Consider the following 71,027-nt stretch of genomic DNA (forward strand, 5'->3'; position numbering starts at 1 on the left):
TCCCAAGCCCTAAACTGAGACTCAGAAGAACAACTGGAAATAGTCTGGCCTATCCTTACCCAGATAGGGTGTAAGGACTACAGTGATGGATATTTTACTATAGTAAAAAAAAGTCTTTGTGTGGCTTCTTCTTTCAAAGCTGCATTAGGAAAAAAAACAAAAAAAAAACACGTAATAAATATCTTACCTCTTTTTACAAAAAAATCCAAACCAAACAAATAAAAAAAAGCACCAACCAACCAAACAAAATAATCCCAAAATCTTGGAGATCTTCCTGGTACTGCAGAGATTTGCTGAATGCGAGCGTAGCTTTTGAACTGCTGAAGTCTGTGGCCTGGAGGCAGCCATGAGGTTAGATGAGATGTTCTGGCTGGCCCTCTATGGCCTCAAGGGACTGTGAACCTCAGCTAAAACAATGTTACCCTGAATCAAGTTCAAAGCCTATGAAATGGGAATTCAAGCCTGAGCCTAGTTCAGGGGAAAGGAACAAATTCCTGGTATTTGATGACAGTGCAAGAAGTTACTAGAAAGTTTCTCTGTGTATGCATAGCAAAAGCCAAATAACTGACTGTGTTCATGTCCAAATCATTTATTTTTTTAATGGAGTGATAACAGAACCTGAAGTGCGATAAATAGCTTCTAAATCTGCCTTCGTTTCAGTGCTAGTGCAGGAGGACTGGTAATTTTAAAAGCTTGTTGGAAACCTGAACTTTGATTGATGCTATCGGGGTAGCTGCTGTCTTTCCTGTGGTTTTATAATGGATGTGTCCCCTAAATTTGTGTCTGGGCCTAAGCCTGCACTTAGAACCACTGGTCCACTTGGCTTTCCTCACCATGGTGTGGTTTCAGTGACTTTGTGATCCATATGTGTGCTGACTTGCAGGTGCTCTGCACTTTAGCATGCCCAAAGAGGGACAATGAAGCTGGTGAAGGGTCTAGAAAACATGTCCTGTGAGGAACAGATGAGAGAACTGGGGTTGTTTTTTCTGGAGAAAAGGAGACTCAGGAAACAACTCAGACTCAGTTGTTTGCTACAACTACCTGAAAGAAGGCTGCAGTGAGGTGGGGGTTGATCTCCTCTACCATGTCTCCAGTGAAAAGATGAAAGGAAATGGCCTTATGCTCTGCCAGGAGAGTTTCAGATTAGATATTAGGAAAAAAAATCACTGAGAGAGAAATTAAGCATTGAAACAGGTTGCCCAGGGAGGTGGTGTAGTCAGCATCCCAGGTAAGTGTTCAAGAGGTGTCTGGATGTTGTGCTTGGGGATGCAGTTTAGGGGTGATAATGGCAGTGATGGGTTTATGGTTGGACCAGATGTTCTTGAGGGTATCCTCCAGCCTTAATGATTCTGTGATTTGCTAATCCTGTGATATGGGTGGGGATGGCTGTATGAAGCATGACTTGAGGAGCTTGCTGGGGTTTAGACCACTTCCTAGCAGGTTCTTCCTTGAGCTGTGTGGGTGCAGAAACACTTCATCCAGGTGACCACAAAAAGGTACTTTAGGCAACGGATGTGAGAAACTGTAAATCCTCAATGACTGCTCACACAATGAAGTCTGTCAGCAGAGAGCTGATCATTGAGGTCTTATACCTTTTGCAGTCTAATAGCCTACAAAATGATCGCCAGGAGCTTCACAGATTTTTGGTAGAATTTGTTTGTAGAATTGTTTCGTAATGATGGAAGAACAAAATAACTGAAGATAGCATATTGTGATCTGGAATTTTACAAGTATTGAAATTGTACTTTATATTGCATTTTCAAATTTCAGGGCCAAATAATGAATTATTTCTTTACTTACTTGCAAGATGACAAAAAAGCCACTGTGACTTTTAAAAAAAATTACTTCTGCATAGTAATATCTCATTTTTCTTTCAAAGTCTCAAGCAATACCAAGGTGACAGCAGTAATTCTGCCGAATGGCACAGGGAATATCAAGATCACTTTACTGAACTGTTTAGAGCTGTTCAGCGACATAACCATTACTACCTTGAAGCTGAACCCTTTGTTAGTGTTTTAAGATGGGAGTGAGGTTTTGCAAAGTATTCATTGGTTCTTTAGAAAGTTGTTTAGGTTTTTTTCCTGCTGCTCTGAAAGCATATTTTTATTTTAACCCATGCTTTGTGAAATTCTGCATGCTTTTGCTGCCCAAGTAGAAAGTTATAACTGTGAGTGGTTAGATTTGATTCAATTCTTTATGCTCAGGTATAATTAACATGCCAAACTCAAGAAGCTGGCAAATGGCCAGCATGCTCTGCAGCACTGCTAACATCTGTCACCCTGGCGTGTCAGGAATCAGAGTTGCTTCTGCTTCCAGAAACAAGAGGGCTTTACTGATGTCAGGACTCTGCATGGTCCAGGAGGAAGAAACAAGTCACCAAGACTGGTCATTACACTCAAAACCATCATTTGATGGGGTCTGCTTGACTTACTTTCTACTTGGTCTCTGGTGTTCTGCTGTCATCGTGGGATGAAGCAGAAAGGGCAGAAATGTTTTTCTTGTGTCTGAACTCACAGAACATTTAAAACTTGTGTGATTTCCCTAGATGGGACCTGCTCAGGATGATCCCATTCTTCATTACTATTCCAGGCAGGGCAGGGTATGTGCTCACACTGTGTGCTGGAATATGTGCAGTCACTGCTAGGAAGGCTGTAATAATGTAGTACAGATTTCCTGGTCTACTTGTGTATTTTCTTCTTTGGTCCGCATCACCACAATATCTGAGCAATGTGTCTGATAAAGCAAGGGAGTCAGTAACAAAGGGACCCCTGGTTATTAGAATGGTGCTGACAGGAGGAGGCATTAGCATCCTTTCGTCCTCACCTGGGGCTCAGACATGCTTGTCTTGAAACTCCAGAGGGAAATACATCCATTGCCAGGCTGTGCATGTTCTCTACACTGACTGGTCTCTTCTTGGGTTCCTTCAGAGAGTAATGGTGAATGAGAGGGATGTGCAGGCTCTGGAGCCTCCAAGGTTCCTCCAGGGTACATAGGGCTTCTTCCTAGTTTTTCAGAAGACACCTCTGGGACCTCAGGCAAGTGTCCTGTTCCTCAGGAAACTGAATATTGCTCTCTAGTACCCTCTAGGGTTGAGAAGACACAGAACCTGGGAACTCATGGGTGTGAGATGGAGTCCATAGGAGCAGAACTGCGGGTTGGGCAAGAGTGTGAAGGAGACACCCTGGTCACATCCCAAGTACTCTAATCCAAAGGGCTCTGAAGCAGTATTTTCTGCAGGGGTGCAACTTGCTATTGTCTCGAGGTCCTCATATCACCTCTGTCCCACCTGCAGGTCTGACCCAAGCAGCAGATGGGAGTGACTCATCACCTCGCAGCCAAGTCACTGAATCAGAGCATTTCGAGGCAGAGGCGTGGTAAGGATACTTGGGTCAAATCCTGACAGTAAAACAATGAGCCTGAGGGGTCTTTACTGTCCATGACACTGTAGACAATAATATTTTTGTTACCAGAGAAATTGCTAGGGGGATATGGAGACAGCAAGCCCTCTACATACCACAAGACACAAGAAAATATTGCTCAAAAGTTGTGTCATGTTTTGGATTGCTACTCTTGATTTATTTCTTCTCCCTGCCTCTGGGGATGCAGTGCTGAGGCAATCCAGGAGTAGGGATGCTGCATTTTTGGAGCACAGTCAGGGTTGGACCATCAGCATTATTTGTAAACACAGCTTAAGTCTCTCACCAGGAATAAAAGCCATTTATCCTACAAACAAAGCTTATTCAACTGCAGGCCCCTAATGCTGATGCTTCGCTTTTCCCCTATTTCCTAAGAAGATAAGCTTAATAATTTTCGTATTTTAATGATATGGTATTTTATCTTTTTAGTCTCTTTTTCACTTTTTTTTGCATTTGGACTTGTAGCCATGAGCGCAACTCTAGGCTCCTTTACATTATTTTCTTCCTAGAAAAAGCAGGCTGCAGGAAAATTTAGTCCCAGCTCAGGACAATACGAGGGATCTCTCTGAGCTGTTTCTTTTCCTTTACAGAGTCTCCAGGAAGAATATCTGCCTCTGGACTTGGGGGAGTATCTCCTTGGAAAGGGGCTTGAGTGGGGAGGAAGAATGAGGGTGTGCCAAGGGGGAAAGCAGCAGGAGGTTTTACTACAGGCCAGTAGGGAGGGAGAGCACTGGGGTGGGTTGTCCTCAGCCCCTGCCAGAAGGACATACCACATATCACCAGCAGGACCTACTTGAATGCAGCCTTTAAGGGGGTTAGAAAAAAATGCCCTTGAAAAAAATGGGGTTGCTGGGGAATGCTTTCAATGAGGCTAAGAAAGGGAAATAGCAGGACATAATAAGCCTCCTGTCCCGGGGAAAGAAAGACACAGGAGGGTTATAGCTTATCCTAGAGGTATCCCCATGGTTCAGAGTAGCCAAGGGAGACATTCAGCTAGATTTCAGTTGTGTGAGGGTCAGCTTGAAGAGGAGGAAGTTGCAGTGGGACACAGCAACCTGAAAACTCAGTGGAAGTTGGGGGCAACACGTGGTAGAACCTGCCCTGACTTGAGCAGGAGCAGACCACTGGCTTCCCTCCCATGTCCCTCACTGACCAACTTGCCAAGGTGTGAAAGACCCTGCCTTGCCGCAGGAGGCAGAGCTGTGCCTGAGCCTCGAAACTGGAGAAATTATCTGTGTAACAGGAGGGAAGCAACACTGAGAAAGAAAGAGCTTGAAACCATGGAAACACGTCTCCCCCCTCCTTCATTTCACTCCCATCTGTATTTCCCAGAATAGACATTGAACTCTGATTTCTTTTGATGAGACAGACTTGGGTCAGTGACGTTGAGAGTGAAATGGCCATTGCTGGGCTAGTTGAAGTGAAAAACCAAAATGCTCTCTTCCTCATTTCTCCTCCTGAAGCAGCCTTTTCATCTAGAGGCAAATTAACAGTCCCTCTGTCAGGTCACAATGTCAGAGGCCAGGATTAATATGAAGGGCTTCTAGGCAAACAGCCTAACTTTCCTCATCTCCTCCTTATCTTGTTTGGTGCTAGTGATTCATTTTCTCAACTGCAGATCTATTGGCCTTTTGAGTAAAATCCTGACATTTTAGCTTGGCTCCAGAATTTCCCTCAAGATTTTGTTTTAAGTACATACAGACCACACTGCCCATACTGCAGATCCAGTAAGATTTCAGCAGCCACTCCACCCACTGCTGTTTGCACGCACGAGGAAAAACTGTGCCCTAAATTTTTAAGTCCAGTAGGGCTGAGGAATGTAAGGATGAATGGTGTGAGATGGCTGGAGAGTCTTCTGGGGTAAATTGAGATTTGGAGAGTAACTGATAAGGGGAAGGGCAGGACAAGGGACAGAGTGAAATGGAGGAGGAAAGTCTGATTATGAATATGTGGAAACAGATGATGCAGCTGGAGATTGCTGAGGCCTTCTTTTATTCAGCCTTCAGAATTTGTGTGTTCATTCATAACTACTGAAAAGGATCAGTTGTGCTCAGGTACTGTTTGAAGAAGAGGGCGGCATTGGTGGGCATCCTGCTTGAAACTGTACAAGAGGAATATGGAACTCCTGGGAAGGGCCATGTGGAGGGGTTATGATGACAATGCAGTGACAATATATCCTTCTTTATCTCTGCTTGGCTTACACTAGCCAACCACCAAGAACAAAAGTTGTTCTACTTCAGCCTATCTCCCTCACTTAAAAAAAGTAAACCATCCATTCAGAACAACCTCTTTGTACTGATGCACCAAGATAGACATGCTACTAATGGGACAGACATGTAATCCGTAAGAAAAGCTTTGTAGTCATTCATCTCCACCTCCAAATATGAGATGTAGAGAACAAGAATGTCCTTCTGGGATGGTGAAAGGATAAAATCAAAGAAAAATGAAATGACCTGAAGATGAAACTGGTGATGTAGTGAGAGATGTCACCACAAACAAAAAAGGAATATTCCTTCTGGAGATCATTGGATACACTGTACGGATATGTGCTCTGGGATGTACCAGGCTGTAGACAATTAGAGGGGATAATTTCTAGCTAAACGACATTCCAAACGGAGGCAAGTAGTTTTCACTGTGAGCGAGGGGGAAGGGTTTCTTGCTTACCTCAGGGACTGGCACTCAAGAGAGGTAATGAGAACAAGGAGAGCTCCTGCGTACAAAGACAAGCCATACTTCTTAAAACAGCAGCGAACACACTCTGTTCTTGGCAGTGCTTGAGCTTCAGCTGTGTTGAGATCAGGCTTAGCTGCACCCCTTTGCAGGAATTGCTAGCACATATATGCAGCTGGGATTCCATGAGGAACACAGCCGCTTAGATGGATGCTCAGATTGCAGAACGCCACACTGAGCCCTCCCGTTGCCTCCAGGAAGTTTAGTGTACAAAGCGTTTTCAAAAGCTTTCATCATGATAGACACTACAGGGGGCTGAGGAAGAAGCCTGTGGTCACACTAACCTGTGCAAGCTGGGGATCTGTGGAAAATATTATTTCTGGTATATGGAAAGGAAGCCTTCCTTTTTGCAGTGGTATTTCTGGCATGGTTACAACCCCAGAAGCAGTGGAGACCTCCTGGGTGGAATGCTATGGACATCTTGATACTGGAGAGAGCAGTAAAACTGGCTAAAAAGCTCTGTTTTGTGTAAGAGCAAGCATATGCTACAGGTGCCCTGCCAAGTGAAAATACAACTGGGTTTATGGCCTTGTTTGTTTGTTGACGTTGTCTAATCAGGACAAGAAAGTAAAATGGGATGAGGGAAAGGTTTGCTGTTTCTTAGAAAGAAACAACAAAGTTTTTGCATTGGCATTTTCCTTGATTTGACACGTGTTTCAGAACCTACAGATGTCTCCTGTCTAAATTTACAGAGTGGTTGTTAACAAAGATAGTATTCTTTTCCTATTTTTATTAGGTGTCAATTTTAAGAAAAAAAAATTAGTCTGTCTACTTAAAAGGTAACATGATTTTCTCTTTCTTATGATGTAGGCAGTGCCAATAGCTCTCACACAATGCCTTGATGTTCAAGTTATAGGAGCCTGAGTATGAAAATTAAAAGAAATCACTCCTTTTAAAAGGCTGTGAGAACATTGTTAAATATCTACCTCTTAAAGTCTCTAAATGCAAACAGGTTTTCTTTGGAGACAAAGTTTAAAACATTCTTAAAATACGATGTGATCTTAAAATACAAATTATATGATATATAATTCAGAAATTTAGGAGAATGGCATTTCGAAGCAATCAGAGATTTTGAGCAATTGTTTTTCCTTGGTTTTGATTCTTTTTTCTTTTCTTTTTTTCTTCATATCCTTTCTGCTCTGGTTTGTGATTTCTAGTGGAGGTCAGACATTGGAGGCATCCAATTCTGATTGATTTCCATGGAAATAGCGATGAGGCAAAAGTGACAGCAGTGACATCATGAGAGAAACAGATGGTGAGAGTTGATGAACTTCTAAGAAACAAAGACACTATCTGCCAATAAGTGTTCCTAGAGAACAAGAAAAACAAAACTGAGAAAAACAATCCTAGTTCATAACACAAAGAGAGAGTGTAGGGAAATTACTGCTTAGCAGTAGAGTGTCTGAAAGGCAGGAGAACTAGAACTGTAGATAGCTTTTTGAACTCCAGCAGGCCCTTGACACAAATTAAATTAAATCAGTGTCAAATACTTGAAGCACAGATCCTTCAGGGTGTAAAATCTCCCTGACGCTTACACATTATTAGGAAGGTTGGTTGGAGCATGAAACCCACTAAAACCTTACTCTTTGCTCAGGCATTTTTGGAAAATTTGCTTTTGGGCAACAAGACTCCCCACAACAAACCAGGCTTTGCAGTTATGAAGCGATAGTCTTGTTGGGATGCTGAATAGCGTGAATGTAGCTAAATTTAGAAAGGAATATGGATAAAGTGACAGTCGGCCCTGCTAATAAAGAAAGGAAAAAGCAGTGCTTGTCTGTTTTCTCATATGAAAAACATGAAGTTTTGATTGGTTTGAAATTTGATGAAGGTTGATTTGGAGAGTAGGGTGTCAAGGCTTTTGAGCTTCATTCTACCACCTATCATAATATTTGCATTACAATCACTCTGGTATCTAAATATGAGAGTATTTTGTGATTACAAAGTTGATTAAAAGCCTCCTATCTGGAGTTTCTGGTGTGCATCACCAGTTCAGGTAGGAATTGCAATGTCTACTCTTGGGGGAGTCTGAGAGCGGCCTCCTCTCATGAGATAGATAAAGTGAGGTCTCACTGGTGATAAGGTGCATGCTGTGCTAATGAAGGCAACTGAGTTGATACACCTTTTTGATATAAATTTAGAGACAATGAAGTATTTTGCCTCACATTACTTTGGGGACATATGAGCTGGCATCATGGAAGACTGCATCTGCTCAGTGACACCAGACAAGCAGCTCTTCCCTTGAATGAAGTTTGTTGTAAAGTCATTCTTCCTCTTGCTGAGACAAGGCAATTTGGTTCCACTGATGGTAGCAGAAATACTCAAACTGAAGTTCCTGGGTTTGAGGCTGAAGCTTAAGCCTGGCTGTCTCTTCAGGAATGTGAGCAGATAGCTCAAAAAAGGACTAAAGGGTCATGATTCCTTCACAGAAATACTCTTCCTTCTTTGCTGCTGCTATTTGATCACATCATGGAAAACACATAGATATTTCTTCACACACTACAAAGGCCCAAAGCCCAGTGACTACTGGCACTTTGAGGATCACACACTTTCATCTCCCTTAACTTTTGATGTTAATGTTTGAGCTTCTGCTCCAAGCAATCTTTATAGCCAATGGAGAGAGATAGGCACTTCCAGGACTTGGTTCATCTGAGCGCTTTTCAACATCTACCTTAAAATGAGATTACCCATGTCCCAGAATGCCTGTTTCTCTCTGCTGGCTGTTAAAGTATGTCTAGACGTCTAGCTCTGATGTAAATGCCAACATCTGGACAGGTTTATCCCACAAGCAAAACGTCCCCTGGTAAAATCCAGAGCAATTACTATGTTTTCTTGAAAGGACAAACACACAAATGAGGGGAGAGTGCAGAAAGGAGTGAATCTGAAGAGAAATGCAGGAGGAAAATGACAAAGTGATCAAATTTCCACACCACTTCAAGACCACTAAGGACCAGAATGGATGTGGATAAGGATCCCCTTATCTATGGATTTGACGGGAAGAATTTATAGATTTCAGAGGGAGGAGCCAGAAGGAACTGAGTATTTCGATATGGTTTGTAGGAATGAGCTAGTAAGTATGTAAATGGAGTTACATAGACCTATTAGCCTAAAATCTGTATGAAAAGGGTCTAAACATTTTGGGGAAAAAAACAAAGAGAGGAAATAAAAGGAAAAAGTCTGAAAAGGAAAAAAATTAAAATAAAATATAATGCTTCGATGTTTGAGAGGAACACAGAGCCACTATGGTTTAGATCACTCAGGGACAACTGTATTGTTTTTTCACAATAGGAGCAAAAAAGCAATCTTAGGTGGAGTGTCACCAAAGAAGACAGCTTTTTTTATCAGATCCCCCAGAACAAAGGACCCTACAGATAGCTGTTTTCTCACATACTTGAGAATACTCGACAATTTTAAAATTTATTTCTTTTCTACCCCTACTCTTCCATTAAACCAATAGATACTGAATTATATCTCTTTAAAATTGGTCCCTTAGATGCTGCAGCTTTAAAGTTGCTGAACTTGACCAAGACACCACAACACATTAATTTGTGTTCACTCATATTCATAGGTGCATTTTTCTTTTTCTTCTCTTAAAATTTCCTTCTTGGAAATTTAAGATGCATCTGTTCCTGTTGCTGCTTGTAAAGGCAATTACTATTTTGTGTGAGCAACGCCCTCTGTGTGACCACAGTATATATTTATTACTGAGTTTTCTGCTGTAATAGAGTCAGTTAAAATTCATTTAGTGCATGGAGTAAAATACCAGTGTGACGGGTGGAAAATGTCCTACATAGGTGTATTCATATATGACTTGTTATAAAATACAGCATAAAATATGAGAGGAGGAATGTTGCTATAATTAAAAACAAAGGACTGGAAGCAAGAATATCTGGTTTCTGCTTTTGGCTGTGTCACAGACGCTCTGTGTGGCTATGGAAGGATCACTTCTTTCTCCTGTGGGTTTTCCCATCTGGAAAATGGTCTGATGATACCTTCCAAAAAGGTGCTTGAGAAGCATGACTCATTAATATTTGTAAATATCCAGGGATCAAAGGGCCTGTAGATATACAATGTAACATATTATTATGCCGGTGTTCTTAGCCAATTTCCCTTCTCTATAAGGATGAGCTCTTTGAATTTATTGCTTTTGACCCAAGAAAATGGCCCCACGGGACTCTGTGTTTTTATTGACTCCAGATGAAGTTTTCTCGTGTTTACAAATTAAGTGATAACTTGCTGACCTCCAATACCCACCATGCAAGCCCTCCGTTGGATCTGGTTCCCAGTTCTCCCTGGTGCATGGCAGTAAGCAAAATGCCACATTTCCAGTGAGCAGAACCAGTTTTGTCTCTCATAGATAGATGGCTCCTGTGGGGATAGCACAGAGGGAAATACTCTGGGTGGGAGTTTTGAAAGTAAGAAGCACAAAGCCGACACAGGCAGCTCAGCTGTGACATAAGGAGTGGTCACAGCTACAGATATTTTGCAGACCATGACACAGTGCTGTTCTAGTAAGAATTGGTCCTGTTTTCCCTGCTCTGGGATGCAGAGAGTTTACAGGTCTTCTTAGTAGGAAAATCACTTCTGCAGCTGCTCTGTTGAACCAGAAGAGCCAGCAAGCAGCACTTGCAAATTATTTTCTCTAACTGAAGATAATATATTACCAAATTAAAACGGTCTTGGAAATGCTTGAATATAGTTATAAACTTCCAGCTATTGGAGTTTGAGAGAGAGTCTGAAAGTGCTGGAATCCACTGGTAGATAACATTTCCAGAGGGTGATTCTGAATATTTGCAGTCAAAGTGTTTCATCAGCCCTTAAAAAACAGAATTTACTTCAAAATTCATTTATTGTTATTTTGTTCTTCAGGAACATCTGAAAAACTTTTCACTTTGGTAAGATGAATGGGTAACTTTAACTTCCTGAATACTTACGTCTTTTGGAGGTAGATAGAAACTGTGTTTTGCTTAAAATAAAATGTGTGAGCCTTTCAGCTATAGCTCCATTTCTCCAAATGCCCTGTGTGACCCACTAGAGAAGAAAAAAGTCTGATGGCCTAAAGCCAACATTGGTTAAATTAGGGACAGAAGTTTTATCCAGAGGAAAACTGCTTTAGTTTTGGATATATTTTTTTAAACATTATTATTCAAAAATGTTAGCTTCATGAGAACAAGAGGTTGCAGGAAAAGCGAGGGCTGGCCACTTTGAGCAGGAAATTATTAACGATTCTTATCTTCTGGAATTTGAGAAGATTTGGTTGGTGATCTTTATAGAACAATATTTATCTTTCCCTGGTGGACTTTCTCTTTGTCTCCACCAGCTATCACAATTATAACCTGGTGTTCTGCATGAGTGATCTTGCAACTGTGAGCCAAGGCACCCAGGAGTAAGGACAATAGAATTACAGTTATAGTTGGCAAATTGTGAAGACTTTTTGTTTAAAGGTTGGATGGCAATTACAGGAGATTAGGGTTTGTGATTACTAATGGACCTTCAGTCCCCTCTTCCAAGTGAGTCTTTGCCTGTACAGAGCTGCAAGTAATTGCATGGAGTAAGATTTTTGGTTTTTTTAATATGCTGTAACATGAATTAAGATTTCAGCATGTTTTTGGTTTTTTTTATTTCCCCTGTTCAGTGTTTATGAGGGAGAGGAGAAATACTAATATTCTTTGGAGATCATCTGATGTTCAAAACTTTCTCATTCAAATTCATGTCTTCCTCAAGCTCTAAACTGCCTTGGACAAAATTTCTCATTTTCTTTCCTTCCTACACCACCTTATCTGTCCTTCCTCAGTCATGAATACTGTAGAATCTGTATGTTTGTATGATTATTTTTTTCTTACTCTATCTTGAGTTATTCCTGCTGCATATACAATAATAAACAATAACACAAACTGATGGTGTTTATTGCTCTTCATATATAAATGTTCCTAGTCTCAGTTGTTGGGAAAAGTTGCTCTTCCCTGCTTGAAAACTGGTAGTGTTTTATGGGTTAACAGTATCAGAAATGTCCTACCACAGAGGAAATCAGTGCTGGATTCCTTACCAGATAGGCCAGCGATATACTAAAAGTTTAACCTATTGGTGGTGGGGCTGTTCGGTTCCTTTACAAGGGACAAGGTCTGTGCTCCCTTATTGCTTTATTCAGAGTGTTTTTGTGGTGATGTGCAGCCCACAGGCCTGCTGTGTTGGTAGGCATGTCACAGTCCTTTTGTGCAAAAAGCCTGAGATACATTTTTCCTCATGAACCAAATTCTGAAAGAGAGACTAGGTTGGGGTAGAGGGGGAACTTCAGCAAGAGTTACAGTCCTATTTTGGCAAAAGGAGATTGCCTGAGAGATGGGGTTATCCCATGGGTTTCTTGAGCCTCAGCTTTCTCCAGCTGGAGTAATAATCCTGTTTTTCATCTTTGGAGTTTAGCAGCCTTGCCACAAAGTTCTCCACACATAAAGAAAATGCTCAGAGTAGCTTCAGTGTGCTCAGGGTCAGGCTTTCTAATGGCCTGATGGGATCTGGGGACCACAAGAAATATGAGGTGCCATATGTGGCATGCCACACGAAGGCCAGTTGCATTTCACTCTGGAATTTTTCTGTCTTCTCACAGCTAGAATACATTCCCTGGAAAGCCCAACTAACATGCCCCTCCATTAGCTGCATGTTACTTATTATCAGCTATCTCAGAAATGGAAATCTTGACTAATTTTTCTTCTTAATTCCTATCTTCAGCAGAAAAGTCCTGTCTTCAGAGGATGGCTGTCAGGAGGGGACATGCCATTTCTTTGAGTCCTCTCTCTGGCTTCTTAGGAATAACAACAACAACAACACGAATAAGTTAGTTTTTAGCGATCTCTTTCTGCTGGTGTTACGGACATCCTGTTAGAGGGCACAGGTGATGGGATTTCACTTCCACTTCCAGCTATGAGTCAGACAAGGCGTTAATGATATTCCTGTTCACACACCTGCCCAGTGACCCTCCTTTGGTGCTGTTGAATCTTTCCACCGGTGGCATTTGCAGGCAGAGACTTCCTTGGCTCAGGTGCCTGTGTTTTTGCGGGCATTTTAAATTTGTAGCATCAGCTGAAAATAGGGACTCCACATTGTTCCCCTCATCCAGGCTGAAACTCATGGCCCGTCGAAACACAGGGATATTTAATCCCACATACCTCCAAGGCAATGGAATAGATGTCACTGTGATCTTTTACCATCAGAACTCGGAGCAGGTAGAAAGCGGTGGAGTCGGAGATGGGACAGGCTGCTGCGAGAGCCCAGCCCGCTGCGACCAGCAGGGGGGAGTGTGGGCAGCACGAAAAGCCAGGCGCTTCCCTCCTCGGCGAAAAACTGGCCGGGCCACCAAAAACGCTGCAAGGCTGTGAACGCCGGTGCAGGACACGAGAGTCTGCCCTGGGTCCCTTCCCCGCTCTCCCATAACCCTGGAGTATGACGTGGGCGAGTTGACAGTCACAGGAGTTGCTTTACCTGCTCAAAAGTCGCCTTTAGCCGCCCCCGAATTGCCCGTGACTCAAGTCTGAGGCAATTACACAGCTGCTCACTGTAGCTGAAGAGAGGGACAAGGGCATCTTCCCAGGCATCTGGAGGGTCTTCTTCCAGACACGTCTCCTGGAATTGAACAGTAGGAGTAGGGTTGGAGCAATGTGGAGACCTGGGGGCACCAGGACAGGAATGGAGTGGTGAGGAGCCAGGAGTGGCCTGTGAGAGTTTGAACCTTGTGGAAAGTAAGAGGGAAGGCAATGAAGCAGACTGCTGCTTCTGGCTACAGCAGTGAAGGAGGGAAAAAGGCTGTCAGGAAGGGATTTGCAACCGGATGCAGAGAAACAGCACTGACTGACCAGCAGGTAGATGTGAATCCCTACTGCAATCAGAGCAAGCAACAAGTACAGCCACAGAATACAACTTCTATAATAGATCAAGAAGCATAGGTGAGAAGGGACTGTGGTGACCATCTCATCTGATTTGTGTAACACCTGACAAAGAAACTTCCTGAGTTTGTCCGTGTTTCACTCGAGGAGAAATATGCTTTTTTCTAGAAAGCTGTCTCGAAAGATTTCCAGTTTGCAGAAAATTCACCAGAGCTTCTTGTAATTTTCCTCAGTTGTATTTTTTTCTCATTTCTAATCTCCTAGATTCCCTTGCATAGTCTCCTCCCACTGGCTCTTTCAATATTTGTAACTGCTAAACCAAGGAGAACCTTGTTGTTTCTTTCCCGTCTCCAGTATAAGGTTCTTACATGCCATTACCGAATCACGCATGACCTCTTTCATCCAAAACCAAGCTACATCATGGCAACCCTTCTCCTAGCATATTTTTCAGTGCTGCAGTCTTCCTTTGGCTCTTGTCAGCACTCTCCTGACTCCTTCCTACCCATGCAGTGATCCCAGCAGCAGTTATCTTGGTGCTAAAGCCTGGCATAATGCAACCTCCTTTTTTCCCACTAAATAGTTCCTGTTTTGCAGCCCAGGATCTTATTACTCTTGACACTGTATTTCACTCTGGCAGATACTTCCATGACCTCCAAGTCCTCTCCAGATTTCTCGCTTGCTTGGGTAGAAGTCCCTTTCTGGTAAGAGGACTCCTCCTTTCTGCTATAGCTGAGTCATACATTTCTGCATTAAAATACATCGTGTTTGCATGACCCCATGCAGTTTGTATTGATCTGCATGAAAGACATCCTCTTCACCACTTAATAATTCCATCTTTACACTATCTTCAGACTTCAATAGGAATAATTTTGTACACCTTTTTGAGTTAGGTTTGAATGAGCTGAGCCAAAAGCACCAACTATCAATGACTCTTCACTTAGAGTATCACTTCCCAAGACCTACTAGTTATCCAGTTTTTAATCCTTTTAATAATAAGATCTGTGCACATTTTCTATCATTCTATGGTGTGAACTAAAATGGCCTGAAGAAGTTAAGTAAATTACATCAACCCTTTCACCTCTGTCAAGCAAACCTGTAATCTTGCTGATAAAATACCAAGTTGGTACATTTTCTATATATCTAGGCTCACTGATGCAAATTATACTATCCCCTGGAATTAGTTCTTCCTAATTGAAAAGCTCAGGAATGGAGGCTTCACCAGCTCGCTGGGTATCTTGCTGCAGTGCTTCCCAACATTCCTGTGTTATTCATGGTGATAATGGTACAGTGCCACCTTATTTCTTAGCATATGAAATCTGTTTTCCCAAGCTTATCAAAGCCCCTCAGAATCCTTTCTTAACACACTTTTTAGCACTTTACAGATTGGAGTTTTTGTGTGTATTCGATCTAAATCACTGCCTTCAGGTTTCTTTTGCTTCTGTTACATTTGTAAAAAACTCCGTTGTCTCTTTTGGGAAGAAAATATGTGTCATCACTGTCCAAAATCTACAACAGCCATATTTGTTGGCTACAGCTGTTCCCTGTATCACTATAAGATAATTATTTCACCAGTAGTACCACAAAGTAATTGTCTAGAACTAGCTTTTGATATCCTTTGGCTTTAATCTGCATAAAAAAGCTGTCTTACTGCCCTTAATTCTCCTGTTCACTGATGTCTTCATCAGTGCTTTTCCTCCTCATGTCAATTTTATACAGTCGCAATCAATTAAATGACATTAATTATTGCTACTGGTTTCTCTCTTCCTCCCACATACACAAATCCATACAGTGACCAACATCTAGATATTTAATTATTGCTTTATTTTCCCTCCAAACCATCTTTCTTTCTCAATTATGATATTTCAGCACCAATAAAAATATTCACTTTCCTAACTATTCCATATTTTCTGTTTGTATTTCTCTCCCATCTCATTTAGCTAAAAGCTGAACTGTTTTCCACTTTGAAAACTGGCCTTTTTAAACCTTCAGGTTTGTATAGGAGCAGTTTGGACTTTATTCTGTTTGCCTGTAACAAATCACATTGAGTCACACTTGTTTCACTTCTAACTAATCAATAATTAATTTTCAGTTCTGTAGTTACTTGTCTTGCTCTAGTGTAGAATACTAATAGGGAATGAATTTCCTCCAGAGGAAAGTGTTTTGGAAGGTCCATCCTGACCCTTTCTGCCCCACTCTGCCTCCGTTCTGCCAGCAGAGATGCGTACAACTCTTGTGGGGTCACCTTCTATGTTAGCCTAGGCATGACCAGTGGTGGTCAGAGTAAAATATATATCAGTCTTCTGTGATGCTGCTGACTCTTTCGGTCTTGATCCTGCAGTGCTTTGGAATTGGACATGCTTTGGTGCCTTCAGGACAGAAGCAGCCAACAATGAACCACCCTGGGTAGTTTTTGCCAGCAGGTCTACAATGACAGAGCACAGTACATCTTTTGAAAGAAGGCACAGAGGCTCTGTGCTGGCTGGCTTGGCTTGGGTGCCTCCATCTAACTGTTGTCCATCAGTGTGCAGGGACATCCATGTGGCCCACATCCTGATTCTTGTCTGGTTTCTGCTACTTAGCCATGTCTGGGGAGGAGATTACTCCTGTATTGGGAGCCTGCCTTAGTGATAATCTCATCAGAGGCCTTCATTCTCCCACAAGTCCAGATACAGTGGTGGGACACCAAGAGAGCAGTACCAGTGTGATCCTCTCGATCCTCCCCTTGCCAGAATGAGTTCTGGACAAGGGAGAACAGGTAGCTGACCCAATAGTTGCTCCCTGAAGCACATATGCACATTATTGGAGAAAAATGCAGCCAGCTCAGGCAACCTCAGCAGCTGCTTAATGAATTTTGAGTCGTACTAATTTGCTAGGCTTTTGACTGGATGAAATTGGCACTGGCTGATGCAGTTTTTTCATTTAAACTGTTCAGTCTGGAACAAAATGAAAGGCAAGTGCTTTTGACTGAAACCTGGCATGAGCCCCCAGTCACCAGCATCAGCTCTCTGTCACACAGGATGCTGTCCAGCACTGAGGCCAGTCTGCACATGGCCTGCACCTGGGTCAAGAATGCATGTTATTAAAGAAGCCAACTCCCTTGGCAACCACTTCAGTCTTCAAGGTGGTATCCCTTGGGCTGCTCAGTGCCTCTTATTTCATCAAAGGCGTGTTACATAGTGAACTGAAAGGTTGTCCTTTTCCTGTGGAATTCTCCAGGCACCATCCCTTGGGTGAAGAGCTACAGACCTTCTACCAGCACCTCCTCTAGCAGGCTTTGCATCATCTTTTCATCATGCACTCTGCCCAGCCCAGTCTTGTGTGCTCAGACCTCTCTTCAGCCCCAGAAAGGGCAGGAACAAGGGTACATGCACAGTGGGTATGCTCAACAGTGAAAAAACTGAAATACAGAACAAATATGTTATTTCTCTTCTAGAATTCACCTCTTCCCTCAAAGGACAAAGCCACCTTCCTTTCAAGCAGGAAAGGCCAGCTAAATCACAGGCCCAAATGGTGCTTCAGCAGAGATTTGCAGCTGGAGCCATTCACCATTGCAGGGTCCTTCTGCTGAGAACCATGAAAGATCAAACTCCCCAGATTAAATGCAGTGAAATGTGTCAGTGCTCCAAGAAGAGAGTGAGCAGACTGGTCAGACAGGACTGATAGTCTTCAGAAACAGGACTGCTAGTCTCCAGAGCCAGGCTAGCTAGGCAGGCATGGCACTTCATGAAACACACTTACTCTTGCATTGAGTTTCCTGCATGGCTTCGTTTGCTTAATGATTTGTTTTCACAGATAGCACTGGTTTGTGCAATCATTTTCTTTGAAAACTGAATTCAGCTCATGTTAGTTCATTTAACTGGGCTGTTGTTGAGTAAAGCAAAAGTTGTTTTGCTGACAGCCCTGGTCCCCAGCCAGTGACTGTACCTGGGATGTTGCCTCAGAGAACAGTTGTCCCAGTATCAGGTGTGTCCTGCCCACTGTGCATGGCTTTGGGAGACGTAAAAATGAACCTCCTCAAAAGTAGTGGCACACAGCTCCAGCTGTGGCATAAAGACATTTTGGATGGGCAAGGACAGTTTTTTGCCATCCAAGCTTCAGGGTCATGAGCATTAAAATGTAAAGCGATTTGAATATTTATTGAGTTCAGGGTAGAGAGGGTGTTTTGGGGCTTTTGCAACTTTTGAGTGTGTAAATGAGAAGGGAAGATGGAAAGAAATGGGACACTGCTGTTTCTAAAGGGTGAGGGAAACTTTATTCTAACTGGCCAGCTTCTCTTGTATAAAAAAGCTGATTGGCTTGGGACATGGGCTCTCCACATATAAATGTATTCCTGTAAAAGCTGGTTTATGAGTCACTTTCAGTGAAGACAAACTGTTGGGTACTTCATAGCAAATGGTTTTGGAGCAAGAGCTATGGATTTTCCTTTGCTAGGGAAGTGGCTTGCTCTTTTATGACTGCTGCTGCTTCACATTGAAATGACAAGAGAGCACTGCCCAGTGCAGGTTTGGAGCACTGTCCTGATGGTCCTGTGCTGTCCTGCAATACAAGTACAGATGAATGCTTGTCCAGCCACAACTCAACTCTTGTGAAATGTCCAGGAAGGGGAAGGGGTAAACCTGCACTGTGTTTTCACCTTCCAGGATAGAGACAATATTTTAGATTCACTCATGATTTACAAACTCACATCCCTTCCTCTGTCCATTGGCCTTTAAATTAATTTAATATTGTATAATAATATTGTATATTTTGGGAATACAGATAATACTGAAAAACAACTTCTCTGTCAAACTATAAATGTCAAAAGCTATGCTCTTTGACCTATAGCTTAGTTACAGAAATACCACTTCTTTTCAGATGAGCAGAAAATAAGCTGGAAATTACAAAACTGATTATGTGTTTGAACTTAATTTTGTTGATGGATGGCATTTTTACGAGTAGCTGTCTCTATGGTTTTTGTTTTAAATCATTTTGGCTTTTAATATTGACATTTCTGTGAATTGGTGACATCAGAAAACCTGTTACCCAATTCAGATTTTGCCAATCTTCTTCAAAAGTAGTTTTATTTATGAATATTGTATTTGTAAGGAGAGAGCCTTTCTGACATCTCAGGCATTCTAAGCCTTGGCTACATTTTGTCCTACTGGTGTAAGTGAAGTTTTCCCAGAACCCAACTTGAACTTTTGTCTCAAGTTAAAGCTGTTTTGGACCAAAGTTCTTTCCTCCAAGATTTGGCCTCAGAACTCGGTTTTGAAATGCTAAGAGGAAAAAAGAATTTGGGAAATTATAGTAGAAATATAGTTAGAAAGGAGGAGGCTGATGAGTTTGCCCAAGGATGAGGAAGGTTCACGCTCAGCTTCTTTTCTCAAGAAATGCTGTACACCCTGCATTTCAGTTCTAGAGCTGAGAAGTGCTCCCCCAGGAGACTGAGAGCTGGAGAATTTAGGAGCCTTCTAAAAAGACTATTTGCCCTTATTTTGATCTTTAATTAGTTGGGGTATTGCCCAACCTTTTCTGAGGTGTGAAGGTGTGGTTCTGGGCAGACAGCCACCAAGGTGTGTGGGCATCTGTGGATTCTAAAGACAGAAGAAATTTAAGAAAACTCCCCTGCTTTGACCAACCCAACACGCATTCATGAAATTGCTCACTGAACTGTTTTCAATATGCTGTACATATGATCCTCACAAAACTGAAATACAATCTTGTGTAAACTGCAATTGAAGAGTTATAAAATTTCCATTTATCCAAAACAATTTGTCAGGTCTATTATTTTAAAAAAAATTGCATGTTTTTAGAGTGTAGAGTCAGACACTAATAGACCTCTGAGATGGAAGCCTTGCAATTGTGTATATGGTTTGTGGTTTACACATAGATAATCTGGCATGAGTATGAAAATATTTAACTGGCATCCAGCTGCAGATTTTATTGGAGCATCCTTTGGTTGGGGTTTATAGCCTGAACAATTGAGTGGGCAGGATTTCCTGAAGAGATCAGGTCCCAAGTCATTTGTGGAGGTGAAACTGGTATGATCACGAGTTACTTGTGGGAGAGGGGGTGGGAGGAGGAAATGGTGCAAGGAGGTCTACAGTTACCTGTGGGGAATGGTATTTGGGGATGGAGAGATTCTCTACCTGTGACCCTAATTACTGGGGAAGAGGCACAGGTATAATTTTCGTACATAAACATTTCATGTCCCTCTGGTACCCTGCAATGGGGAACCACAAATAGCCAGTAGCTGCTCTCTGGCTTTTTGCTCTAGGGAAGTTATATACCTCCCACACCCACACCCCCCCCATCTTTCATTGTAGAGGGGCTTTTGGGTCTCATCGAGCAGATGAGAGGAGGTTGGGTCAGCAGTTGTTGGTACCATGCCTGTGTGGCAGGCGTTCTGTGGCTTCTTTCTTCTAGGGGAGCACTGGTGAGTGGGCAGAGAAAAGACGTGACCTGTGGCAAGGTGTGCTTGTGATCCTGTCCCTGTGTCCCCAGAATTTATTCTGACTGTCAGATGTGTGGGCAGGAGGGAGTTCTTTCTGGATCAGATAGACACCACTCGTTGGTGTTTGCTACTTTTTCTTTGGCGCTAATTGTGGTGACAGTTCTGTGGGGCACTGGTGCAAACCACAGCCTGCCACTGCCACGGCTTTGGAGAGAGCCTTGCCCTCTTCCCTTTCTGTGGTGAGTTATGTTTGTGGTATTTGGCCTTTGCTACAGCTCTGAAGTGTGGTGAGAGGTGCTGGGGCGACTTTGAGGCACATGGAATGCAGAATAGGTGCTTTGTGGGTTCCTTTGGACTGAAGTCCTGTTTGCTTGTCTTTGCAGAGGACTGTCAAACTTGTGTGTCTCTGTTATTGTACTCATTTAGGTCCCCCACTCTAGTTGTTCTGATTTGATTGTTGAATAGATTTATTTATTGTTCAAGTCAATATTGCTAAATGCCACTTAATTTTCAGGGGAGGGATAGGCATACTTCAGTTTAGTTTTATTTTTGTTTGGTAGTTACCAAAATGTCAAAATCCGAGATCAAGCCGTATCTCCTTCAGCAAGCAACATGTGTATAGCACCTGGGACAAACATCAAGTGATCAACCTCAGACAATAGAACAGTTTTCCTGAAATTAGCATTTGCTTCTTAGACCCATAGCCATGAATAACACCCACTCCTTATGCTCAGAATGTAAAATATGAGCTCCAGGACAAATGATAATAAATGAGCCCAAATGAATTCTCCCCTCCAGGAAATGATTTAATAAGTAAGGCTCCCCCATCAGATACTTCTCCAGGGAATGTGATGTAAGTGTAAGGTGAAGTATTATCACAAAAACCGTGTGTGTATATTCCTACCAGATCTATTAGCCAGGGAAATATAAGTCAGGGTCAAGATGACTGTACCCTTAAGCTGACATTACATATCATTTTGGCAGGAGGAGCTGTTTTGAGTTTCTTGATCTCTCTGTAGATGTTAAAACAATCCTGCTGACTGTTGAGGACCAGTCCTGTTACCTCCACTCGTCACTGCCTCTGCTTCTTGCTCCAAAAGGATGATACAAAGATCCAGTCAGTCATAGGAAAACATACAAAGAGTAAGGAAAGGGATGCAATTCCTCATAACATGATGTGATTATTGACTGTGGGAAAGTGTTCAGGGTACAAAATCAACCCAGAAGGACAGAATGAGTGATGGTGCTGTGCATTCATGAGCACTTTTCTCTTTCCAGAAGCAGAAGATCTTTGGGAAACTCCAGAGTGACAGAGGTAAGTGAAACTGCCAGTGGGTGGTGCATGGGCATCTCTAATGCTTGCAGATCCGAGCTGAGCGCTGCCTTTACCCATCACATGTATTCTATTTACATCACAGCAGAGGGAGCGTCAGCAAAGCATCTCGGAGGAGCAACCTTTTGTTATACCTACAGCTGTTCCTTTCCCTGTTAGTGCAACCAACACAAATATAATGACAATAATAAGGCTCATGCAGTTAATTGATTCACCATTTTGTGACCATTGCAGCCAGCTCGGCCATAGCTTGGCTACTGCAGCTCGTGTTCCCGTGATTTCTTACAGGGAAAGAAACACCTGAAATACCTCAGGATGTTTAGGATCCATTCACCTGGCTGCTTCTCTCAACAGTCCACTTCATTCTGGCCTTTTTTTCCTATCTGCTAGAAGGCCATACCAAGATGTTGATTTTTCTAGTGCTGTCCTCCATGCTCTGCACTGAGGGACTATATTTGAAATCAGTGAGTGAGTTGTGTGTTAGGAAATAGCTCTGGCATTAAAATGCTTAAAATTGCTCTTTGTTTCTCTGACTTCTCTCCTAATTTGGATTATCCCCCCAGACTTGCCCACAAGATGGAATACTAAGAAAATATTGTTTTGTTTAATTTGTTTTCTGATGTCCACATTTCTCATGTTTCCTGTTCCAAATTCAAAGTGAGCCTGAGTTCCTCCACTAACATTGCTCTGGCTGTTATTTTGGGGATCTGAGAGAGGGGATTAAAAATAAATGAAGTGTGGGTAATGTGTTTTTTGCCACAGGTTCTCTTAGGCAAGTCAGTAAAAAGTTATTCACATTTGTCTCTTTTTAGGTTAAATAGATAGATTAGATGAAGGGTATTACTAACACAGGTCAAGGTATTAAAACATGGATGCCTAAATTTGGGCTCCTAATTTTGTATTTTGAGTCTCTAAATAAGGCTTGATCTTATGCCCTTTGAAGTCAATGCCAAAGCATTGACTGAGTTCAATCTGCAAGATGAAGTCCTAAATTATTCTTAAAAGTCCTCAGCGCCTCACAGCTCCAAATAAGTCATCACCCTGCCTCTTTGCAAATCACGCGTCTTTCCTTAAGTTCCTAAACATGGGGCTCATGCTTTTAGGTATTCCATATTTAAAATCCTGCCTGTTGATGATTTCTGTCTCAGGGGCCATGGACATGGGAACCTAACAAGGCTAATAAAGAAGCATAGCTGGGACACAGATAGATTTGCTTTCTTGATGAGCAGTTATTAGCACGAACAGTGCAGATTCTATAGTAATGTCAGTATTTATTATGGTGTACAGTTAACATGGAAGGCACATGAATGTCCTTGCTGGTGCCAGAATTCAGCAAGTACATGACCATTTGCACAAACTTCACACACACTGCTCTCCTGGTAACAGGATGTTGGCAGGTGGGAAGATCACAGGATCCAGATGAAACATAAAACGAGATGAGCAATCCCGCAGTGGTAATTTTAGAAGCTGGGTTCTGTACATTATTTACAGTACATTGTAGCTTTACAGGGATAAGGCTGCCCCTTGCCACTCATGGATTTAATGGTTTCTGTGGGGTTTCTGTGGGGGACTTTCCTCAAAGCAGCAGCTGGAGGGATTTTGTCCATCCAGAGAAGTGTTATAATTGGAAATTATTTGCAGTAATTCATAGAATGCTTATCTATCATGAGGGGAAAAGGCACCTAAGACCTTCCACCAGATAAAAGGATTGAGTGAGTTAATCTGCTTGCTGCTGGTCTGAAGTGCAGAGGCCTGGCATAAAGACAGACCTGTTCACAGTGAACAGGGACAGAGTCGGACAGGGTTTCTGCCTCCGGGAATTTTAAATTGGCTTTACCTTCAGTTAATGAAATATCCCCTCTTTTTCCTGGGGGAGGTTGAATTCTCCCTGTCTCTTGGAAGGCATTTTTGGCAATTGCATCCTGAACATGGGGAACTCCAGTTATTTTGGATGGGTATTTGTTTCTTCAGAAATCCTCTGCAGAAAAAGCAAAGGAAAAGGGATTATTTTGCAATGTTTGAACAACACCCACCACACCACAATAGGAATGTGAACCTTGAGGAGAAAGGGTTTATATTCTCCTTCAGGCTTTCACCTGGGCTGGATTTCTACCCTTGCCAGATGGAATGCTGTGGGTACAAGGGGTGTGGGGTGTGACCTGCAGCTGGGGCAGTGGAGGGGCCAGATGGGAGCTGCTCCTTGCTCAGGCAGACCTGTCACTCATCTCCCAGCCTTCCTCAGGATCAGTGTGACCAGGGCAACATCCCCACATACTGCACCAAGGGTTGACACAACATCTTTTAAAATTAAACAAAGGGACAAACAGGTCTAAGATCTACCAAAACCAAAGATTTCTTCTTTTTTTATTTTTTTTGGGGGGGGGAGGGAGGTGGCGGAGGGGGTGGGGTTTTTTCATGTGTTTCTCTCAGCCAGCAGGTGCCTCTATAGAGCCAATGCTTTGCGTGTACGAGTCTGTGGCACAGCATTGGAATACCTGCTTTTAAATGACAATATAGCATTTTCTTTCTTCAGTGTCTTTTCCCCCTACCCCTTCCACCAGTCCATGGTGAACCCTGGGATCTGCCAGCCTGGGATCTTCCACTCCATCTGCCACATAAGGTCCTTGGAGGATGAAAGCAGGAGAAAAATGTATGCTGTCGCTGGCATATTGTTACTATGTATGCAGTATGAACAAATTTTCCGTGCGACGGGAACCAGGTAGCTCAGTTGGGGAACAGCCGCATCAAACTCAGTGAGACAAAGCTGCCTCTTTGCACTTCCAATACCTTCTCAGAAAGCAGGGTGGGGTTTGTCTGGCAAAACCTTCACCCCTTCCACATGACACCCTTTTGCACACCCGGGCATCACTCAGCCAGAACAGGCAGGCCCCTGAGCCACCGGAGAATAGCACTGGGTTAAGAAAAATTAAACCCACCTGAGGATAACTCTCCTTTAGCCCTTTAACACATAGGTGCTAAGAAATCACTGTATCTGAAAAGCCAAGTCCTGTGGGGGGTGGTCAGATGATGGCTGTGATTACAATTTGTCCCCCGCCGCCCCTCTCCCCAAATGGCTCTGCTGGACTTTGGAACAATTCCCACGGGCAAAGTGAATTTTGACCCGAACATGTATCCATCGGCACGGCAGAAAACGCGGCGAGAAAGCTGGGAAGGGAGCTGGGTTCGAAATGCGCGAACCGCGGGGCTACGGCTACGGCTCCGGCGTACGGAACCGCGGGGCTACAGCCTCCGCGACCAGCTTGAGGGGCGGGGAGAAGGCCGGGCCATCGCCGAGGAGGTGGGACTTGCCGGAGCGTCTCTCCCCGTGGCCGCTGTGATCAGTTGCAGAGTGCTGACGAGCGGCGGGCGGTGGGGCGGGCGCTGCGCGGGGAGCGGGCGCTACGCGGAGGCGCCGCTGGAGTGCGCGGAGCGGGGCTGCCGCCGCGCCGGGGGCGAGGAGCGCACGCCGTGCCGGCGGGGGACAACGCGCCGCGGGAGCAGCCCTCCCCGGGCACCGGGACCTGCTGTTAGCTTGCCGCCTTGCTTTATCCTCTCATTTAATTTATTTTTTCCCCACCTATACTTTGATCCGCTGGGATTTTTTTTTTTTTTTTTCCTCCCTTTCCTACAGAGCCTTCCCACGCCCCAGTTCCCTCCCTCTCTATCCAGCTTGGATTTTTTTTTTCTTTTTTTTTTTTTTTTCTCCATATATTACTATTCTGATTTTTTTTTAAAGCGGTGGACAGAGAGAGGAAAAGACAGTAACAGAGAAGACAGGAGGAAAACGCTCTGTTCGTCCTTTCCGCCACCACCACCCCGATTTGCGGAGAGGGGTCGAGCCAAGCGGCGGTGGAATCAGCCCCTTTTCCCTGGGGAGGCGATCCCGGCTCGGGGAGCCGCCGGAGGCAGCCGCCGCGAAGAGGGGGCGCAGGAAAAGAGATGCATTGAAAGTTTCCGCGCAAACTTTGCCGTGAGTGCGCGAAACCGAGCGAGCGCGGCGCGGGTGCCTGCCTGCCCCGACGCGGGGAGAGCGCCGCGGACGGGCGCCGCTGTGGAGCTCGGACTGCCTGGCGGCGGGGGCCGGGCGGCGGCAGGGCGGCCGCGGAGCCTGCGCTCGGCCCGGCGGAGCGCACAAGGAAAGAAGCAGCGGGGACCGGCGGAGAGCCGGGCTTATGGAGGGGTGAAACCGGAGACCCTGAAGAGGAACTCCCCTTCCCCCGGAACCCTTCGCAGCGCCCGGCCGGCGGCACCCCAGGAGGCGGCGGCGGGCACGGAGGAGGCGCGGGCGAGAGCGCGGCGGGGCGGCGGCGGCGGGGCGGCGACGGCGAGGCGGAGCACGGCGGGCCCCGCTTCGCGGCGTGCGCCGGCAACCATGAACTTTCTGCTCACTTGGATCCACTGGGGGTTGGCGGCGCTGCTCTATCTGCAGAGCGCGGAGGTAAGCGGCGGGACGGGGGCTTTTGTGCCCCGCGTAGCGGAGGGGGAGGGAAGGCAGACGGCCGAAAATACTTTTCCCCTTTCTTTTTGTTTTCTCTCGCCTCCTTTTCATACCCCCCCCCCCCCCCCCACCTTTGCCTCCCACCTGCTCGGTGCGGTGCGGCCGCGGCGCTGGCGCCGGGTGCGAGTGGGTGCCCACAGCACCGACACGTGTGCGTGTGTGCGTGCGGTGCTGCGGCGGGGGCCAGCGCTGGCCGGAGCTCCGCGGGGCCCCGGGGCAGCGGCAGCGCCGTGCGGAGTGCCCGCGCACATGAGCGCGCCCCGGCGCGACGCGGCCGTGAGGGTCCCGCCGGGGCCGGGGCGCTGCGGTCGGCGGGGCTTGGGGCAGGGAGGCAGCGCGCTGCCTTCTTGCATCAGCCTCGGGTCTCCTGACATTGCAAAAGGCTGTTTCGGCGGTATTTGCCTTGGGTCCCAGCTCGGGTTCGTGCCGCCGAGTGGAGTTCAAAATGCCTAGCTGGAAAAACAAATAAGAGATCAAAGGGGACAAAATGGATCCAGAATTTCTTCTAGATTGGAAAAAAAAAAAATTAATCAAAATATATTTCCTGCACCGCGATTACAAAACCAAGGATTTTTCTCTTCCTCTTCAGTCACTTTTACCTCATTGTCATTCTTGAGGAATTAGAAACTAACTCTTCCTCCTTTCCTCTTTTTAAAGAAAAAAGAAGGCCAGCTTTCTTTGCAAACCTGCAAACCTATAAATCTGTTTTCTAAAGAGTCAAGAGGGCTGTGTTGCCAAGAGATATTAAGGGGTTTAGACAGAGTGCCCACGTGAAAGTGGCTGTTCGCGAGGCAGGCATGGATTACGTTTTAAAGGTTATAACAGGTTAGTTCTCTCCTGCCATTTCTTCTCCCCAGCTGGGGAGAGCGCAGGCCAGATCATCTCCCACAATTGTGAAAATAAACGTCGCTTGCAAACTAATCAGTTATTCACATTGTTTGTTCAGCACTGATGCTGGAAGGCAACTCCCCAATTAGGAGCCATTTCAGCTGTAACTGAAGTCATGCAAGCACTGCACGCTTTGTTTCTAGCCTGTTATATCTCTACTTTATCCAGTGACAGCCGCACATTAGGCTGTGCTCGGCCATGCTCGATGGGAACTGAGGCACACTGTCACTTGAGTGTGGCACAGAGCAACTCCCTGGTGCCTTCCTGCCAGATTTGGCTGGTGGGACAATTGTTTCTGCTCTCCGGGAGTTTTTCCACTGTCAACCAGAACAGGCGTTTCTTTGCCTCCCAGCTCCTCAGTAAACTTGTACAGCAGCATCTGTTCCCCACCTATAGTGTAGACAATTCTGTATCAGTGTCCAGTGACAACACCCTTTAACCCTCCCCTTGTTCCTTTCCCCTCCCCTTCCTCTTCCCCAGAAGAGGAAACAGCGGATCAGGTAGAGTTGAGATCTGTCTGTCTTCAAGAGTTCCATAAAAGCCTCATGCTGCCTTTTCTCCTAGGCCAAAGGACGGTGCAGATGAGGAAACAGTATAATGTGGAAAAAATGGTAGGGGAGAACTACTGGAGTTTGGGGGGAAATGTTGCAGAGGGATGGCTAGGGCTTCAGGTACCTGGGTGATGTGGGCTATATAAGTACTTAGGCAGATTGACGGTGAGATTTGTCCTTCAGTTCTGTCCTTATTTGTCCGTTGGTTGTCTGGGCACCACGGTGATAGGAACGTTAGAAATACCAGCAGATCTCATGTAGGCAGCTTGATGATGACTGAGCATGGCAGAAGGCATGACTCTTCACACGGGACTAGGGTTTGTGCTTTGATGATAATATTTATCTGGCTCTCAGACTGATCTATCTAGCTAGCCAGGCACATTAGAGAGCATTAAATAAAAGCCCTGACAGAGTCTGAATTGGGGAAGCAGGATCCAGCGCAGCTTTCCTGGAAGTGAAGGAGAAGGGGATGAAGGAGTCACGGTGCTCCTCTGGTGAAGGTTCAGGGGGATGACTCCTTACTGAGGTAATTGTTGTTAAGGTTGCTCCTGCAGCAAGACATGGGTGGTGGGAAATTGTTTCATGGTTGTGTCTGGGCAGCACTGATGCCACAGGTGTCTGCCTCCATTGGTGGCGATAGCCTTTCCATGCAGGCAAGGGAGGGAAAGGCACTTTTGCCACCCTCCCAGCTGACTGATTGCGTTGAGCAGTGTGCAGTCCTCACGCACTACGGGATTAGAGAGGTTGCACTGTTGTCCTCTTCCAGTCCTCCCTTTCCTAGAGAACGGGGGGCAGCTACTTATTGCCCATCTTCATTCATCTGTGGGTCTTGCTGCCAGCCTGATGACAGGTCACTCCTGATGATGGTCTGGGAGCTCTTCCCCTCCTGCCCTGAACCAGCAGAGGGACCTGGATATAGCAGCTGTATTGCCATAGGAAGAGGCAGTGATCAGACACTGAGGGAGGGAGAACAAGCCTGTGACTAGACTGTTAATGATCGCACACCCACCAGGCTGCCTGGCTTTGCTGTGCCTCTGTACCACCAAAACCTGCTTCCACAGCCCTTAGGCAGCTGGGACACAGCAGGTCACCTTCCCCAGAGCTGTTCCTGTGCTCTGAGGACAGGCTGGGAAGAGAAGCACTCCTCTGGGAGCAGGGGAGAGAGATGTCTGATGGGCTTACTGATTGCTGAGCAACCCCAAAATCATTCTCCTGCCTGTTCTGTCAGAGGTTCCTTGGCTATACTGGCAGCTTGCAGGATTGCTGACCTCTGTATGCATGTACAATGGAGGAGTGTAGTGAGTCCCATTACCCCCCTCTCCTAAGCAGAAAACGCTGAGAATTTCTAGTGCCTAAGATGAGAAGTGCCTTAACTCCTGTCCCAGAGTCCCTCTCAAAGTGGATGGATTGTTTGTTCCAGTCCTAAACAGTTACAAAGCTCTTTTAATGAGGCTGCACAGATTAGGGGGAGGGGAAAGGAGAGAAAGAGTGCTGGTGGTGGTGGTGAGGGGGGGGTGATGGTTAGAGAGGAATGACTTGATTAACCTTTTCTCTCCCTTCAGAGAAAAGCTTGCTTTGGACAGGGACTGGGGGAGAAGGAGGATGGGGAAGGTACAGATGCATGGAGTTTTTTTTTGTTAGGGAAGGTTTTACCCCACAGAGGGAGGGATGTGCATTTGCTACAACCTGAAAAGAGCACAAGAAAAGAGCTTCCTCTGTCAGCCCCATTCCTGGGCTCGTTTTTCCTACTGTCAAGGCCGGGCCAAGGGTTGCTTCCACACTACTGTGAAATGTTGAAAATCTATTGGGAGGAAATTGTGTTACAGAACTGTTGGGTAATGCCAAAAGCCAGCAGAGGCGAGCATGACCTTCAGGCTCCTACTGAAGGGCACAGTTGGCCTGCTTGTCCTGAAGAATGTTTTTGGTTCCCCATGTCTGATATGTAGCAGACTGTTTTGAAGTGAAGCACAAGGCCCTGCCTCACCTGCTGTTCTAGTGGACATGCTTTGAGGGCACTAGGCACAGGTGAAAAGCACTGCTGAAAAGGGCAAGAAAGTTTCTTGGAATAGTGAGCAGAGTGTGTTACTGATAGTTCTGGGAAACCTTTCTCGTTTCTGCTGAGAGCTCCCCTGGGAAAGCTCAGAAGCTCTTTGCCCACTTTGTACCGATCTTGTTTCCCATCTTTGGGGTCAGATCACATCCCATGTCCAGGTGAGCACTGGCTCCTTTTCCACTACATCAGGGACAGGGCAAGGTGCTGGCTAGGTGCACGTGAGTAGCGAAAGCATGTGGCTTGCTTCTGCTTCTCATCACTTGTGCAGCCTGTGTGCTTGCATGTGAGGAGGCAGTGGGCTTGGCAGCTGGCTGGGTACTTTTGCATAGAGAATGGGTAAAAATGCCCCTCTAAGTGTCTCCAAGCTAATTTTGCTCAGTCTGTCATGTCATTTTGTGTGTGAACCAGAAATCCCTTCGTGAAAAGTCTTGGGGACGTTGTGATTTGAATAAACTGACTTGGCTCATGATCCTCTTCCTGTGCCATGGGAGACTGAGGCTTTTCTGCCCTTGAAGTGGTTCTCTTTTTACCCATAGATTGTCAGGCACTGAGTGGCTTTGGAAGGCCCCTGCAGTCTCTGCCGCTTCCATTTTGTTTGTGCTGTTGCAGTGACCTTCACACTTCAGGAATGAAACTGTTTCTAGGAACCTGCTTTTTAAAGTGTTGTCAGAGTACTGAGACTGAGCACACAGTCCCCTCGTCCCCAGAGAGGAAATAGATCCACTATTGGGGCAGCTCAGATCTGGGTTGGTAAGTTATGCCCAGGTATAGAAAGACTGTGGTTGAAATGAGAAAGAAGTTCAGTCAGGGGGACCTTAGACAAAGGAAACTATGCACAGACACAAAGGAATGTCTGGGAGAGGGGCTTCTAGCTGGCTCTCTTGCCCCCTTCTTTTAAAAGCTGACACTTTCAGCTGCTTGGATGGTGGTGCTGCCCTGTGCAGAGGACTGCTTAGAAGACCATAGGTGGCAGATTCCTCATGTGAGCTTGGGGTGGACTTGGCCTTAATTCAGTTCTGTCTTCAGCTAGAAGATCAGAGGGCCTTTTTCTAAGCCTGAACATAGCATATTGCTGACAAAGCAGTATTTTGTACAGATCCCCATGCTTCTTATGAGCATCTGCCGAAAGGCAGCAAGTTCTGGGGTGGATAGCATCACACAGGTGCCAACATACCTCGGAGAAGTGAAGAAAAGTTGTGCCTTTTCCATTTTGGTTCAGAACAGAACAGCAGGGGGAAGCCTGACCTGGCTGGAAAGTTACGTCAGAGCTAAAGCCCTCACGAAGAGCAGGAGGAGTGGCGTTCCTGTTTCACCTGGAATTAAAGAGACTTCCTTAGTAAAGTGGTGTAATATTTCTTCATACCATTTTGGGGGTGGGTTACCTGTCACCACTCCTGCCTGCATCAGTGCTTTGGAAATGGCCCCAGTCCCAAAAGGCATCAGGAGTCACTGCAGAGCTTGCAGCCTTTTAATTTTTGGCCCAGGGGAAGCTGTGGAGCGCAGGAACGGGATCCATGCAGGGGCTGGGTTCTGGGAGCACTAGATGAGGGCGCGCGTCGCCCTCCCTTCCATCGGAGAGGAAGAAAACCCGGGCGGTTTGGCGGCGTCAGTCGGCGAAGTGGTGCTGTCACAGTTAATCGCCCTGACACCCGGCCAGATGCCGACACCTCCGTGGCCACCACTGCTGGGTGACAGACATCTGTGACATTGAGAGGGGACCGATGACCTTCTGTGCCTGGCCGCCCTTCTCCCCTTTCTGCCCTCCCGGGCCAGATTCACCTTCACGGGTAGAAGTGGTGCCCGGGCCCGCCGGTCGTGTTGGCGGCAGCAGCAGGGTCACCCCGTTACTTTCTCCCCCGGGCTCGCATTTGCTCCCGGCGTTTGCCCGAGGTCACTGACAGCAGCTCCCCGGGGACGCGTTTCTCCCTTCAGGGCCTCTCTCGGGCCCGCCACATCGCTTTGCCAGCCCCGTCCCTCAGCCCGGGCTGCCCGTGCCCCTCTCGGCTCCCCCGGGGACGGCGGAACAAAAGGTTCCTCTGTCCGCCGGGGGGAGCGGCTCCGCCTCAGGGGCGCCCCCTCCCGCCGGGGCTCCCTCCGCCCCTTGCCCGGCGGGACCGGGACCCCCGGGGCCCCTGCCCGGGAACTCCTGCGCCCCGGGACCTCGTCACGGTTCCGTGTTGTGACTGATTCTCTGTTGTCTTTGCAGTTGTCGAAGGCTGCGCCCGCTCTGGGGGATGGGGAGCGGAAACCCAATGAAGGTAAGCGCTGGGTGGCTTCCCGGCGGGCGGGGACGACCCGGGGTTGGGGGGAAGGAGCCCCCGGAGCCGCCGGCGGCCAACACCGCCACCTCCCGGGCAGCGGGACCGGGGGCTGCCGGCGGGAGGTGCCGCCGCCATCAACCCCTTCGTGGCGGCCTCAGCGTCCCCGCCCCACGCCGCGGGCCCGGGCCGGGCCGGGGGTGGCCGTGGGGACGGGCTCCGGGGCGGCCGCGGTGCCAGGGCGGGCAGCAGGGCTGGCCCAGCCCGCCCCTGGCTTACCACAACTCCGAGGGAAACTGCGTGCGTGCGCTGGTGCACATACGCACGCTCATTTATATATATATATATATATATATGTATATATGTATTATCTGCGCACACACGGGGGCACACAAAGAGCTGAGTAGCGGTGAGCAGTTTGCTCGGGATTCGCCACAGTGCTATAGGAAGGGATTTGTCAAATTTTGCTGCCCACCTCTCTCCCGGTGCTGCTGGTGATGCCCAGCTGGGTGGCCAGGGCTGATCCCCGAACAAAGGCCAGAGCAGCCCCCAGACGGCAGGTCTCCGAGTAAGAGAAGGAGAAAGGGACAATCTAGGATGGTTTTCTGGGCTCATGCCTCCCAGCAATGTTAGATACCCCTGCAGTCAGGAAATTGTAAAGAGCCAGGCTTGAAAAATACACCTTTTTATTCTGGTTTGGGCTAGCAGACTTTGCCGATTCAGGGAACAGCACTGTGATCTGATAGGTTCTACTGATTTGTTCCTGGTGGTCCAGTATGGACAGGACCATTGCCTGGCGGGGAAACAAGGTGTTGCCTTTCCAGGTGCTGTGCTCTTGTGTCTTTCTGGTTGCCCAAAGGCCAGGTTGTGACGGTGTCCCCTGCCTCATTGGTTCATGGAAGTAAATGTAGACCAGAAGGGCAGTCAGCCCCTGGCTTAGTCAGAGACGCCTCCTGTGAGCTCCCTGTCTAGTGAAACCCTGTGTGTCAGGAGGTTGGCTTCTCTCCACACACCTCAGTTCAGCAGTGGGATAAAAGGACTGTGAACTTTGGAACCTTCAGGCTGAGGTGATCATCACCTTTTTAAGACCATCCTAACTGTATTTTCCCCTTAACTGCATAGCAGAGCAGATCACTTGTTGCATGGCAGGGTCTGGCAGATGTCTTGCAGGGTCCTCATGGACTGTGACCTTCAGCGTTATTCCAGCTGGAGGTCAGCAGAGGGCTCCAGCAGTGTGGGCCGAGATTGGCTTCTTTTTTTTTATTATTATTTTTTTATTTTTTTTCCTCTGTAGCAGTCAGTTTCAATTTCTGTAACTTTATTGGTGTGACAGACTCCATGTGTGTCGCCAGAGGCTTGTGGCAAACTGTGCTTGGGATAGGTGTCCATTTTGCACAGCCAAAATTTCTGATTTGCTGGTGGGCTGCTGTCTGTTGTGCTTGACCCTTGCTCCTGCTGAAGTCAACAGAAGAAGGTTCAGTGACTCCAGAGGGATCAAGATGGAGCCTGCTGTGAGGCTTATTTTGGTAACCAGTCCTCTGCTGTTGGTAGAAAAGAGCTAGTGCTCATCTGTGCCATTTGTTGTGTCCAACAAATCCCTCCTGTGGAGGGAAAGAATCAAGCAGAATTAACTTCTGTCACAAGAAGTCTGATGGGATTGCAGTAGAAGCTGGTCTGGCAATGTAAGTGGTGAGACTTCGGTGTTGTTGTCTTGCTGCTATTTCAGGTTCTGTGATGTAGATACATCTGTGAAATAGAAATCAGGACTCCTGGCACTTCCTGGCTCTGCTTCTGTGGTTTGACCTTAGAGGTCCCCTCTGTGTAGCTCAGTTTCTCATCTGTGAAGAGATGATGATGAGCTTCTGTTAACCAAGGACAGTCCCTTCCACTGAAGCTCTTAGGGCTTGGGGTGAAAGGTGGGTTTGTGTCTTTGGCCATTTTATGCTTTCTTTGACCCATCAAGCTGTGACAGGTTTTTTATTTGGGATGGACTTAATTCTAGTTGGAGACTGTTATTTTAGCTTCAGCCTCTACCTTTTTGTGCTCAGGAGAGGTTTCCACATGTTTTGGGGCACCGGAAGTTGTAGAGGAGTCAGACAAACACGCTTTGTTTCACAGGAGAAGATTTTTCTGGTATAAATAAAGGAAACCACCACCACTTGTGGCTGCACTTTTATTTTTAAAATAGTAGTGTGTCTATATTGCTGCTAAGCCGTTGATGGGGAGGGAGACAAAATGATCACAGACTTTCTCCTTTTACTAGTCCAGCATGTTTTCACTTGACTGCTTGAACTTAAACTCTGTGTTGAAGAGTTAATGTGGGTCCTGTCTTGGCTTTAGCCTTACTTCCCCTCCATTCACGACAAAGAACCTGACTCAAATCTGGTGGTGCTTTGCAGGGTAGGAGTGTGAGTTAATTGTGGGATTAACTTCTAATGTGGTCTGAAACTCAGACTACAGGATAGGAGCAGACCTAGTGGTTAGTCCTTTGGTGACCTTCCTGTGTTCCCCATGAAAGAGACTTTCTTCCATTCATGACACAACCAGTGGAAAGGAAGCACAGGCAGATTCAGCCCAGCAAAGTGTGGAATCTAACTCCCAGTAGACAGGAGTAAGTGTAGATATATGATAAAAGGGGCAGGGCTTTGCTGTGAGGTTGACTGTACCTCAGTCATGTGCTCCAGTTTGGTTTGGGTGGTAACTGTGCAAATTAACTACAGTGTTGCACAGCCTCCATGTGAATGTTCTGTGTCCAGCAGAATCAGGCAAGGTGCCTTTTGTGGTAAGATTTTCTGACTGGCAGCTAGGGAAAGATTCCCTGGTTCCTTTTCAAAGGCTGATTCAGACCTTGGAAAACCATCACATGTTAAAGTAAAGGTAGAAACTCCCAGATTGTTCATGAGAAGGCTTAAGTCCTGTCAAATCTCCCAGTTCTCAAGTATAGTTGTCAGGGTGCAGCTGTGAAAGTAAAGGCCCTATGAAAGAAGTTGAATGTGCTGTTCTGGGGCCAATCTGTTATTCTGGATTCTCTGGTGTAATCCAAATGCTTGGGTAGTGCAAACATTTAGAAAAGCATGGCAGACGTTGGTCAGTTTCACTTTACTTTTCTACTGTTTCGGTTTCTGCCTCCTTTATGCCCCAGACTGGTGTGGTGAGCAGCATTTGATCTGCACAGGTAACTGCTGCTTTCCCTCCCTCTTACTTTCTGTCCCTCCCCTTGACGTAGGTCTGTAAGCATTTTTATCCTGAACTATGCCTTTACTGCCAGAGTTCTCAGATCCTGTGTCTGGCATAGTGTGAATAATCAACAGTGCAGTTCAGCGATTATCTTTGTGCCTGCAGAATTTCCCACATATTAAATTGTTCAACTGTGTTGGAACATAGGAGGTGACTAAAGTCACTCCAAGGAGAACAGGAAAAAGGAGGAGAAGGAGGTAGTCACAGACAAGATAGGATAGCAGACAGGAGACATACGGCAGTTAGGGGAGGAGGGAAGAGTAAGGAACAAGGAATAGAAACATGTTGTCTTCTAGACAAGGAATACCAACAAAGCAGTCCATGCCTGCCAGGCTACATTTCCCTTTCACAAGCCACTTTCTCTTTTAATAGCTGCTCACTCTCTCTGACACTTCAAACTCCTCGGATGGAAGCTCCTCCCCTCTTGTACCCGCTCTCAGCACTTCAACACTATGGCACTGTCAGCCCTGTATGACCTAGAATTAACTTTCAACAATTAACTGCGGGCTGTGAGCTCCAAGCCCTGCAGCTTTTGCATTTTTGTGGCAAAGTAACCTTTATGCCAGTTTGTCACAAGTTCAGGGCACTTTAGAAACGCTTACTGGAGACCATGATTTTCCATGATGCAAGCAGTTTGCTCTTATCACTCTGAGTTATCAACCTTGGTGCTAGAGGACTCTGCATACTGTACAGGTGGATCATTACAGTGCATAACAGCATGGGGCAGGTACTCTCTCCTTGTGCATACTCTTACCCTCTGATCATGTGAGACATCCTCAGTTGCCAGTGTGGTGCTACAGCTAGGAGGCCTGGAGGACTCCAGGTACTCATTGTTTGCAGTACTGTACTAGCGCCCAGGGTTTGTATGTATGTGTACTTATCTATACTATCTTTCATCTCTTTAAACCTCTCCAACCCTTGACCAAGCAGCAGAGTGAAGCTTTGGCAAGAGACTGGGAAACATTGAGAAATACTTGTGAAATCAGTGCAGATCGCAAGCAGTTAGTGTTTGTTCCATTTGTAGGGAAGGCATGGGATAATGGCAGATCCACCCTGTTCCCCCTCCTACACTGTCTCATTGTGGTTCAGTAGCCAAATATATAGTCTGGTTAATCCTGGGGGTGCTGTGAGCCTACTTTGAATCTTTCAGTGGGTGGCTTGGTTCCTCAGTGTGGGATAGTGGTCAGTGTGGAGACATGGAGGCTGTCACTTTGTAGTGGATGCTGTCATGGTTCCGTGATGACCTGCTGAGGTGGATGTTCTGCATGGCCAAAAGACATAGATGACAGGAAGGGTAAAGATGCATAGCTCCGTGGTTCAGAGCCTCTGCTTGCTCTTAGAAGTGTTTGTGTGCTGAGGTCTGTACAAAGGATGCTTCTGACTTCAAAACCCACTGGGGCATCCACTGGCTGTTTTGAAAGGGAGTAAAGGGCAAACCAGTGAAAGGCCTTAATCCAGAGTGCAGATTATCTCCTGCAGCTTTTTGGCTGATCTGATATTCTTAGTGGCAGCATGCCAGGAATATGGGGAATAGCAGAGAAGAGGTTTGGGGAAGAGTCACCTGTGGCATGCGTCATGGTACCAGGGAGGCAAACAGTGAGGCTCTTTTGTCCATCTTGCCTTTGCCCTGAAGCAGCCGTAGGTGATTTTTTCCCTTCCCACTTGATGTGTGTGTATGCAGAGCACAGACAAAGGATTTAGGCCTGCAAGACTGTTAGTGAAGAGCATAGGGTAGCTGTGTTGCAACTGTCTGGCTCACTTTAAGGGGTGAAGCACTAGACATTCTTGAGCTAAGTTTGCATTAACTTATTCCCTCCATTCCTCTTTTAGTTATCAAATTCCTGGAAGTCTACGAGCGCAGCTTCTGCAGGACTATTGAGACCCTGGTGGACATTTTCCAGGAGTACCCTGATGAGGTGGAGTACATATTCAAGCCATCCTGTGTGCCTCTGATGAGATGTGCGGGTTGCTGCGGCGATGAGGGCCTAGAATGTGTCCCTGTGGATGTGTACAACGTCACAATGGAGGTGAGGGTCCAGCTTGCAATCTGCCATGCATGGTTGGAAGGAAGCAAGTCAGCCATCACATCTTGGACAGCCACCCCAAGTCCCAACTCCCAGCTAATTCAGAGGAAATGCAACCTACCCCAGGGAACCTGTCTTCTGACTCTGGTGCTCTGTGTTAAACCTCACAGGGTTAAAAGATGAGTCGCCCATGTCTCTTTAAAGCTAAGAGGAAGGTCTGTTTTTTGGCTCTTGCCCAAATACAGTAGGCAGGAGCATGCAAAGGAGTGTTTCTGCAAACGAGCGCTTCGTGCTTAGAGAATGCAAAGGAGCATTTCTGGTGGTGTTACCTCCCAAGTTCTCAACATATTCCTTGGTTCTTGCTCCACCTTAATTCTACACACAGCTGCTGTTCTGACCCAGCTGAGTAGGGCAAAAGGGGAGAACCTGTTGGTACTCTCACCTGAAGGGCATGTGAGGTCAGCCTGTACCAACAGAGCAGGGAATTTTGGTCATTAGCTACCTTGGCACAGTAGGGGTTAAAGGGGCTCTAAGAAACAATCCGCTTCTGTGTCAGCTGGAAAAGCCTTTCTGCCTCTGGGCATCTTCTTCTTTTGTTTGGAGGCTGCTGAATTTGTTTCTTGGAAGAGACAGAGGTGGCCATGATAGCAAAGACTGGGCCAATGGGGAAGATGCAGATGGATTTAGAGAGTTTTGTTACTGCCCTCGTCTGTGAGGCTGGATCCCAGCTCATGTCCAAAATCATGCTGGTGCCCCTTACCTGTAACCCATGGCTCCCTCACCTACTTTTGTCCCTTAGCCTCTTAAATGGCCACTGTAAATATTGCTGTCACTTTTTAATATTGATGAGAGATGTGCAGTACTAAGTGATTTACCAGCAGGTCCTTTTACTTGAAATTTGGGCTGTGTTGGAACTGTTGAAGAACCAGCCTATGCCCTCTCATGGTTCCCTATACTACTTCTCCACTTGCAGGCTCCAGCCTGGGCCAGACCATACTAGCTTGATGTAGCTAGGGATGGTTTTCTTCCTACCATTCCTTGCTGAATTATAGTTCTTGACTGGTATGCCTGCATGCCTGTAAAGAGTCAGAGGCACTTAAGCAGATCTCTAGAGCTAGTTTTCCATCTGTGTTCTGGGTTAAGAGAATGTGACAATACTCCATAGCTTCTAAATAACTTCCCTGGAGGTACCTGGGGCTTGGGTCTGGGTGATGTCTAGCTTTGCAGGACCCTTTTAAACACAGATCTCCAGATTTCTTTTGTGTGTCAAGTTACTGAGAAAGTGAGATGTCAGCTGGGAAGGAATGGTGGCATAAGGAAGAGGACCTGGATTTGGAATTTTCAGCTGGGACCTTTGCATGCAACTGAGTATGGCTTGTGCACAATCAGGCTGGATGTTCAGCTACTGTTTGTCCAGCATCAGCCAGGGAGGGCTCATTGAGAACCTTGCTATGGTGGTATACCCTCTCCCATGCCTGTCTCCAAGGCAGTCCACCAGAGCTGGCACCAGACATGCTTGAGCAAACAGAGGTTTGGCACAAGTCTGGTGTTGCTGCTCGCTTGTGATCAAAGGCCTTTTCTGACTGGGAGTACAGGGCCTCAGAGCTAGCTCGAACTCTGCCCTGCTCTTCCCAGGAGCACCTGGGGTGTTAGTGCTTTGCTGTACAACAGCCTGATTTGAAGATGAAGGGTGAACAGGCAGTGACCCTCTCTGTTTCTTTCATTCCAGATCATGAGAATTAAACCCCATCAGAGTCAGCACATATCACACATGAGCTTCTTACAGCACAGTAAATGTGACTGCAGGTGAGAATGGAGCAACACTGGTTCCTCTTGCAATAAACTTACTCTGAGCCCTTCCTTTTTTCTGCCATTGGGTTGGGACTCTTGTTCAGACACTTCTGCAGCCTACTTGGTTGGTTTGCAGCGGGATGATTGAGCCTGGGAAGAAAAGCCCTCTGCTGTCAGGGCTCTTCCATCTCTAGCTATCACAGGTGGACAGTGCTAACCTACATCCTGGGATCTTCTGGCACTACCCACCAGCATGGGTCAACAGGAGAGCAAAAGCACTTTGAGATGAATCACTTCACCTGTGCCATGGGCATCCTGCAATGCTGCCTGTACATGTCCTTCCCTGGACTTGGTGGGAACTGGGGATGATATCAGAAGTATATGTGATAAACTCTCTTCTAATGAGGTCTTTGTTCTGTCTTTCCCCACAGACCAAAGAAAGATGTCAAAAACAAACAAGAAAAGTAAGTGACAAGCCTTTCCTCCTTTCTCTTTTGGTGGTTGGTTGGCATTTCCTCTCCCCACTTCCCCACGCCCTTTCCTTTGGTTGGATATACTCACTTTAAGAAGGTGTTTTTGGAAATGGCATATGGTACTGCATGGGGCGATGCTCTGAATCCATTCCAGGTGGTCACAGAAACTCAGATCTGATGGTCCTTCCTTCATACCCCAGACATGGACCTTGCATGACCCATGGCCATGGCAGTCATTCCTAATGCTTTTTCCCGAGTCAGGGAAGTCCCGTCGTGTCTGTCCTGCTGGAATGGATTCAAGGTGCAGCCCCCATTCTCCCCTTCCCTCTTCCTGGGGTGTTTCTGGTTACTGCAAATTGCTGCCTTCCTTTATTATTAATTTTTTTCTTGCTGCTTGAGTGAGTACTTGCTGGCTTCTTTCACAGCAGCTTTGGTAGGAACTCCGCTGGCTACAGGGAGAGGTGGAAGTAGAGGCCTGGTGGAGGCAGGACTGATGCCATGCAGGATGTGACACTGGTTTTGGTTGGGTGGGGACCTGGGAGGGTGTAAAAGGAAGGTGGATGTCCTAGCTGGGTCTCAGTGAAAGCTTTCATGAAGCATTTTTTGAATCTGATAGATTTGCTTTGGTGGCCTGAAGAAGGTTAAGTCACGACCTTCCATTTACTTCTCCCCACAGTAAAAAGGTTGTGGAAAGTAGAAAAATAAGTCTAATCCTGCAGTAGTTGCAGGGACGCGCATAAAATATGAAACAACATTAAAAAGAAAGAATGATCTCTCTGAGTGAGAGGATCAGCTGGGCTGTGCATGACTGGGAAAGCAACTGCCATTTAGAGGTGCGGAGTTGGAGAGGAAGGAGTGAATATTTGGAGATGCGACTGAATCTGAGACAGAGGGAGCAAACAGGAGAGAGAGAGCTTCTTTCACCCCTCTCCTGGTGGTTGTATGTTTCTAGCTGCCTTCCAGCCTCTCCTCCTCCCCCTGGAAATCTGCTCCTGGCTGCATCAGACTGCGTGCAGCCAACAGTCCTCTCTGCACAGGGCCGGTCGGGGCCGGTTGGTCTGTGTGGCTCTGTAGTTTGAAGGTGTGTGAGAGTTTGGTCTGTGTGAGCTCTGGTGAGGATGGGGTGTGGGTGTAGCAGCCAGCTCGGATTGTGTTGCATTCACTTTCCTTTTCTAACAGCACCTTGCCTGCTCTTTGCTGGTTCTGCACTCCCCAGGGAAGGAAGGGAAGGGAAGGGATGGGAGAGACTGGTGTGCTTTGATTTGTGCTGGATTGAAAGTCTTGTTATATTGGTACCCCTCTCCTCCCTTCAGGTTGATTTTCTTCCCCTCACCGTCTCCCTGTGACTCCTGCCTGACATGTAGGGCAGAACCGGGACTGAGCTGATGCTCTGACACTTGTTCCAGTGAGACAACTTGAACAGGGCCTAGGAGACACCTATGGTGCTTTCTCTTCTGTCTCCCCAATTCCCTTTGACAGCTCTCTCCCGAGGTGGGCTGCCCCAGGGAATGAGGGAGCCTTTGCTGAACCGCCTCAGAGATGGGACTCATTTGCCTGACAAGCCCTGGTGCTTTGCCTAGGGCCTTTTCCTTGCATGTCTCTCCCTTGCTCCTGTGCTAATGTGGCTCAAGGAGAAGTACAGGCTCCAGCCTCCCTCGCTCCCTGTGCTCTCAAATGGCCCATAGGGATCCATGGTTAGTGTCCAGGACTATATGTCCTAGCCCCTGCCTGCTCAGCTCCTGCCCAAGAATGAGGCAACTGGTGAATTTTTCAGAATGGAGTCAGTGCCTTGGCTCCATCTGCTTGTTTGTATGGCAGATCCACGTGGAAGGTGACAGGAGGGAAAGGAGGGAAGAACTGAAAGCTGCTTGCTGGTTTTCTCCTGGGTAAAATAACTAGGTCAGGCCTTCCTCTTCCCCCTCTTTACTCTTCAGTACTCAGAATGGAGGCTGCCAGAGGAGATGTTACAGACATCCAAGTAAGGTCTCCTGGAGTCCTCTGAACCACAGGCAGGAGGTGAGGTGAATGAGCAAAGCCTTCAGGTTGGATAACCCTCTCCCACACAGCAGTGCTGTGTAGATCAAATCTCTTCCCTTGTCTGTGGAGTGCTCCCATCTCAGGGCAGGATTGGCACCCGCCCTGCAGCAGAGCTGTTGGAGCTCAGCTGCCCCTTCAGCTAGGCCCAGTGCTGGGCAGTCCATCAGGTCAGAGTTGTTTCCTCTAACCTGAGGAGAGTCCTTTCACTCTGGTTGCCTTTTGTCAGTTGTTGTGCGCCTGTGCTTGTCGCCTGGAATGGTTGTCTGCACTCACTGCGGTGGTGTGATGCTTTCACAAAGCTTTCTGTTCCTTCTCCCTCTCACCCCCTGCCCCTTTCCCACTACCCCTCTCTGGAGGGGGAAGGTGCCCCTCTGAGGCTCCAGCAGATCCACCTCTGCTCACAGCAGCCTTGCAGGACATGGTCTCTGCTGAGTTCCCTGGTGTTTGCTTGGCTGTGGGCAGGCTGTTTGCAGAGCTGACAGGAGCGCCGGAGCCGGTGAATGTGTGTGCGAGGTGGAGATCTGTGCTTCGGCCCTGGGATTTACTCTCCAGACCTGCCTCATGTGCTTCTCCCCTCCCAGCAAGGCACATGGCTGTATTTTTTTCCTCTTCTTCCTTGCGTTTTCTTCCGTTTTCTCTCTATCTCTCCCTTTCTTTCCCCCTCTCTCTCTTTCTCTTTTTTTTTTTTTTTTGTTTTTCTTCCAGAAAATCAAAGCGAGGAAGGGGGAAGGGTCAAAAGAGAAAGCGCAAGAAAGGCCGGTACAAACCACTCAGCTTGTACGTTTGTGTCCTCTGCTTGTAGACTCTCTTCCCTCCCTCTCCCCAAACCAGTCTGCCTGCTTGCTACTCGCTCAAATCTCACCCTCCCCTCCCAGTCACTGGTGGGCTGCAGATCCTGCAGGGGCAGCACTGGTGGTGGCACTGCTCTGGCACTAAGGCTATCTCAGGGAAGCTGCCTTTAGCTTGCTTGGCTCTAATCATCAGTGGTGACCATTGTCCCAAGGCACAAGAGTGTTGTGGGTGGACGAGTACCCTGCACTTCTTCACGCCTTTCAGTTGCAGCTCTGTCTTCTGCTTTCCACCACTTGTCTCGTGCCCTCACTGCTATGATGACTGGTGACAGGCAGGCTGACATCTACCATGCATGTGTGTATGTGTGTGTGCGTGCGTGTGCACATATGCGTGCGTGTCTGGTGGAGTCACAGGTGGAAAGGAGAAGGGGGACAGCGGGAAGCCAGAGAGGGGGTGCTGGGGAGCCAGGGGGGAATCTCTGTCTGGTTTTTTTTTTCTCTCTTTCTGCTGGATTTGGTGGCTTGTCTCCCTGTCTCTTTTGCTCTGCCTCTCTCATGGTGGTTCACAAAATTCTGCATTGTAAATTCACGGCCCCTCCATAGGAGACGCTTAGGTGGCGAAGCTGGGATGGGGCTTACAGAAAGGAGAGCAGTGCCGGCTGCAGAGATTAGCATATGATGCTGGAGCCCAGCTGCTTTCCAGGGAAGGATAGACCCTGTGTATTTAAACTTGTTTAGCCGCTGGCCTCTTTCTACTCAAATAGTCCACTTCAGAGAACTTCTTTTATTGATGTGTCAATAGCTGGCTGGGACCTCTCACCTTCCCATCCTTGCTTTCCCCTTCTTACTCCCTCTGGCCTGAGCCAATGGATCCAATGCAGCATTTGTGAATACTGTGCAGAAGGCCTGTTTTCTTTCTCTATGCTAATGCAAGGGGTTGCTGTCCTGGGGCTGTCGAGGTGCTGCTGGAAAATCCATCAGCCCGTGGCACTCCAGTGGGCAGCATGGGGGCTGCGGGAGGGGGCAAGGGGATTGCTTTGATGTTCAGGGTGTTGCATGTGTATTTTCTTTCTGCTGAAGCGCTGTAGCTTAGACATCTTTCCTTTTGCCTTTTTGCAGTCACTGTGAGCCTTGCTCAGAGAGGAGAAAGCACTTGTTTGTACAAGATCCCCAGACCTGTAAATGTTCCTGCAAATTCACAGACTCACGTTGCAAGTCGAGGCAGCTTGAGTTAAACGAGCGCACTTGCAGGTTTGTGTCCTGAAGGATGAAACACACAAAGAGAAAGAGAGAGAAAGAGAAAGATGGGGGGAGCTTGCTTCCTGCTGACTTCTGGCACCAGTGCTATTTGATTACTTTTCTCTGTCCTACGTGGGCCCGGCGAGCAGAGGGGCTAACTGGGATGAGGAGTGTTTCCTTGTGTCAGAGGCCAGCTGTGCGTTTCAGGTGTGCTCTCAGGACTTGAATGGGAATGGCTCCCAGAGACAGGCCCTTTGTATCCCAGGTATTCTTTACCATGCAATAGGATAATGGAGTTCATGTTGCTGAGGTAGGCAGGGGGAGGGTCTGTACTCCTCTGTACCTTACCTGTACGCAACTCTGAGCATACCGTTGGACAAAGACAAATCCTCAACTGACTAGGATTTGACCACCCCTGTCTTCCAAGCCCTTTTTCTGTGGCTTGTAGATGCTTTAGTGTGTGCAGAATGAAGAAAGCCAGTAGGAGCCTCCCTCAAGGCTGACCCTACATTCTCCTTTGCCTCTTTGTTCTTCTAAAAGCCAGGGAGAGCACCCTGTCCTCTTGTACTGTGGTCACAGTTCCCTGTCCATGTCCTGTCCAGAGTTGTGGTTTCAGAGGCTGCACTCAGGACTGTGAATGGAATACAGCAGATTTAAGTCTGACTCTGGGTGAAGGCAGAGGTGTGTATTTCAGGTGTGAGGTGGGAGACATAAAGCCACTGTGGGGTTAGTGTTAGTTTGGAGATCTATGCTGTGCATGTGTCATCTGAGTGCTGTCACACACCATCTGTGGCACAGACACATAAGAAAACTGATTCCCAGTTCTCACCTGAGCACTTCGGTGAGCTCATTGGGGTGTCTTGAGTCGAACAAGCTATGTGTGCACCTCTGGTGTGAGATCATCCTACCTGTGTAGAGGGAGATATATAAATAGGGTTGCTAATGAGCACTTGGCTGTGACTCTGAACTCAGATCCCTTTCACAGAGGTCTAGGAGATTGTTCCTGTTTCTGCAGTATTGCAGCGGCAACAGCTCAGTAGGAGAATACAAGGGAGGGCAATCCAGAGTCCTCTGTGGCTGTGTCCTGAAAAGAGGAGATATCCATTGGCTAGGTGGCTAAGGCTGATACAAGTAGCAAGTGCTTCCTTTGGGTGTGAAAATGTTTTGAGTCCAAGCCAGAGAGGCATGGGCACTGTTAATGTGATGGAAGTTGCTCTGTATACAGAGAATTTTTCTGGAGTGCTCTAATTTCAGTGGGAAAGTAATTGATGGAGGGGCCAGAATAGAGCAACTTCCAGAGTTAAACTTCTCCTAGTGAGCAAAACCCCTGAAGTCTGAGACCAGACTTAATGTTGGCCTTTTCCTCCTTCTTCTTTTCCAAAGTCCAGAGAAACTGATAATTACCCCACAGAGTTTGGAGGGTGAGAAACAGTAACAAATACAATGAAAAGCCAAACAATACTCTGAAAAAGTCATGATGATAGAAGGGGTTTGCTAGTTTTCTCTTACTAGTCCCTCTCTGTGATGGGATAATGGGCACTAAGAGAGGTTTCCAGAGGTGATATGTTGGCCAGAAAAATGGGAAGGAGTCATAGGAGTCGTTAGCTTATCAGTTTCCAGATAAAAAGCTGGTTAAACTGAAGTCCGTCTTGCTCTTTCTTGTAGAATTAGAACTGGGACCTACAGGGGAGGGTCAATTCTCATTTCTCCTGCTGCTTCTTCAGGGCACAGCTGTTCTCTGGTGCTAACCCCCACTCACAGCAGCTAGTGGAATGAAAAGCACTTACTTTTCACCTTCTTGCCTGCATGAGGTCTTGTTGTCTGCACTGCTTCCAAACAAGAGGCTAGGTGGAGAGCTGAGGGCGTGTCTCTGCATGTATTGCTTAGCCTTGTTTTTCTATGTTTGTGTGTATTTGTGTGTGTGGTGTGCAAAGATGCAAACAAGACACTCAGATTTTTTGTGAGGAAGCCACCGATTCTGCTCCTAAATTTACCCGTTTGAGTATTCCCCCTGCTCTGTCTGGGTGAGCCTGGTGGAATAGAATTCATTGACCCATTTGTGGGGTAGAGATTCTCAGCTGATTTGCCCATCTGCACAGCACTTCACCCCACCAGTGACGATCATGTCATGTCTTAACACCATGTGCTCTTAAACACATTAGCCACCACCCTTACTTCCCTTCCCTGCCCTAGTTGCACTCCCATCACAAACATTAACCCCTGTTCTCTTTTTTTCCTTCCTTCTTCTCTTTGACAGATGTGAAAAACCTAGACGGTGAGCCGCGGAAAAGAAGGGGAAACAGCCCTGTTTCTGGAGCCTGATTTCTCACCTGGACAGAATAAAACAAAACAAAACACTAATCCAAATGAACCCTAAAAATGAAGGATCGGTAGAGCACAGCACTTTCAGTACGGACGATGGACTCCGGAAGGAACATTCCCCAAGGCACCCGCCGCACAGAATTCACCTTTGGGTTTTGAACTGTTTTATTTTATTTTTCTTTTTATGCTGCTAAATAACAGAGCCAGGAAGACTTATAGGGGTGTATTTGATGGGTTTTCCCATGCATACATATATATGTGTGTATACATGCATATACATATATATATATGTATATATATTTTAACCACATCTATATATACATATATGTATATCTTAACCACACACATACACACACACATATATATATTTTATATATATATATATATATATATATATATATATATATATATATATACACTGATTATTTTTTTTAACATTGCTAATGTTATTGGTGTCTTCACTGGATAATACTCGACTGCTGTGGACACAAGCGGGCTACTTGGGGCATAAGATACAAGCTAAGACTGGACTTGAGTAGAAGCGCTGGGTGTAAACTTCTTAACTCTAACTGACTTGTGTGGCCTCCGCTGTTTCTCTGTAGAGTGTGCTGTACCACAAACCACCTTCTCCTTGCCTGGGACAGGGAGGAGAGTTGATGGAGAGGATGGGCAGGGAGTTCCAAAGAGTGGCATCCTAGGGTGCGATGGGTCAAAGGCCAAGGAAATGGCCATCTCCGTGATCAAGGATTCCTCCTCCCCTCTCTTCCCCCAGCCTTCGCCCTTACTCGTCTCATAACCTGCCTGCCTTGCTGGGACATGGGATGTCAGTGTACATTTTGTGTTGACTTTATTCGCTGTAGAACCTTTGCCAGAGAGACATGCTGGCTTCTCTTAAGGATGGTGGGCAGCTGACACGCACTGACTTTCTGTTCAAGGAGTAATCACAGGAGTCTAGATTTCCCGCCCTTGGTGGCTGCAGAAGGACACAAGGTCTACAGTGTGCTGAAGCAAGAACGGGGACCGGTGCATAGCCACACAATTGTTCAGCACTGTCTGCTTTCTTCATGCACAGAGCTGCCACTCAAGAGCATCCAAGATGCTTATGGAACATTTCTGGAAAGGGATATTAATCAAAAGTATATACACAGTAGTGGGTGTGTGTGTGTGTATGTATGTGAATGTATGAATTTGTGTGTATGTATATATGTATGTATGTGTTTTTATCTCTTTTTTATATATATATATTTATTTTTATACATATATATATATAAAAAATAATATATATGTATGCCAAGATTGAAGGGGGAAAAAAAGAAAGCAACTTTTGCTGCCTTCAGTTTGCGTGCCCAGTGTGAATGACCCTTGAGAACGTCAAGATTTTTTTTAATGACGTACTGTAAATACCAGGCTCCTTTTCCATGTTTTGGGCTGGGGAATCAAATGTGAAGGCAGCTGGAGTCCCTTAGCTGTGTCCTGAGGTTCTTGGCTATGTGTGTATCTGCAGTGCAGGCTGTGGTGTACGTGAAACCCACCTTACACACGCCCGCACACACACGCGCCCCTGAAAGTATGTTTGTACGTCTATGTGGATATATATAATCTAGTTCTGTGATTAAAATTATTATTAATAATAATAATAATCAAAAAGGTACTCAGTCTGTGTCAGAATGCTGACAAACATCATCTGCGATTGAATTTTCAACGCCTGACAATGTACAACACAGAAAGCTTCCAAAAAGACAAGACAGTCTAAAAACAGACTCACAACAAGTGACTACTAACCACTAGGATCTCCCCATCCAACTGATGGCTTTCAGAAGGAGAGAAAACACACGGGTGGGTGCTTGCATCTGCAATGTAGAATACTCATGCTGCATCGTGTGCAAGACAGAGGCTTCCGATCGGGGGAGGGAAGAGAAAGTGTTTTATATACTTATTTAATATCCCTTTTTAAATTAGAAATTAAACAGATAATTTAATTAAAGAGTAGGGATTTTTCAGTATTCTTTGTTAATATTTAATTTCAACTATTTATAAGCCGTACCTCTTTTTTTTTTTTTTTTTTTTTTTTTTTTTTTTTTTTTTTACTGGTTGTGTATAAATTTAACCTTCCTGTTGTCCCATCCCGTCTCTCCCCAATTGTTGGCAGAGTCAGTAGCATGTTATGGGCAGTTATTTAATTAATTTCTCTAACACCTACCCCTACACATTCCTATTGAGACAACGGTTAGATATACATCTACATACTATATATATATATATTTGGCTATGTGTTTGTATATATATATATGTTTATGTATATGTGTGATTCGGATTAAATAGACACTACGATTTTTTTATATATGTAAAAAGAAGAAACAGGAAAAAATAGAAAGTTCTACATCTTGAATCTCTCTCCTTTTTAATTTTAATATTTGTTATCATTTTATTTATTGGTGCTACTGTTTATCTGTAATAATTGCGGGGAAAAAAGATATTAACACTACATATTGTGTCTAGTGAATTTTTTCAAGATATTCCTTAGTACATATTTATTTTTAAACAAAGAAATTACAGATATATCTTAAAACAACGACAACAACGACAAACAAACTTTTTTTTGTATTAAAGAATTTAATTCTGACATTGATTTCCTTTGCCTTCTCCTTCTGCCTTGCATCCTGGTTTTCTTCCATTGTGTGACATTTTCTCCAGCATTGCCTCTGGAGGCTACAGGGCATCAGCAGCCTACCAATTGGACTCTCAGATTTGGGCCCAGAGCTTCCAAAAGCATCTAGGTACCTAAAACCCGTTGAAATGAATGGGAGGTAGGCACCAGAATCCTTGCATGGAGCTCAGCCCAAGTTCCCTGCTTGGTGAGAAGAGGGTGGTGTGATGGGCAGGACCAAGGGGGCAGGACTCCTGGGTTCCTTCCCATCCTGATGCTGAGCAGTGTGGTGATGGTCCCAGCCCTGCTTCTTTCTTGTCAGGAGCCAAGTCCCATGAGCTGGGTAGTGTACAGGCATGAGTAGATGCAATCCTGGTGGAATTTACAATCCAAGGTGAAAGTAATGCTGTGAGCCTGCCCTTTCTGGTAATGGACTTGGTGTGTATGTAACTCATTGTCAGGGATGGCTCAGCCAGACCTTGCTATTCTGGATAACGTTGAACAAAAAACTGTTTAGTTCTGACAGTGCTTATGACTTCATGAGGGATCTTGATACCATTGCATCTTTATGTCCTTTGGGGTCTAGGAGGAAAAACTTTGGCAGTGGTGTAATTTCCTCGTCATCCATGGAGATGAATGTGTCATGCATCAGTCATCTGTCCACACTGGAAAGGAGCATGCAGGATGTTTCCTGGACGTCTGGGAGGCGTCTCAGGGTAATACAGACCACTAAATTCATGGCTGCATTATTCCTCCTCTTGCAGAGGTAAAGAATCTGGCTTCTATTTAGCATGGACTTGGATAGCTCAACAGGTGGACCTGCAGTCACTCCCTCGGAGTGTGGAGTGAAGGAAAGAGGATGAGTACCTGAGGACACTTTGGTTCACTGTGTTCAGTAACTGTCTTGTGGACAGCAGTGAGGTGAGAATGTGAGCCATCTGGATGTTTCTGCATGAAGAACCCAAGAAGTTGCTTCCCTTGTATATTCATCACTGGCTTTATTCTGTGTGGATCTGTGGGCTCTTTTGCTTGTGGCTGTGCAAGGTGATGAAGACAGCAAGCCTATCCTCAGGAGACCTGCACCACCTGTTTGTGACCTGGGAAATGTTTACAAGTCATCAAATTGGAAAAATTGAAACCAGCAGGTATGTGCTTCTCCTCTGGGCTAAGCTGGATGTGAAATCTCAGCATGGAGCGACCCAGGTCTCCTGGATGGATGAGTCAGCATGTTTCTGTCAGTCACAACACATCAAACCCTCATCAACCCATCAAACCCTGTCCCACCAATGGCAAGCTGGGCAGGCTATTCCTGGTGCTCCTCTCTTTTCCTACCTCTAAGGGCTCATGAGAGGTAGGATATCTGCAGATCAAGGTGACCTGATAGCCACTTCTTCATGAGACAGTGGCTGGATAGCATATTTCAGATGGGACAACTCATAGAATTCGTTTGTGTGGATGCTGGATGTTTGAGGTAGCTTGCTCAAACTGCAGCAAGGCCCTGCCCAAGCCAGCTCTGATGGGGTTTACCTGGGGTCCTGGAAGCAGTCCAACTCTTCTTTATTCTCCAGGGTGGATATAACTGGGCTGTCATCTCTTGTGAGTAAGGTGATCATAGCTTGGTGTTGGAAGTGAGCTCAGGCTGGTTGGAGAGGCTGTACGTGATTGAGAACCCTTTGGAGAGGCTGGGACATAGGAGAGCAGTTGCCCCTCACCCTACCCAGCGTTTGCACCTGGCTTGCCTGTGCCCTGGCCCAAGGTGAGGTGAGGACACATGGAGGGAGGCCAGGTTTTCAGGCTGGCACTCTGATCTCGTCATGCAGCCTTTCACCCTGTGCACGAGAACTTTCCCTGAAAGGCTTCTGGTCACGTCCACGTTTTGGTTGCTGGCTAACTAAAATGCTATCTTCAGGCAGCCAGCTGATGCTTTCCTCGTGCCTGCTGCATTTACTGTGTGATTCAGAGAGTGGAGACACCGTGAAAGGCAGTAAAGGGTGCCCTGGGGAGACAACAGAAAATCCACTAGCAATGGAATAAAGAGTGCTTTTGGTTGGAAACCCTGTCTGTCTCTCCCTTTTGGCACCTGCTAGCTGGTTTAACCCCTTGTTGTTGATGGCTTGCACTGCTTATCAGGTCTGTATGTCAGCCAGGCTCTTCTTGGGCTCCACCACCACCTACAGTGCCTGTGTTAGAAGTCCCTATAAATCTCCTGTCCTTCAGGATGGTCCCACAGAGGACCTTAGAAGCCCAAACAAAATTCATTTCACAGGCCATGTCCTCCTCTGTCTGCTCGTGGGACCTTTGGTAGTGAGAGATAGGTATTTTTATAGTAGTCCATGTGATGAGTGTGCAGGCGGTCTCTCTGTGCTTGGGATGGCTGAAATTCAAGGATAATCCAGATCATCCAGCACAAGGTCTGCAGTCCTGGTCTGGGCAAGCACTGTGCTTGCTCCCAGCTCCCCCATTTGGGGCCAGGCCAAGGTGGCCCTGGTGGCACTATGCCACCCCACAAGCAGCTGCTGGCCCTTGCTGTGCCCCACAGCACCTGACACCCTTCACGATGGGGTGGCTGAGCTGCTGGCCATCCCAGAGCAGCCAAGTACTCCAGATCTCGTAAGAGGTGGCAAGCTGTGGATAAGAGCAGGAAGGTGATATCCCCTGCACAGAAGTGAAGGAGGGTGCAAAAGGAATGCAGAGAGTGCCTGACCACAGCTGTGAGGAAGGCTTGCCCTTTGGTGTGGGGAGTTGGGAGGATCCCAAGGGCTTTGAATCATGAAGGGGAGAAGGGTCAGGTTCCCCTTCAAATGTCAGAGGTTTGCTGGCTGCCTACCTTAGGATAGTATCTCCAGAGGTGCAACTTGCTGTCTGTGTGAGGTGATTACAGAGTTACAAAAGGGAAGTGGGCTTATTGGGCAAGTGCCACCTGTTTACCTGCCGAAGGCTGGCTTCCCAAGGCCAAAAATGCCTTTTGATAAGGATTTCTTTGAACTTGCTGCCTGAGCTGCCTCCATACATCCAGGTGAGCAGTGCTATCTGTCCACAGCTGAGAGATGCAGTTCTGGGCTATACCTGTACATTGTGACATGGGGCTAATCTTGCTGCTTTGTGCTCTATATTTTTACCTCACTTTTTCAGATGCCCCAGACACTTCATTTGGAATGAAAAAAAAAAAAGCCCCATCTTTCCCTGGCCTGCCCAAGCATCTCTTCAGGCATTAGGGCTGCCCACTGTAGCCAGCTGCTGTAGGATTCTCTGTGTGTTTAGCACTCAGGTGCCTCTGCTGCCCAGCCCACCACATTGCCCATCTCCTGGCCAAGCCTGGTGTCTGCAGCAGGGGGAAGGCATCCTGCAAGCCTGATGCCAGCACAGGAGGGCTTTACTTCAGGGTTTGCTTTGACACCTCCTTTGACAGCTATTCTGAGTTGTTGGTGTGCTCCATGCTTGGAGAGTGTTGGGACCCAGGCTAGGGAGGGCGTCTGGCTCTGCTCAGACCCCTGCCAGGACTGGTGATGAGTGTCAGTTCCTGCTGAACATTCCCCAGGGAGGCTCACATAATCCCAAAACAATCTGGGATGCAAGTCAGGATGCCTTGCTCCCAACCTGTGTTGTACCTGCTGAGTGGTAGCTTCAAGGTGAAAAGCTTTGGCCGCAGATGGCATTACCTCTGAATCTTGGTCAAACGGGTCTATAGTGGAGGAGGGGTGTGACTGATGCAAACCCTTGTGCCTTTGCAACCCTTTTCAGTGGGAGCATTATCTAAGGGGAGATAAAAAGGGGGAGACCTCACCCCTTAGGTGCAAACCCTACTGACAGCTCACAAGAGGCAGCACAAGATGAGCAAAATGGTCAACTTATGCAAGTAATTCATTTCTATCACCTCTTCAGATATTTTAAGGCCTGAGCAGTTCACCTTCATTTGCCCATAACTCCTTTCTGAGCCATGGTGTAGACTTTGGAAAGGTGGCCAAGCTGCCATTTCACTATGTGGCCTTCCTGTCCCTCTCACCCACAGAGAACCTGCTGGCACTGGATCTAGCCTGTGCCACAAACATAAGGATACCAGAGAGTATATGTTTGTGTCATTGGTCTCTTCTCCAGAAGCAAGACTCCCACCAGCATCCTTCCCTGCCCTTCCTTCTGTCCTCAACTCTGACACCATGAGTTCAGAAGCAAAAGCCCCAGTAGAGATTTATGATGGACTCATTCCTTTTGAAGAGACCCCTCACCTGGTTGCTCAGATGCCTGTGCAGATACTAACTTCTGGAAATGCAACTTCCTGTTGATCATCTCTACTTTTTTTCTTCACAGCTTCAACTTGCCCATTCCCCCTCCAAGTCCCCTTCCTTATGTTGGGCAGCTTGCTGGAAGGTTAAAGTCCTGTTTTTTGCACTCCAAGGATCTCACATCTGGGAGAAGCAGCCTGAAGACTCCTGAGCGGATTATGTTTGCTCAAAGGTGTTATTTCTCCTGGGGATAAGAAGCTAACTCCTACTTTGATTTATCTCACTACTGGTAGTGTGGTGAATGGGGGTCAACGGCACAGGATATGATTGTTTCCAGTCTTCATAGGCATAATAAATTATGAGTCATAGGATCATCCTGAGTTATTCAGTGACTAATCTGAGGCTGGTCTTGAGGCTGCGGGCCAATTTTTTGTTGCAGCATTGGCTTCCCAGAGCTCTGTATTGTGGATGTGCAGTGCAGACCTAGTCAATACACAGCACCTGGAAGAACTGGCTGAGCTGCTGGAGGAGGTGCTGATGAGTCAGGGAGTGGCACTGCCCTCTGCACCAGTACCCCACTTGGGTGGCTGGATGTTCAGTGCAAGTGGCTGTGACTTTTGTGAGTCACTTTGTGGGACTGACTGTGATCCACACCCTTGCTGAATTGTTGGGACCAGTCACAGACTCAGAGACATCCCAAGAGGAACTACTTGTGGGTTTAGGTTGTCTTGTTAATCACGTGCTGTTGTCCTGAACAGCCTAACCTGTTGCACTGCCTGGACTCTATCGTTATCTTTGCCTTCTCTTTTCTGACTTAATTTCACCCTTAAGTTTGCAAATGTGTCAGTAGGTGTGTTCCCTTTCTCTCTGACGTAGACCCTCATATGATTATGGAGTCTGATTACGTTTCCTCTGGAGTAATTTCTTGGCCAGTAACATAAAATGGATCTTTAAATCCCATAGTGTCAGGTCTCCAAGCTCTGGCCTCTATAATTTCTCTTTCTTGTATCCCAACACCTTTCATATATAAAAATAATACTCCTTTTCCCTTAAAAGTTGTCTACTGCTGAACATGCTCAGAGGTGAATCATTCCAAAAACATAGAAGAGGCAGCTGAACATATCTCCTAATGTCTCTCCGTAGATGCATCTCTCTATGGTTTTTCTTTCTCAACCTCTTCTGGCAGCTCTACTTTCCAGGGTGTCCCCTCCCACAGCAAAGCAGCTTTGCCCCAGATACATTAGCTTATCTTTTCCCAGGTTAAATCTCATTTTGTTTCCTGCTCATTTCTAATCTCTCTAAATCCTTTTGGAGGATTTCTCAGTTTGCTCTGGAATTTGCAATCACTTCTGCTGGAGGTGCCAGCTGGGGGAGTTCACAGGAGAACCTTCTCCTTGGTCCTGCTGAGTCAGGAGGGTGCTGTGGCTGCCAGTGCTGGGATAGTGGTGGTGGTGCCCACGGAGTGGATGCAGTGCGGTCCTGCACGTAGCTATGCTCAATCATCTGGTGAGCTGTGTTTCTGCCTCACCATCAGATAGGGATTGCCTAGTACAGCTGAAGGAACCGTGGGAGTCAGCGAGTCCTGGTCTGTAGAACAGAGTGGAGGTGTGGGAAGAGAGGGAGCTGAGTTCGGTTCCCAACTGGATCACTGATACCTTGCTTTCCCTCCCTTGCCTTGATTCCTCCATGCATAAGAAAAATCCTATCCTTCTTTTTGGGACCCTTGACAGACACCAAGTGCCATTTACTAATTCTTATTTTATTTCCAGTTAGTAGAAGGCTTCTCATCTTGGTGAAGTGGTTAGGGTTCTCTGTATACCTTCTCCCAAAGCAGGTAAGTCACTGGCCCCTCATCACTCAGTCCCAGGGGCAGTCACATTTTCATGCTCCTCTCCATTGTTAGAAAGAGAACATCAACAGGTATTTGGGTACCAAGAGCATCTCCTTCCATCTGGTATTTAAGAAGGAGATGGGAGCAAAGAGAATAGGGGGATGAGGGGGAGGAGGATTAACAAGACACAGCTCAGGAGGGGCTTTGTTGGCTGGGAGAGGTAGGACATAATACAAAGGTGATGAGGATGGAAGGTAAGGGATGCCCTGTGAGGTGAGGTGGGAGGATGAGGAGGATGTGAGGAGTGGGGTGGGGCAGGTCTGAGATTATCTGGCAGCCCCAGGAGCAGGGAACCCCCCCAATTATGAAACCTCCTGCACTCCCATGGACACATTTCTCACTGGTGTGAATTGCTTTGAGTTCTGGAAAACTCACAGTGAGGGTTTGCAGAAGGTCCCGAACTTCCATCCTCCCCAGCACCTGATGCACCTTCCCTGGGCAGCCCCTTGGCCTCCCCCTGCCACAGAGAGCCCTGCTCTAGACAAGGGAGTCATGAGATCCTGTGGCTATTGACTATGCAGATGAAGAGGCACCTGCTAGAGCCCAAGATGGCAAATGGTGAGAACCCTGTGCTAGCAAATGACCAGTGTGGTGTGAAAAAGTAACTGCTTTTAGCAAAACCAAAAAAATGTTGGTTTTTCATGCCCCTGAAGATATGAAATCCAGTATGACCCAAGTATACTTAAAAGCTCAGAAGGAAAACATTCCCAGATTGCATTAGTTTTCAAAGTGCTGTGAGGTTCAGCTGGGCAAGTGGTTTGGCAGCAATGACTTTGCTTCCTAGCCTTGAATCCTGCCAGTGAGTCCCCTCAGGCATGCTTCAAACTCTGCTCTTCAGGCTCTTGCCATATCCCTTTACATCCAGGTTCCACCCTATTTTTAATCCACTCCCCATCTTCTGGTGCTGTCAATCTCAGACCTTTTCTATACCTGGAAGGGAGTTGTAAATACATCCTTGTCTTGCAGTGGATATTTTAGTTTCTCACCTAGTTTTAAGTCATTTGAGCTCTATTTGCCTCTTGGGCTGTAAATACACACAAACCCCAGACATCCAATCAGGAGTATCCAAAGCAACTGCTAAGTATTTTTTCCCAGAGGAGACCTTCAAGAAACGTGGTGAAGAGGTGAAGTTCCAGATGTTCTGTGCCAGGGTACTAACCTTCTGCCTATCTGGGGGCCATTTCAGAGGGCTGTTACACTGCTTCACACCAAAGTATCTTTACATCCCCTTCAGGCACCACAGACATCCCAGCACCATGAGCCAAACCCATTAGCTCCTCATCCCCAGTGTCCTGGGATCACTCAGAACCGACCAGAATGCTGGCACCCTGCAGCTTCCTCACTGGAGGTTCTGCTCTGAACAGCAAGTTTTCACTTTTTCTTTAATCACATCACCAAGTTTTAATGCCCAGCAAGAACTTTGACCCTTATCCAGGGATTAGTTGTTATCCTTAAGAGCTTTCTGCAGCCAGCCTTATAAAAGAACTCCAGCTTGGAGAATGTAGGCAAATCATGTCCACTGGGTTAATTTTCTTTATGAGCTGACTACCTCGTTTTTCCATCCACAGCTCTCAGATATTGTCTCCTTGCTCCAGGAGAAGGGCTGTTCCCATCAGTTCACAGGAAGTTCACTGCTGAGATTCTTGCTAGCACCAAGCCACCCTTAGCAAGAAGGGGAAATCTTTGCTTTGGTGAAATTGAGGGAAAAATGTTATGTTCCCTCATCAGGCTGTTTCACATCCCACCCCAGCACAATTAGACAGTGATGGAGGGCTGCCAGACAGATCCTGTAAAGAGGCAAAATGTTTTAAATAGGGCTGTAGAGGCAGCTGAGGTTAAGCAGAAGTAGAAAAATTAATTTGGCTGGTTAGCAAGTTTCTTCATGTAAAGAAATGTGCGCATCCGTGTGTCTTTTCTTGTATCTCTACTATAGCCTATTTCAAATGTAACCTGCTTACTGAGGAGGGTTTCAGTAAGTCATAAAGGGGAAATTCTATTCAGGTTATTGGCTGTTATTTTTCATGTGTGTGCAAGGTACACAGATGAGGGAAAACTGGGAGCAGAGTGTGTTTTGCTCTAAATAATTAGAGGCAGGATTCACAGGTATATTCTGGCTGCTTTCAGCCTTTCCCGTGACAGAAAGCAGCTGCACACCCAGCATTAGCCAATCTGCTAATAGGCTGTGTCACAAGACACAGCATCACCATGTCTCACAAAGCAACTGCATTGTCCTCCCTAAGCTTATTGTGTGAAATATCACGGGAACACCACCAAATCGTGTTCCACAGACCGTTCCAGACTAAACATCCATGGGCCAGCTCCCTGACCCAGACTGAGGGTCCTTGAGGGAGGAGAGAAGGCACCTTGCTTTTGCTCTGCTGAGAGCGCAAGAGGTCTGTGCACTTGATCAGCATCTCCATGCAGACCTGCCTGTGTGAACAGATGCGAATGCATCCAGAGACTCCTAATTTTCTCGTTCAGATGATTAGTCTGTGAACATGCTAGCGACAAAAATACTTTCTGTGGATACCTCTGAATTAGATCCTTGGCTCTTTCAGTCCAAGCAGCCTGGGAGACACCAGGAAACAGTGAATCCTTTGAGTCTGGGGTGCTGGCTAGCACTGGATGACTGATCTTTAACTCATTGAGGATGAGAGGGTATGAATAAAGATGGAAGGCAATGTAAGGATGGGAAACCTGCTTGGAGGTTTACAGAGAATTCATTACAGAGAATGAAAGGAGTTTTGGATAGGATATTGTAGTAAAGACAAACCAAAGCTTCAGCATCCATGGAGGATTCTTTTTATCAAACCCTTTGTTTTGTCTTAGTGTAAAAGGAGCTCACTAAAAGTTATGGTGTTGTACATTATAGGTGTTTCTGTACCTTGATATTCTGCCAGAGCTGGGAGTCTTGGGTTGTCTTCCCAGCTCCGTCCCTTGTTTCCTAATAAGTGTGGTGTCAATCACTACTCTGGTCTGTGTCTCAGCTGTTAGTGGTGATAAAAGTACAGTGATGATAACAGTACTGAGCTGCCCTGGGGCATGATCTGTAAGGGAATTAATAGTGAGGAGTTAAAGAAGAATTAATTGGTTGCCTCTATTCAGTGCTCAGAGATTCCTCGATAGCGGGCAGTGAGTAGCAAGCAGAAGCTTTGTGTGCTGTGCAATGCACAACTTCCACTTACATCACAGCCTGTCCCTGGGCCTTTGCTCCTCACTGCCTGACTCCAAAGGAAACTCACGCTTTGATTAGGACAAGCACTCCTCAGTCACGTAATGTTATTTCCAGGTGTGCTGCGGGCTGTGTGGGCAGGGTGGAACAGCTTCCCAGCTGCAACTCATCTTCCTTTGAAGAAATATGTAATGAGATAATCCAGGGCCAACATTCTCTGGGAGACCCCTGCATGTTGCCTGTGATGACAAAGAGAACGGGAAAAAATTAGGAGAAACAGAGTGAAGTGGGATGTTGCTTGCAGCGCACTCATGGTATAGTGTTTTAACCATAACCTGGTAAAAACAAGGAAGAAGAGCTCTTCAGGAGAGAAACCTGGAGAGTGGGAAGAAGCACATAAAGTCTGCTGGGACAGTAAGATCAAAAACTGGAAAGAAATGTCTGCTGAAAAGTGAATTTGGCCTCCAGCTCCAGAGTATGAACTGTGAGTCTGGGGAATGACAACAGCTTATTAGTTTTCAAGTTTTTTCAGTCTCTGAACCCCTGCCCCTCTTTCAAGGCTGTTTCAGAGATTTTCAGGGAAGTTGGGTATGTAGATCTTTGCAGAACACCCAGCCAAGTGTCCTACTTCATCAATTCTTCTGGATCACTAAGATGTAGTCATGAAATCTGTGGAGATCTCCGGAATGGAAGCAGTAGATCACTGCTGGTGAATCATTTCTCCTCTTTACACTTCAACTGTCCTTTCCTGTGAAACAAGGATATTAAAAACCAATGTTTTAGCTTGGTACCTAGAGCCTGGCAAGGACTATGGGGCAGGAGCCAGGGGCAGGGACAGAGCAGGGGGGCCACATGTAGGTCTGAGAGTGGCCCTAGGACACCAAGACTCTTCACAGGTAGGGAATGGTGTCTCAAGAGCAGCTGTGCTTAGGTGTCAGGAAGAAGGTGGATGCTCAGTGCTGGTGTCTGCTCTGCACCCATTTGCACAAACTGCACTGGCTGTTACAGCAGTCACTCTGGGATGCTGGGGTCCCCCAGTCCTTGGGGGCTGTCCTGTGTCGCAGGCCAGGATGCTACACCTGTAACCTGCTCCTCTGCATTCACAGCAGGTCCTCGAGGCAGCTAGGCCCCCTCTCCCCATGGGTTCTGCCTCCAGAGATGGAGCCTCTCTCCCCTGCGAACGGAGCAATGTGGCAATGCTCTCAGACCTTGGCTTGTAACAGCAGTAACCTCCAAGCTGCTGACTGTTGCTCAGCAATAAACACCACTCATGCTATTAATAAACACTATCTGTCAGCCTTGGTATTTTTAATGCTGGGACACTGTGCCCTGGAATGTGGAGCCACTCAGAGACGGAAGGCCGGATTCAGAGGTGAACCTAAACTGCAGCGAGGTTCTCCATTGTGCAGCCCTGCAGCTCATGCCTGTTGCAGGGTGGAAGGTCTCTGTTCTCCTTGGCGTGTTAGACAGGATCCAAGTTCCTCCCACAAGGGATTTCCCTTCTTGTCCTTTGCAATTCCAGAGCACTGACACTCACAGACAGGCTCTACCCACTGTCATAGGCTGGGATAGATCTAACAGGATCTCTGGACCTGTGTGAGTCAGTGAAAATACTTCAGCTTTTTCCCCCGTGATAATGTGCCAGTACATTCAGCTGAATCAGCAAGGGAATGCTGTCTACTCACACTGCGTCTTTGGACTCACAGTCCTGCTGTAGGAGGTTTCACACATCAGACCTTGAGAAGTGCTCCCCAGCGCACAGAGGTTGTCAAGGGAGCCCTGATGAGATTGGTGCCTCTGAATGATGCATATGGATACCGCCTGCCACATGAGACCACTCCACCGCTAGCCTGGAAGAAAAATAGAAAGGAAAAGGAAAATGAAGTGTTTATGGGGGTTGATCATGTTGTGCTGAAGCTGTTGGCTGCTTCCAGCTGGCTGCAGCGTGAGCCATCCCTGCATCAAGCCGGTGTGTTCTCTGCTGGGGTTAGTCTGTTCCCGGGCTGTGCCGGAGGGCATTGGTGTCAAGCCACGGCGGACCTGCAGGGCTGGGCTGGTTTCACCTTCAGCCTCAGTGTTTTCCCGGAAAGCGGAGCCGGGGTGGTGGGTGTGAGGCAGAGCTCAGGGGCAGGGAGGGGGGCAAGTGATCCCGGAGGGCAGCAGGGCGCCCTCGGCACTGCTGCTGATGCTGCTGGTGCGGCCCCGGGCTCTGGGGCTGGCTGCGGCTGCACTCCCGGGCTGCTTCGCCCTTTGCCACCGCAGGAGCAGCCCTGGAGGGTTTTGGAGGGGCGGTCGGAGAGAGTAGCCGAGCAAACAGTGAGCTGGCCGAGCAAACAGCGGCCAATGTGAAACAATCGGGTCCCGTTCTGCTAAAGCTCAGCAAATACTGCGTAATACCTGCTGCTGGCAGTGGTGCTTGCCCCAGTCATCAGGTAGAGTGCTATCAGTGGGCAGATACAGAACAACCTGGGGAGGCAGGGAGAAGTTGTGCAAGAGAAAGCTCTGGCCGGCATGACTCAACACTCATTAGGAGCGGCACACCTGCGAGAAACCCATTAAAACGGAAAGGAAGAAACTCGAGTAGCGTATTTCTTCCCTTCGTTGTAAATAATCTCTTTTATCACACGCACATCTCGGTGTCTGCAGAGTCGGCACCAGACAGAGCAGCACCGTGCATTGTAATCCCCTCCCGGCTCTGCCCGGGCCCATCTCTCCTGCCCCACGGCCCCTATCAGCCCAGCTCCGGGACTCACGGAGCTGCCCCAGACTGACTTGCCAATGGAGTGATCCAAAGCCTATTTCTCTCCCGCTGACGCGGACTCTACCTTCTTTAGAGCCATCCACCCTGATGTCTGCAGCCTCTTACGAAGGCCGAAGCAGCCGCAGAACGGCACTGTCAACCACCCTGCACTGGGCTGGTAGTGCAAGTGTAGATCCGCACCTGGGAGATGCCCTCAGCTTTTGGGTTCAGGCTGGGCTCTCTGAACACCATCCAGCTGCCACCTTGCCCTTGCCTCCTGGCTGGTTTCTTGGACATACTGTTGGAGAAAGCATCGAACTGGGGAAGGAGGAGACTTCTATATTGTCTAGGTATAAATACCTTGACCTGGGGGATGTGTGCAGAGTGAAGACACGAGAAGAAACTATGACTGCAGTACACCTGACAGTGGTGTCCCATGTTGATACATCACTGGGAAAATGGCTTCGTTTTTCTGCTCCTATTAAAGTCAACGAAACATAGGTTTATGTGCTTTGAAGTGCTTAGTACAGAGCTGTAGGGCTGGCTGTGGAGCAAAACTCCCTTAAGTCACTTCTCCATTAGTATTTTACAGGGTGATAGCTAAACCCAGCCTTCCCTTGCATATGTCTGCATTGCATTCCAGTAGTGGAATTGCACTTTGGTAAACACCCTGATGAGCTTGGGTTTTAATCTGAGTTTTAACCTAGTTTTCTGCCTCACAGCGTGGATCCCAGTAGTGGCATGTCACTGAGATGTCTGGACTACACACCTCTCTTAGACCAAGCTTGGCTGTCCGCTGCTGCCCATACTCTGCCATTAGTCTCCATCTAGTTTAAAGATAAAGGAATGTCTTCTCAAGCCATTCCTGAGATATTGAACTGCTCTTTTGTCACTTTATGTCACTGTCAAACTCTCATTGCATCCTCCATTCCGAATCCACCCCAAGTGTTCCCCTTCTGACCTGCTGCTCCCAATATGTCTGAGCTTTTGGGCTAGCTGTTCTGGATGAAGGTGGGCAGTCCTCTTGCCGTTTTGAAGAAGTGATCCCACTGCAAAGGCAGAGGCTCTGGAGGTGTGCTGTGTGCTGCAGTGGGGACGGATGGTCCCAGCCCTCTGAGCTGAAAGTGGCTTTGCTATTCTAGACCGTTAGCTGCTGCAAAGGAGACAGTTCATTCTGTCCCATCCTTCCACCCCAGTGTCCCTTTCCAATTCTCACAGTACCCAACACAAAGTCTTTTGGAGGGGTCTTCTTTCTCAGAAATACCATCTTAGGCCCACTGTCTTTTTCTGATTCAGATTAAGCTTCTTTCTGCTTTTCTCTTTCTGCTGTTAACACACAGAAGAGTGATACCCCCAGAGGGGAGGGTCAGGATATGCTCCAAATGATGTCACCTTTGATTTATTATTGTTTAATATCATATTGCTTACTGCTGCCATTTCATGTAGTTAGCTCAGTTTGGGAAAGACTGATATTCTTTGGACAGGACAGATGGTCTGAAAATTAATTTTTTCCCTTGCCTAACTAAATATCCAAGGCAGGCTGTTCTGTCATCAGAGCTTTGCTTAGGCAAGATCTTTTCTTGGCAGAAGTGGTGGGGGAGAAAGGGGGGATAAGGGAAAGAGAAAGAGGGTGATATGTGCGCTCTACCACAGTTGAGGTTTCTCAGTTTGTCTCCTTGTCTGCCCTCCACAGAACCTCATTCCACTCTTGCCAGTTTCCTGGTGGTTTAATTCTGAGTTACATCTGGGACGGGGCCAGTGTCAGACATTGCAGGTAAAGGGGGCATGAAATGCAGCTGCAGGTAATTACAAAACAACCTGCTCATCTACGTCATTTTGTCACTGTCAGTCAGGGCTGTCTTGTATTTTGGAGGAAGAGGGCTTAGATCTCTTACATTTTTATTCTATCTCATGTTGCTCTGGATGTTCTTTTTTATCCATTGAAACATCTGATCTTTTCGTGCTTCCTGCAAAGCTCTTGGCCTCCCTGATGACAATGATTTCCATCTGCGCTCTCACTCAGATCATTTCCAGGCTCCTTTTGGTGAGCATGTGGATTCACAGGGATCTGGGCTCCCGTTTTGTGAATGAGCTCAAGGGAAGACTGCTTGAGTTCTTGCTGCCTCTCAAACTCCACAAAGCTTGGCTCCCTCTCCTGCAATCAGCCTGGTCAGTGTAGGTGGATCCCCATCAGAGTAGCTGGGTTCTGTTGCGTTTCTTGCCAGGGTGACGAGCAAAACTGGTGAAGTGTTCACAGAAAGGAGAAGGAGAGGAAGGCTGCCAGAACCATATGCTCAAGCCAGTCCTAGTTTCCACCTTAGCCAAAACCCTACCTGACACACACTTTACCAGTGTGCATCAGGAAGAGGAAGAACACTGCATTTGTTGCCACTGCCATTTTTAGTATCCAGCTCTCAAGCACATAGACTGCCTTATATAATCTCAAAATGTTTGCTTATTTTGTTTGGCATGAATTCTAGAGGACATAATTGTGGGTTTCTGAATATTTAAGGCAAATGTGTTATTTATAAGCCATGTCGGAAACATCCTGAGCATATGGATTATAGTGAGAAGAGTCTGGGTTTGGTATGTCCACACACCTCAGGTTTGCCATTCTGCAATGCTGTCTGTGGTGATTGCATTTGAGGTTAGCAATGTCTGTAGGGGTGCTAGACTCATGACATTCTCTTCTCAATAGCTTCAATCTGCTGGCAAACAACAATGAAATTCTAAGGTAGTGACAGACTAAGACCCTGCTTTTGAATCCCTTGCAGCGCCCCTGTCTAAACTCCCAGCAGCCGACATAACCCTGCTCCCTACTCTCCTTTGGCCCTCAACAGAGCCCTCACCATTTTAGTCTGAGATGGTGACCACCATCCTTGGCATAATGCCCCAACTTGGAGCTACAGCCCCAAGGAGGAGCAGAAGGCAGAGAATGGAGCCCGCTCCTTTGTGTACTCCTCTCTCCACCCATCCCTCATGATGCTTACACAAGGCTCATCTCCATGCTGGCTGCCACAGCATCCATCTTCAGCAGCCTTTCCTCCAGGATACAGGATCCCTGTGCACAACTGCCTGACAATTAGCCAAGAGCCAGAGCAGCTTCTGTGGCCCACGTTTTCCTTCTGCAGGAGCAATTAGGCTGCTTGAGACTGTCTTCAGTAGGCTGATGTTATCTCCACTGTGACGCAGGCGAGCAGCCCTAAGCCCTTGTGGTAACTATGCCAGGGTCACAGAATCACAGAATATGCTGAGTTGGAAGGGACCCACAAGGATCATCAAGTCCTACTCCTGGCCCTGTACAGGAGTATTAAATGTCTCCCCTTTGCCTGTGTTCCTCTACCTGCAAGATAAGCTAAGCTTCAGAAGTCTTTCAGCTGTCTCCAGCCAGTGGGCAAAGATTTTCCTTTAGCAGCACAAAGATCAAGGAAGCCTTTCTTCTCTGTGCTTGAGTAAAGCCTGCAAGGTTTTTTGGATATGTATCCTGCACTGTCTGCAAAAGCCATGCTTTTCCTGGCATGTTGAGAGTATCGAGCCACTCTGGCTGGTTCTGTAGGGGAGACCCTTCACTTTCCAACCAAACCACAAAAGGTCTTATATTTTGCTGCCTGCTAATTGAGACAAGATAAGTTTGCATTAGGGATGCCTGTTCCTGCTGACACTGTCATATCCAGAGGGTCTGCTCTGCTAGGGTGTTAATTGTGTCTAGGAGTACTTCCAGCCACTCTGTGTCACTGCCAAGGGAGAAACAATCTCTACCCTGGAAAGCTTTTACCTAATTAGACAAGACAGATAGGCAGGGAGACAGAAAGAAGGAAGTGGCAAAAGCCTTGCCCAGGGCCACGTGTTGGGTGAGTCGTGGCAGCAGGATGTGCAGCCAGGTCTCGTGACATTTGCACTATGCAAACACATTACGTCCACCACAGGGATCAGGCACTGTGTGGTATCAGAGCTATCCTAGGGTCCACCTTCCAGCCCACCTTCCCCTGCACCCACGGTCTGCATAAGGGTAACTTCCCTCTCCTGGCACAAACCCCAGCTTGGCAGGGAAATCCCTGGCTTGGCTGGGAGCGTGGGTGGAAGGACACGGAGGTAATCCCTGGCCAGCCAGCAGCCCTCAAGAGCAGATGGAGGGTTTGGAGCATTATCTGCAGTGGGTGGTGACATCTGGGCAGATGAAAGATATGTGGTCCTGGAGCCCAGGGCCTGAAGGTAGTGTGGCTGATGCTGGTGATAAACACGCAGCCACAGGAGTGATGTGGTGAGCCTTTCCCGTGTGCTGGTGGTGGGTCCCTTTCCCAGAGCGATCACAGCACTGATCACTGAGGTCACCTCTCTGATGCTGCGGTGTCTGATGCTGCATCAGTCACCGGAGAGAGAAGACCAGGGTCAGGCTCCGCATATGACACTGGTTTCATTGTACTCTCTCCCCGCCTAATGTGGAATTTGTCATGGGTGACAGAGGCTGGATTGACACCAAAACTTCCTTTGATACCTGCCTTGCCTTGAATGTCTCCAAAGTAAAATTAACTAGACTACCAGTGCTTCTCTGTATGCTATGGGACACATTCTCATAGGTCAGCAAGACACCCCCAGTCCTGTTCTGATTTTACGCTTGCCAAGGCTCTGATGCATATAGTCCAGTTTTGCTGCAGAGTTGGGATGTTTGAGTGACAGGACATGGAAAGAAACCAGTCCAGGTTAGGGCCCTTCTTGATGAGATTTTATCCTTCTACCCATGATTATTTGGAGTACATCAAGATCTCTAGTTTAACATCCTGGAGGAACAGTTTATAGCTAACGGTGACTGCAAGTTCTTTAAACAGCAAGCCAAGGTCTTGCTAAGGAGGAGAAGGGCAGGAATGAGAGAAAATGACCCTGATCTGTGAGACACTGAATGGAAAAAAGATGCTTATTTCAACTGTTTCAGCAGAGCTTCTTCTAGATACCAATAATCATTTGAGAGCTGCTTGCTGCTGCCAAGAGCCCAGAGAATGGGAAAGGAGGTAAGTTAGGAACAATGTGTTTCCAGCAGGCTGGGAGGATCATGGCTACCGGGCTTCAGATTCAGCCTGATTTGCAAGCCATTTCAGTGTATGCATGCTCACGCATTATTGTCCACAGGACTCCTAGTGTGACTCTTTTTGCCCTGTTCAGCAATTTCTGATGTTTGGGATCACCCGGTATTTGGCTCACGGGCTTTGTTCATTTAGGAAAGTCAGCTGGGGCAAGAAACAAGGGATTTCACCTTTCTCCCTGATTAGATGAACCAGTCCAATGCAATTAAGCAGCTTAGCTTAAGGCAACAGAGGCCATTATTGCTGGGCTCCTCTGCTCTGCTTGAACTCTGTTATCCACACCAAAAATGTCAGGGGAAAAAAAATTTTCCTTCAGTGCCTGGCGTCTCTCTGGCGCTGGCTGAGTGACAGGTGTATATCTGGGATACCTTTATGTGCATCTATCTGATCACCTTCCCTCTCTACTTCATGTTGTCTCATTTTAGGTGGGGTAGGAGTTGGCCTCATAAGAGACCAACACCTGGCCAGGTGTGACTCTCAGCCCTCTTTATGGAAATCCTTGTTTTGGCAACCTTCCACACTGTCAGGGAGAGAGCTCATCTTTGCTGCTGAATGCACCATGCACAAGTCTCCACCTGCGCCTTAGGAAACAGCAAGGGTTGAAAAGGGTTGATGAGAACTCTTTCGAATTCTTTGTGCTTCTTCAACCTTCTCCACTAGGCCTGCACCAGAGCAGAGGGGATGCCTGGGGAAGGCGTGTAAAACACTCCACTTTTGGGATAATCCTGTGACTTTTTATCTGAGCCTGATCTTGACATGTACTGCAGGGTTGGGAGGGGTTATGCATACTGGCATAAATATTGCATGGACTGCTCTCTTCTTATGAATATCCATGCTGCAGTCTCACTCTCCCTTATTTCAGCAAAAACTGTGTAACATTCAAAGAAAGAGAGACACACATACATGCATTCATGTACATGCATTCATACACACCTGTGCAATGCACAGAACTGATCCCTATACCCATCCCCAAATTCAACTGGAGCTTGAGGGCAGGGTGTATTCACTCCTGTCCAAAACCACAGACCATCTCTTCCTTCACAGCTGGTCCCATTTGATTTCCTGTTTACCCAGATGTCACTAAGAACCGTTCTGCTACTCAGACAGGTTTCCCAGTAATAAATCATTGAGGGTTTTTACATTCAGGTGCTGTTATCACCCATTCATGTATTAATAAAGACAACTAAAGGCCTGTGTTTAGAAATAAATCTCTTTCCAGTGAAAATGCCTCTAACTCATCTTGCTGGTTAGAAGGTCCTCAGTGTCCATTTGGCACAGCAAAAGTTATGGTGCGGTAGCTGCTTCCAGCTAAATAGCCTAAGAAGGTGCCCCAAGCTCTCTGAAAGGGATGTGGGCGCTTCCATAGCACTTCAAACACCACTTTTGCTACTGGCTGGGAAGTGTCCCTGCAGGAGATGTTGGCATATGTCACAGCAGCTGCAGTGTGATGCTTAGGAGAACAGAACAACAGAGCTTGAGAGACAGAGTACAGAGGGCAGAGTCTGAGCCAGGAGAGGGTGCAAAGATCAGTGGAGGCAAATACGCACCAACACAGACTCATGTGGACATAACAGAAACTGCAATTATGGAGATACCTCTTTATTTCTTCTAGTAGATACAAGACTCGCACTGCATCCGAGGAGAAGACCAGAATGGACTGGTTTGGCTTCGAGGTGAGCCTCTGTAGAGGACTAGGTAGAAATATGAGCTTATTCTTATGACAGACCTCTGACTAGAATTGAAGATCTCATCCCTTTCCTTAAAGAGATTGCATGAGTTTTAAGAGCAAAACTGCAGCAATGAGCAGCAGAATTTGCTGCCAAATAGGTAGAGTTCCTCTGGGCTTCCGGGAGAGCTGTCTGGTGGGCTAGATAAATGTCTGCAGGAGCAGAAGAGCATCACAAGCATTCCCATCTTCTGTCTCACACATGAGGGCACTTCAAAGCTGCTTTCTCTGCCTGTGATACCTGGTGAGCAAAATAAAATGTGTTACATACATGCTTCTGCCTGTGGGAGAGGAATGAGGAAAGGCAGATATTAGTCAGACTGCATCAGGTGATACCAGAAGGTCTTCAGATACCACCACCATAGTTTTTTTAAGGAAGGGAGCAACTCCATGGTTGCATTACTGTGGGATGGGGGTCATGGCTGCTGGTGTGGAGTCAGACATTTGGGAAAGAGTCATCAAAGCATCTTTGAGAAGTAGAGAAATGTTTGGTCCTATAAAAATGACACATGATGGGGAAGAAAAAGGAGGGCCTCTTTTTGTGAAGTGCTGTCAGGAGAGGGCTTATTTTTTTCACTTTAGCAGGTAGCACATTATCCTGGGAAGGACAATGATGTTTTCATTTGTGAAGCTGCTTGTCCCTGTATTCCTGCAGACACAAATATTCTCCCTGATGCTTTTACAAAACAGAGAGGAAAGTGACTTCATGGCATTCCTTTTCTGACTGTTTCTCTGACATGTGCTTTCTAAACATAGATCTAAAAATCAGAAAGCATTGGGAGAATTACAGGTTTCTATACCCTATTGTGCATTATAATAATTATAATTATTGTAAATACGGCCCAGACACTGTAATTTTCTGCTCTCCATTGGGCCTTCCTTTTTCATTTTGTTCTTCTTTTTATGACTGTTTTCTAAGAAAGTTTTCATATGTCACCTTATAGATGGGAAATGGCACAGTCAGCTCTTAAAATAAAAGGAGTGGCTTGAGGGGGGGATGGAGAAAATTATGAGAAGGGAGTGAGGAGAGGGAAATGTCATATAGTCTGTGGTGAGAGCACCAGTGGAGACAATCAGGAGACCTAGTGCTGTACCTAACCTGTTGCCAACTTGCTGTGTGATTATAGACTCCATCTCTGTACATATTTTTGGTTGTGGAAGCCTTCTCTTATCTCTTATTGTATTACCTGGCTCAGCAGCTATTTGATTGTAAGTTTAGAGGTGCTGAGCACTTCTCACGTTCAATGTCTGGTTTAAATTACTGTAAGAAGTTTTGGTAAAGATATTTGAATAGGTGGAGCATTGTTCAGTCCGAACACAATCAGGAAAACCTGGTTTACATTTTGGGTAGAGGGGTACACTAGGGTACAGGCTCTGGTTCCATGCCCTGTTACTCTCCAGAGCAGAGAGGTGGTTTAGATGTGTCTTCTTGCATGGCAAGTTGCAAAGCAACTTGATCCTCTTCCTGTGGACATTAAGGCACACCATATAAACACGGAGACTGAGAATCAAGGATATCCAGTATTTGTCCCACCAGGCAATCAGAATGTGGCCAGGGTATGGACTTAGATGTCTAAGGCAGAAAATGCTCCTACACCGCAGAGAACAGACACGGGTAATGCCACCTACAGTCAAGTGAGCAATGAGGAAAGAAAAGATGCAGCAACCAGTGTCAGGAGAAACAAAATATCCAGACACCCTAGAGTAGGGAAAGAGAGTTTACACTGAATTCAGACTGAACTTGAAGAAATATTTAGAAAGAAAATGGAAAAAGGTAGAATAAGATGGATAATACCTGGGGGATATATGCAACCGACAGTAGGAAAACAGCAAAAATATCTATGTGATGTAGAGAATAGGAAAAAGGTAGGCAGGCAAAGGAGAAATCACCTGGAATGAGAATCAGTGTTTTGAAATAATGATCTGAGTTGAAATATCACCACCAAAACACAGCAGAGATTCAGACTGAACTGCAATGATTTATCCAAGTTTTGCCTGAACAGGAGCAGAGTAGTTTTGAGAAGTCTCTTACTAAGAACTGGACTTCTTCCTCTCCTCAAGAATCTTCACTGAAAACTTCTAAAGGAAACTAAAGAGCAGAAAAACGCACTCTGTCACAGAACCAGGGGAACTTTGCTTTTACATAATTGTAAAGAAAGTAAATGAGCTCTTCTACCGAGAGTGTAAGCTTTAGAGTGTGGGCTAGGGGTGCGATAGATGTAGGTATTACTCTGCCAATGAAAAGGGAAGACTGCAGCCAGTGCAATCAAGATTTTGGCTTCTAATTCAAGACTGTAGAAGTGATTGACTGTAGCCTGAATGTGGGTTAGTAGAGTTTAATTTCTGCCTTTTCCACTGTCCTGCAGTAACCTACTGAATCACTCTCTTATTACAGCAACTGCAATCAGTTGCCTCACAGAGGGTTTCCTTGATGCTGAATTTGCTGTTTGCAAATGCCCAGAAATCTGCTGCTGAAAGGAGGAACATTATCCCTTTGCTGTATGGCTCAAGAAGTTCTTACAAGAAGGTCTGTGTATTTGCCTCTGGCTGTCCATAAATACAGTGCTACTTCAGGCAGTGCAGTAGCCTGAGCATAGCCCTGTGCATTAAGAGGAACATTTGCCTTAGTATTTGGAAATAAGTCAAATCATCTGCTATCTGCATTTCTTACAAATACCACAGATTCCTTACATTTGTGCCTCCATCATTCCAAGCTGTTGCTTTGACTTGCTAATAGGTCCCTGTTGTAAAAAAAAAAAAAACCATGCGTGGTTTTTTTTTTTTTTTTTTTTTTTTTTTTTAATGGAGCTAACACTCAGATGTTACTTTGTGCCCAGAGAGACAGCAAGGACATGGAGTCTGCTGGATTCCAGGAGAAAAGGTCTGCAGGGCTCCTGGAGGGAAAATTACCAGGCAGGTATTTATGAGAAAAGGTGATCTGGTTGAATTCAAGACTGTATTACAAACTATGTGCTTATCTGGTGTCAGTTGTCAGTTTCATTGAATTAATTGGAGCAATGCTGATTTATAACTGAGGCTTTAGACAATTCTACATAAACAGCTCTAATGATGCCCCTTTCAAGGCACCAAGAGTCTGTACCAAGAGATAAATCTTGAAGAGCTGTAAGTCCTTGCCAATTGACTTCCAAACTCTGTTCTTCCTTGTCACTGTAGAGAATGTATGGAGCTTTCCTGATCCAGGTTCAGCCAAATCACTTTCCATTGCTCTCAGCTTTACTGATGCACCTCCTCCAGCCTGTGCTGAGTCACTGATCACAATTAAAAACCAGCTGCAATCATAAAGAGATGGATATTCCCACAAGCAGCTGCATCAGGTGAGAGATGGTGTATGGAGCTAGGGTCATGTGCCAAATTCTAGTTTGATCCTTGGAGAAATACACATCAATGGAATGGGATCACTGAGCCTTGTGCTCTCAACTTGGGACTGGCTGTCTTTCTAAGAGATAGGTGTTCATCCCAAGGCAAGGTGTTACCTTGCTCAGGAATCACCAAGGCTTGCAGAAGAGAGGACTGAAAGAAAAGTTCTGGCTAGTATTGAGCAGGTGTTAAGAAGAAAGCTGGATGAAAAGTGCCTGAGGAGTCTT

General features: G+C 46.6%; 1 protein-coding gene across 13 annotated transcripts; it reads left to right on the plus strand.

The window, feature by feature from the left end:
- Positions 1 to 25,156: 25,156 nt before the first annotated feature.
- Positions 25,157 to 48,571, plus strand: VEGFA (vascular endothelial growth factor A). Of its 13 annotated transcripts, XR_015283576.1 has the most exons (10): positions 25,159 to 26,224; positions 31,983 to 32,034; positions 37,102 to 37,298; positions 39,025 to 39,101; positions 39,518 to 39,550; positions 39,714 to 39,860; positions 41,494 to 41,575; positions 42,302 to 42,373; positions 43,507 to 43,638; positions 45,884 to 48,571. XR_015283576.1 is itself a non-coding variant. In XM_086878262.1 (9 exons), the coding sequence occupies exons 1-9, from the start codon at positions 26,159 to 26,161 to the stop codon at positions 45,887 to 45,889; spliced, it is 732 nt and encodes a 243-aa protein (XP_086734388.1). In that variant the 5' UTR covers positions 25,157 to 26,158; the 3' UTR covers positions 45,890 to 48,571. The 13 variants fall into 13 exon arrangements, 9 of the variants coding, with proteins under 9 accessions (XP_086734388.1, XP_086734391.1, XP_086734389.1 ...); XM_086878262.1 differs by lacking the exon at positions 43,507 to 43,638 and having other exon boundaries at positions 25,157 to 26,224; XR_015283579.1 differs by lacking the exon at positions 39,714 to 39,860 and having other exon boundaries at positions 25,163 to 26,224.
- The last annotated feature ends 22,456 nt before the right edge of the window (positions 48,572 to 71,027 follow it).

The sequence above is a fragment of the Cyanistes caeruleus genome, chromosome 2 (genome assembly GCF_971803275.1).
Source record: "Cyanistes caeruleus chromosome 2, bCyaCae1.hap1.1, whole genome shotgun sequence".
Taxonomy (NCBI): domain Eukaryota; kingdom Metazoa; phylum Chordata; class Aves; order Passeriformes; family Paridae; genus Cyanistes; species Cyanistes caeruleus.

Bases quoted from the DNA above. Each gene is read 5' to 3' on its own strand.
- VEGFA (XM_086878261.1), top strand. From the start codon at position 26,159: ATGAACTTTCTGCTCACTTGGATCCACTGGGGGTTGGCGGCGCTGCTC. The intron at 39,102-39,517 runs GTGAGAATGGAG...CTTTCCCCACAG, and splicing joins CACAGTAAATGTGACTGCAG to ACCAAAGAAAGATGTCAAAA. The intron at 39,551-39,713 runs GTAAGTGACAAG...AATCCATTCCAG, and splicing joins GTCAAAAACAAACAAGAAAA to GTGGTCACAGAAACTCAGAT.